A 72089-nucleotide genomic window follows, 5' to 3' on the forward strand; every position below is an offset into this window, starting at 1 on the left:
TCCTAGTTATGCTAGCAATGTGTCTTTAAAACACTGCTTCTCTCTTTGATTCTCCGTTATCAAAGGAATGGTGCTTTGTGACACCTCTATTCCCTCATCATGAGTATTAACTTAAGGATTTAAGTCCATAAATGATGCTTTGTGACACCTCTATTCCCTCATCAAGAGTATTAGCATAAGGATTTAAGTCCACAAATGATGATGTTGGTGGCTTATTAACCTTGAGAATATTAGATTATAGACCTTCTACATTCTTTAAATAAATAATCATTTTGCCTTTCCTAGCTAATTTTTCTTGTAAAAAAGCAACATATTTGAATGCAAACATTAAATCAATGATATAATGTTCATTACTATCAAGTCTAACTAAACTTCGTTTGGTTAAGCTAGTACTATGATAACGACAGAGTAATCCTCTCTATAACCACCTATCTCAGCATTAAAGCTCTCAAAAACATGTAGATGTTGATGAATAAACTTCTCCATGTATTAACTTGCTATTAATCTTCTATAGCAAAGAAATCCACTCTATAACCACTTATCATAGCATTAAGGCTCTTAAAAACATGTAGATGCTAATGAATAAACTTCTCCATGTATTGCCCCTCATTCTTCTTATTCTCATTATCCCTAGCTATACTGCTTCCACTGTATTCCTCTTCCTTCCTGCCAACTTTCGCATGCTTCACTCCTCCAGCCTCTTACAAGCTCCTATTCACATCGAAAAGAGGGTCAAAGGGCACAACATGTACTAGTTTCTGCCCCATGAATAGTGGAGCTCTCGCAAACACATTAGAGATAGATTGGCCTTTTGTAAACAAAACGTTAAAAAATCCTTTACCAATATAGAATATCTGAGAGACCACATTTTTATGAAAGATATCCTCCTGTAACAATTTCCCTAAGTTTGCCTTATTCGGCGGTCTCCTATAGGGCAGAACAGTATGGCATTGCTTGTTGAGATAAGACCAACATGTCTCCTTACCAACTCGGAGGAGACTCTTGCACATACCTTACTCTCTAGTCACTTGACCTTCTCTGCGTCTGGGCATTCAACTGCGTCAAGATCCAGTTTGGGTGCAGCTTCTTTGCTTCCCTCTCCCCACCTTCACCCTCACGAGATCGCTTCATATCATCGGTCAGGCTCCCAATCCCCCAATCACCATCGCCCTCTTTGACTCCTTGAGCCTAGACATCATCCATCCCTCAAGCCTGCCCACTTGCATGTGCAAGAGGACTGGCGGCCACCCACCAATGCATGGATGCATGCAAGGACATGTGCTACAATAACTTTGATCACCCATAAGGTGCTCAATTCTTGCAAGCTTAAGTAATTAATTGGAAAAAAAGATACGAAGTCTATCAACTTTCAATAAAGGTAAGGTTGAAAGAAAGCATAATCAAATTGATTGGATCCCCGACTAGCGTGTTTTTAAGGCTGTTTATGTTTGAGAACTTGGTGCTCGCGTAGGACTGGACATGGAGGCAAATGCTGCAGCAGCAGCACGGGTTGCAACAGAAGACGGAGATGCTCATGAAGAAGGCCCCTCCAAAGAGACGCGAGCTGAGCTTCTCTCCCGTCACCAGTAAGCTCCTCCCACCCTTTTCTTTCACCTATCCGCGTTTCAGGGTTTCTAGGATTCGAGAGTTTCAAATTGTCAGTTTTTAGGGTTTTATTGTGCTCTCAGTGCATCTATGCCTTCATGACTTGATGAGTGAACCTGCATTTGATTACTGTAAGATAAGGAGGAGTCTCATCATGGGCTACCTTGCGTTCAGAGAGAGAGAGAGAGAGATTTTTAACGTCTACGAAAGGGCCAAAGAGCCTTCTATAGCAGCAACTTGAGTGCCCACCCGGAGGTTTCCTCCCGAATGTGGTACAAATATGGCTGCAAAATTGCAAATGGCCTGGATGCCGTCGGGGAGCCTGCGGGGATTTGAACTATGGCCTTCCCCCTTCTCAGTCACAAAACCCACACTGCTGGGCTACACACTCATTGGCACATTCTTGGTTTAAGATCTGGAAACTCTAGTACACATGAAGTAGAATTGAAAGAGAAGTAGACAGATGATTTTTAATGGCAGCATGCTACTTTCCCCAGCAGTTTGTTTACATCAGGATGCAGGTCAAATAACCTGTCACCTTACCTACCACTTGTGGCTTTGTCAAGACTTCTCACGAAAAGGGGACTGTTTTCTCTAAAGATATGTTAAATGAACAGAAAACTTAGGCTGAGGCAGTCATCCAAGAACAGAGATTGGAGTCCCGTCATCAAGTTTGGCAGAGGGGGATGTCATGTGCAACACATATGCAGGCTGATCCCAGGACTAATCCTAAAGGGCAACAAGATAAAGAACTAGTTTAGAACCAGATTAGGAGCATATGTTGCTGTTGTGGGCAGGGAATGATTGGTGAAGGACATGGAAGAGCTGTCGGCCAGTGCATACAGGGTTTAGAACCAGTTGGCTGCAGCAATTCAATAGATGTTTGTCCAGGACCTGGCTGACCAGCAGTCGGCCGGTTCAGTGGTATTTTCCAAGGCCTATAAAAGGCGACTTTGCTTATCATTTTCATTCATTTAGTCTAGTCAGGACTCCGTCATAGATATAGGTATAGATTAGGTTTACACCTTTTCAAGAAGGCAGCTAAAGGTTGCAAGATTGTATACCTTTTTGTACCATATGAATATACTAAATACTCAGCTATCTCTCTCTCTCTCTCTCTCTTCTCTCTCTTTTGCATGCATTTTGCATCAGCATGCTCCAGGATGGTGTTTAGGGCTGAAAGAAGACTCCGAGAGCTTCCGCATGTGATAGAAGGGCTATAAAGTATCTAGAACCTAGCCAATGATGTCACGTGCATCCCGCACTTGGATGCCACATAGACATTTCTGTACAGAAGGTGCAGGACCTGGGATGGTGAACTGGTCCCATGTGAGCCCAGTCCGGGACGAGTCAGCCAAGGATCCATCTCAGTTGTCCGAGGTCAGGTGTGCATTGTCCTGCACAGGAGTCTAAGGTCAGGTGTGCACTGTCCTGCACATGAAACAGTGCCAGTCCGTGCTGTGAGTCTCCCTCTGGAATGATGTCAGTGACTCTGTGTATCTGGTATGGTACCGGATGCCAGATCACTCAGTAGTTAGTGTTTAGGACAAGGGGCCAGCCCATAGGGCTACCCCAAGTCGAAGTGTGGGCATGGGGATGGTGTGAAACCACCCCCATGAGGGCCAGGAAGGCCCTGGCTGTACCCACCAGCTATGGGTAGGCCATGGGGGGGCTGTACCCACCAGCTATGGGTAGGCCATGGGGGGGCTGTAGGACAGCCCCAGGGGCAGGCCAGGGGTAGCCGATTGCTTATCCAGCTCTTGGAGAGGTTTAAGGCAAGTATGGGGCAGCCCATACAGGCTGCCCAGCCTCCTAGGCAGCAGCGCCTAAGTGCCTAGCCCTATTTCCCATGCGTTTTTAAGTGCCCAGCCAAGCAACAAAGGGATGCGCAGCATTTAATGGTATTTATTGCTGTATTTTCTCAGTCGTGGGACATTTATGGGCTGGCCGATTGCTGTAGTACTGGCCGACTGCTCATGATTGGGTAGTATAAAAGGAGATGCCCACAATCCCATTCATTCATCTCATTCTCCACCAAGAGCTCAAGCATAAGAGGCTAGACAAAGCCAAGAGGGTGCTAAGCAAAGGGGTGAAGGATTCAGGGCAAGGGCAGGGTATTCCCAGCCAAGAATTTTCTTTCAGATTTCTCATCATTCTAATAAAGGCTAAAGCAAATACACCATCCGTGGTGGGGGCCCTACAGAGGGTAATTGGGACCCAATACTATGTCCTCTCCATCTCTCCCTCTCTCTCTCTATTTTTTGCACCTCTCCTTTCAGTTTGTGCGTTAATTTCCGTCGCGAAAAGAGTGTTGAATTCTGAGTATTGAAGTTATCGATTCTTCTCCGAAGCTTCTGCATATTATAGTGGTATCAGAGCCTACTTCAAGTACAAAGATTCAGTAAAGAAACCAGAATTTTTCCTCGCTCGTGTGGTTGGTTTTTAGACGCCGGTGGACTACCCCTTTCGGAGTGACTCCTGTCCCTCGAAGGACGGTTGGTTTTTAGCCTCCGGAAGCCTCCAGACGTCTCCCACACAGATAGTGGATGGTCAGATTGCGTTTCGGAAAGGAATTGCATTTTCCTGCTATGGCGAGCTTCGACGACGAGAGAGACCAAGAACCATGGGACCAGAGTGCACCAGGTAGCCCAGCTAGGGCACCAGGCTTGAGTGTCACAGACATGTTCCAGCAGATGATGCGAGCAATCGCAGTTGACAACCAAGTTGGATGAGCAGAAGGCGTAGATCTTGGCTCTGGAGGAGCGTACCCGCTCTCTAGCGTCGCGTTTTCCATCTCCTCCTCCCTCTCCTTCCGTATCCCAGATACCAGATCCTCGACACAGGGACCCTCTCGCGGGGTCACAGCCACAGCCAAGCTCTTTGCTTGAGTTGCAGATGCGTGCATTGGAGATCCGACAGCGAGAAGACGAAGCCATGCGACGCGTGGAACACGAGCGTTACCTCAGAGCTTTGGATGCCAGATTGACACCGGCGGCGCTCTCGAATCATTTCCCCGAGAAAATGAACTTTAGTAAGTATAATGGTAAACTCGATCCCACAACTCTTTATTCATGGTTACATCAATTTGAAGCTTACTTTGCCGCAGTTAGGAAAACAGATACTGACAGAGGGATCTTAGCCGGTTAGTACTTGGAAGGTGAGGCCATTCCTTGGTGGACTCAGTGGGCTCATGCCCACACCAGAGCAGGTATGGCAGCTTATGTGTGGGACAAGTTTGTCCGCGACCTTAAGCAGCGGTTTCCACCGCCCCACTACCTTGAGCGACTCGAAGACGAGTTCAGGGGAGTGCGTCAGAACGCGCAACCAGTCCTTCAGCCTCCAAAGCCCGTCGCCGCCGCCTCCACAGCTTGCGTGGTGAGCTCAGCTCCCACATAGACCCCAGCGGCTACCCCTAGTTCTTCAAACCCCAGTGCTTCAGTTGGAGCAATTATTAGCCGGGAGCTCGAACATAAGCAGAAGGGCGCCCATGACCAGGAGTATGAGCGCAACGAATTGCTCAAGTCCTTTGGCTACATAGGTGGCCAGAGAGTTGTTGTCTTGTTTGACAGCGGCAGCACGGAGGATGTGGTCACGGAACAGGCCGCTAGGCATGCCCGTTTCGAGCTGACTTCGGTGGATAAACAAGTTGAGTACTCCACTCACATCGACAAGTTTTCTGACCTCTCGGCAGATCTCACCGATCTGCTAAAGGGAGTGAAGAGAAGACGGCAAAAGATTCGAATGACTCCACGAGCGTTGGAGGCATTCCAGAACCTCAAGGTGGCTTTGTTAGAAGCGCCTTGTTTAGCACTTGCCTCGTGGGACGAACCATTTCAAGTGATCACCGATGCGAGTAACATCGCAATTGGAGGTGTATTGAAACAGAATGGTCATCTAGTAGCTTACATGTCTTGTAAGTTACTGCGCGCCGAGAAGAACTACTCAGTCTACGATCGTGAACTCCTAGCAGTGATACAGGCCTTGAAACATTGGAAACATTTCTCGTATGGCCGTGTCTTAGAGGTTCGCACTGACCATCAGGCATTGTGCTGGATTCAGACGATGCCAAGTAAACAGTGGAGTGATCGACAACACCGTTGGAGTCAGACATTCCAGCAGTTCGGTGGTATGATTGAGTACCTTCCAAGAAAGGCCAATCCAGTGGCCGAGGCTTTGAGTAGGAAGGGACAAGTGTCTACGATTCAGACCACTAGACTTGATCTTGTTGGTACAGGACTAGAGGACATGAAGCACACGTACGCGGATTCCGAGGAAGTCGGTACACAATGGGAACAGGCATTGGATGCCACAGGACCATGCCATTTTGTGATACGCGATGGTTGGCTTTTCTACAAAGGCCGACTATGTGTCATGAAGTCATTCAGGGCAGCTCTTCTTCATGATGCCCATGACGCCATTACAGGTGGTCATAGGGACATGAATTCGACTCTGGAGAAATTAGAACGGCAATACTATTGGCCAAAGATGAGGTGTGATGTGTTTACATATGTACAACGCTGTGACATTTGTCAAAAGGTGAAAGCTCCTCGTGGAAAGAAGATAGGGTTGTTACAACCCTTGCCAATTCCTGAGGGTCCTTTCCAAGACATTTCGATGGACTTTGTCACAAACTTGCCTCCCAGTCCGAGTAAGCGTAATACACAGTGCTTAACTATTGTTGATAGGTTTAGCAAATTTGTTATGCTTATTCCTTGTAGGGCCAATGTGACCGCCGAGGATGTCGCCCAGTTGTTCATTCGTCGGCATTGGTACCCGATTGGCGAGATTCCGAGGACCATAGTGTCAGACCGAGATGCCAAGTTTACCAGTCATTTTTGGAGGGCATTGTTTGATAATTTTGGTACTAAGTTGAATTTTTCCAGTGCATTCCACCCACAAAAGGATGGCAAGACAGAGATATACAACCAGTTGGCCTTTGGTGTGCTGAAGTGTTATGTCCACGATCAGCAAGGTAAGTGGGAATCGTATTTGCCTTTAGTTCAAGCTGTTTTGAATGATTCTTTTTCTTCAGCTATTGGCAGGACTCCATATGAGGCAGCGTTTGGAAGTGTTATGTCCACGATGAGCAAGGTAAGTGGGAATCGTATTTGCCTTTAGTTCAAGTTGTTTTGAATGATTCTTTTTCTTCAGCTATTGACAGGACCCCATATGAGGCAGCGTTTGGAAGACCTTTCCAGTCGTTGTTAACCAGGACTTCGTCTTCAGTACCGAAGGCGAACAGAGTGACGGAGTCTTACCGAGAGATCTTAGAGTCAGTAAAAGACAGATTGGCTAAAGCGCAAGAGGCCTACACTCGATAGGCCAATAAAGACCGAAGGGATATGAAGTTTTCGGAAGGAGATTGGGTTTATCTTCCGATTATGAAGCAAAGATTGAAGCAAGTGGGCAAGCGATGCCCAAAGTTGTCTTTCAAGTGCTTCGGACCTTTTCCCATCAGGAAAAAGATTAATGAGGTGTCTATCCAGTTAAAGCTACCTCCGAGTTGGACTATGCACGATGTATTTCATGTCAGTTGGTTAAAGCCATATGTAGGTCCAACCCCTTCAGAGGTCAAAGACGAAGCGGAACTAGACATTGTGGATGAAGCAGAAGTTATGGTTCTTGAACAGATCCTTCTGCACCGTTTCTAGCATGGCTCAGGCCGAAGACTACGACAGTTCCTCACGAAGTTTCAGGACCGAGGAACTCATGAAGCAGTATGGCTCGACAAAGACGTTTTCGAAGACTATCCGGCGTTATTGATGGATTATTTGGAGGATATGCAGCTTCCGTCAAGATAAGCAGAAGGGGATGTCACGTGCATCCCGCACTTGGATGCCACGTAGACATTTCTGTACAGAAGGTGCAAGACCTGGGATGGTGAACTGGTCTCATGTGAGCCCAGTTCGGGACGAGTCAGCCAGGGATCCATCTCAGTTGTCCGAGGTCAGGTGTGCATTGTCCTGCACAGGAGTCTAAGGTCAGGTGTGCACTGTCCTGCACATGAAACAGTGCCAGTCCGCGCTGAGTCTCCCTCTAGAATGATGTCAGTGATTCTGTGTATCTGGTATGGTACCGGATGCCAGATCACTGAGTAGTTAGTGTTTAGAACAAGGGGCCAGCCCATAGGGCTACCCCATATCTTAGTGTGGGCATGGGAATGGTGTGGAACCACCCCCATGAGGGCTAGGAAGGCCCTGGCTGTACCCACCAGCCATGGGTAGGCCATGGGGGGGCTGTAGGACAGCCCCAAGGGCAGGCCAGGGGTAGCCGACTGCGTATCCAGCTATTGGAGAGGTTTAAGGCAAGTATGGGGCAGCCCATACAGGCTGCCCAGCCTCCAAAACAGGGGGCATTCAGTGCCCAGCCTCCTAGGCAGCAGGCGCCTAAGTGCCTAGCCAAGCAACAAAGTGATGCGCAGCATTTAATAGTATTTATTGCTGTATTTTCTGGTCGTGGGAGCATTTAATGCTGCCGATTGCTGTAGTACTGGCCGACTGCCCTCTAAGCAAAGAGGTGAAGGATTCAGGTCAAGGTAGAGTATTCTCAGCCAAGAAAAGGTCCAAGATTGTTGTATTTTCTTTCAGATTTCTCATCATTCTAATAAAGCAAATACACCATCCGTGGTGGGGGCCCTACCGAGGGTAATTGGGACCCAGTATTGTGTCCTCTCCATCTCTCTCCCTCTCTCTCTCTCTATTTTCTGCACATCTCCTTTCAGTTTGTGCGTTAATTTCCGTCGTGAAAAGAGTGCTGAATTCTGAGTATTGAAGTTACCAATTCTTCTCCGAAGCTTCCACATATTACAGATGCCCACAATCCCATTCATTCATCTCATTCTCCACCAAGAGCTCAAGCATAAGAGGCTAGACAAAGCCAAGAGGGTGCTAAGCAAAGGGGTGAAAGATTCAGGTCACGGGCAGGGTATTCCCAGCCAAGAAAAGGTCCAAGATTGCTGTATATTCTTTCAGATTTCTCATCATTCTAATAAAGCAAATACACCATCCGTGGTGGGGGCCCTACCGAGGTTAATTGGGACCCAATACTGTGTCCTCTCCATCTCTCCCTCTCTCTCTATTTTCTGCACATCTCCTTTCAGTTTGTGTGTTAATTTCCATCGTGAAAAGAGTGCTGAATTCTGAGTATTGAAGTTACCGATTCTTCTCCGAAGCTTCCGCATATTACAAATGAGGTGATAGCCCTCACTCCTTTGGATGTAAGCAAGGATATATCGGATGTGCTTCGCTCCCAGTCCGGTAGTCGTCATTGTACACTTCCGCGTAGTCGGCAAGAGAGATGCCATTCGTGTCACCAACAATCTCCTTCACGGAGTCTCTCTCCACCAGATTCTCCGGAGAGCTCTCGCTTGCCTTCACCGGCTCGACATCGGGGGACTACCAGTTTGCAGAGTTCATCCTCCATGTCTTGTGAGGAACGAGCTCAATTAATGAAGCTTTTGAAGCCTCCCAAGTTCAACGGGAAGATGGATGGAGAAGTCATCACCAATTGGCTTGTGAGATGCCTACCACATTGGCAGTAGAGCAGGTGGTTTAGATATTTTTCAGCTCCACTTGGTGCGTATGACTTTGCCAAATGCTGCTCTTTTGTGGTGGGAAGAGCACTTTAGGCACAACTCCCTGATTTGCTGGGATGATTGTCACAAGGCGGTGTTGAAGTAGTTTATTCCTGTACATTATGAGCGTGAATTGGAGAAATAGTGAGAGCGTTTCATGCAGAAACATGGTGAATTGATAACCGACTATCTCGCTTGTTTGTGGAAGCTTTTTTTGATACTCCCAAGGGCCGTCCAGTGGTCGGACCAGGTTGAGCGATTTGTGGATGGTTTGAAACCGTCTTTGCATGTAGATGTTTGTGCGCATCGGCTCGGTTGGGGACTCAACAACAAGGGCAACAGAAAGGCAAAGACAAGGGTAGCTAGCCCAAGGCCAAGGATGGTAAGGACAAGGCACGTGGGGGAGCCTTGGTGACTCGCCGAGTGTCGCGTCAAGATGGCTGCTGGATAGTACTTTTATTGTGGCTCCACCGAGCACATCACGAAGGATTGTCCAAAGACCTTGGAGAAGCAATCCGAGGAGGCGGCTTCTTCAGAACCGGAGTAGTAGTAGTCCGAGGAGGAGGCCTCTTTAGAACCAAAGGATGAATGTGAAGAAGATGCATGTGTACGCGTCTCAGCTTTTTTCATTTCTTGGATTGAGCACACACCCAAGGTGCTATCTTCACAGTTGTTGTTTGCACTCAGTGGAGAATCTTTGGCTTTAGTGGTGATCGCTTCACTTTTTGGGGTCGTTGAGGAGGTATATGTAACATGCGGAAGCTCTGGGGGTCTTCTTTCAGCCCTAAACACTACTGGAAACATGCTGATGCAAAACGCAGACATGAAGAGAGAGTAGAGAGAGAGAGAGAGATATGCTGGAAAATCAGTATATTCATATAGTACAAAAAGGTACTCCTAATCTACAGCCCTTGGTTGCCTTCATAAAAGGTGAACATCACCAAAATCTGGTCCTAAAGCTGGACCCTAAGGACCCAACTCCTAGAGAGTTGAATGAAAAGAATGAGGAGCAACTCTTGCTATTTATAGTCCCTTGAACTTCATGGAGAGCTAGCCGACGGCTGTCGGCCAGTTGACTGGACAAAAATTCATTAATCATCATGCGCTTGTAGCCGCCTTTGTCTTGGTTCAGCCGACAGCCCTTCTGGTCTCAGCCGACAACTCCTATTCTGTTTCTGGTACAGCCGATAGGGATCCAAGTCCATTCTCCAGTCCAACATTGCACCTTGTGCTCCAAGTCCTAGCTCTATCTAGTTCATACTCTTTTTTTGGCTGCCTCTTCTGGACCAGCACCTGAGAATGTCCATGGCATTGTATGCACATGACATCCCCCTCTGCTAAACTTGATGACGGGATTCCAACCTATTCTTGGATGACTGTCATCATCCCACTCTATTCCCGGAGTCCCTCTGTCATCCATCCAATTCTGGCAACCCTTTTCACTGAAAACCCGGCCCGGTCTCCAAAACCACTCTGTCTCAGATTAAGATCTATGCATCTGCTCCATCTAGTCCACAATTCATTCCTGCCCTGACTCTGAACACTGTCTTGGTCTTCATTCCTAAGAAATGAGTCTGGCACTCTCACATCACCCCTTGGAGGATACTCCTCCCTTGGGACCGTTGCCCGAGAACCTATCTGGCTCACAAGACTGCCATCCCCTCTGGCTTTGTGGAACACCACCAACAAACCTCCTGGGTGAAGACAAACAGGGTTAGGGTTAGGGTTTACACAGGTTCAAGCAAGCGTTGAAAACAAGGAGGAGGAGTGAACACGACTGCTGTATATCTCAATGATAGAAAAAATCAAGTACAAGCCACATGATAGTGACCCCTAAAGGATAAGTGTTCACATGTTCGGCCATAAATGTGCCGGGTGGACCAAAACACTTATAAACTGCATATAAGTGAAACTGAACTAAACTGGGGGAAAAAACCTCCACTAACTGAAGTAAAAAGTGCCCCAGTAACCTACTGATGATCACTAGCACTCCTCTGGGTGCATGCACAGCATAAAACCCAACAAACCCCCCTGGAGTGATATGTGATCAGTGTACATCATCCACCAAAAGGAAACAAATTCAAAGCATTGCGGAATGCTTCAAATTTCGGACGTGGTAACGCCTTGGTGAAGATGTCTGCCACATTCTGATCTGTAGGACAGTAGATCAAACTGATATCTCCTGCCTGGAGTCTCTCCCGAACAAAATGATAGTGAATCTCAATGTGTTTCGTGCGAGCATGAAACACAGGATTCCTGGCCACAGCAATGGCACTCTGACTATCAGTATAGATAGGTGTAGGCTCCTCCACTGAAATATCCATATCAGTCATAAGACGACGCAGCCAAACACACTCAACAGTAGTAGTGTAGGCTGCTCTGTACTCTGCCTCACAAGACGAAGTGGCCACTGTGGTCTGTTTCTTGCTTAGCCAAGAAATGCATGAAGCGCCAAGGAAGAAACAATTCCCACTAGTGGAATGTCTGGTATCAAAATCACCAGCCCAATCTGAATCACTGTAAGCGTGTAACTGCATGTCACCCCCCTCAGGATAAAGCAAACCAAGAGACGAGGTACCCTGCAAATAACGGAATACACGCTTCACAGCTTGCCAATGTGACAACCGTGGACTGTGCATGAATCTGCTCAACTGAGAGACTGCATACTGAATATCTGGCCTTGTATTACACAAGTAAATGAGGCACCCAACAGCCTGAGCATATGTAGTGGCATCAAAGGAAACACTGTCATCTTGTAGTGACAGTTTCATCCCAGGCTCCATAGGAGTACTAATAGGCTTGCAATCCTGAAATTTAAACTTCTCCAGAAGTTTAGCAACATAACGTGATTGCAACAACCCAATGCCTCTGTTATCCTGCACAAACTGTATGCCCAAATAGTAATGTACAAGGCCCAAGTCAGACATGTCAAATGTCTGTTGCAGTATCTCCTTAAAAGCTGCAATTTTGTCATCATTTGATCCCATGAGCAAGAGATCATCCGCATAAAGACTGATGACCAGCAGATCTGTCTCTTCTTTCTTCACATACAAAGTGGCCTCTGATGGACTGTTCACAAATCCCTGAGTGAGTAGAAAAGCATCTATTTTTGCATACCAAGCTCGTGGAGCTTGTTTCAAACCATACAAGGCCTTTTTCAGCCTGCATACTTTCCCCTCATGACCATGTTCTGCAAATCCCATGGGCTGAAATACATAAACTTCCTCCTCGAGGTCCCCATGTAGGAATGCAGTCTTTATGTCCAACTGGTGAACAACCCAACCACGATGTGCAGCCAATACAATGACACACCTAAATGTCGACATATGGGATGTAGGAGCAGATGTCTCCTCATAATCAATGCCCTTCTTCTGTGCATAGCCCTTTGCAACTAGACGGGCTTTGTACCTGTCAATGGATCCATTGTATGTCTTTTCAACTTATAGACCCATTTAGTACCAATGGCTTTCTTGCCTTGCAGATCAACCAAATCCCATGTTTGATTCTTTTTTATAGAATCAATCTCATCCTGCATGGCTTTGTTCCAATGCACATTATCTCGTGCATCCACAAATGAATCAGGCTCATCATCATCCTGTAAACTGGCTGCCATAACCAGATTCAAATCCATGATGTGTGCATGCTCATTGGTCCTTGTCTCCCTACGAGTACGACCAGCAAGAGGACCCTCTAAATGGCTGTCCTGTAATGTCCTCAAATACCATCTAGGTATATGTCTGACCTGTGGTGCCTGCTGTCCCATATTTGGTTCAGCTTCTGGCTCATTTGGCTGCTGAATTTCTGCACCACCTACATCATTTGCTGGCTGTCCAGTACCCTCATGAGTTGGATGACCAACTGTGGAATGAAACTCCATGGGTAGTAGACCTTCAAACACATCATTTTCAGCCTGATTTGCCTCATAACCAGCCATGGATAATTCTGATTTTTCATCAAAAATCACATCCCGACTGATGAATATCTTCCTGGATAGTGGGTCATATAACCTGTAGCCCTTGCTCTCACGGCTATACCCAACAAAAATGCATTTTGTGGCTTTATCATCAAGCTTCCTCCTCAACTCTTTGGGTATGTGTGCATATGCAAGGCACCCAAAGATACGAAAATGCGATACAGAAGGCTTGCGGCCATGCCAAGCCTCAAAAGGAGTAATAGAAACCAATGCCTTTGTGGGACATCGATTCAAAATATGACAAGCACACATTACTGCTTCCACCCAAAAGATATGTGGTAGTCTTTTTGCCTTTAGCATACATCTAGCCATCTCCATGAGTGATCGATTTTTCCTTTCTGCAACCCCATTCTGCTGTGGAGTGTAAGGAGTAGTATACTGATGTTTTATACCTCTACTCCCAAGAAAGGAATTCAGCACATGTGACATATATTCCCCCCCTCGGTCAGAACGGAGAGTCTTCACCTTGCATCCTGACTCTGTCTCAGCAAGTGCTACAAAGGCCAAAAATGCATCATATACCTGTGATTTCTGTGTCAAAGGATAGACCCAGCATATACGAGAGAAGTCATCAATAAATGTTACAAAATAAAAGCAACCACCTAATGACTTCGTCTGCATGGGACCACAAAGATCACTGTGTATAAGTTGCAACTTTGCAGTTGCTCTTAGAGCCTGATCACGTGGGAAGGAAAACCTGTGCATTTTTCCCAAAATACATCCTTCACAAATGTGATCTGGAGGCTTCTCCATGAGAGGTAGATCTGTAAACATATTATGTCGCTGCATAAGCATAAGACTACCAAAATTTACATGCCCCATGCGAGCATGCCATAACTCCGCATCAACCATAGCTGGAGTAAGAGTGAATGCATGATAAGCAGACTGATCCACTGGCTGAAATGCATCCAACTCATAAAGTCCATGACATAATGTACCAGTAAGCATCAAGGTCAAGGCATTTGCTTTGTCTCTGACCATGCATTTATCATCATCAAAGTGGACTTGCATTCCACAATGTGCTAAAGAAGAAATGGACAACAAATTCTTCTTTATCCCTGGTACATATAAGGCATCTGTAAGGCGGAGAATGGAGCCATCAATGGCTGTAAGCTGAATCTCCCCAATGCCACACACTGGATATGAAGCATTGTTGGCACACTGAACAGTTTTGCCAACAGGGGCAGGGCCAACATGACTAAACAAATCCCTGCGAGATGTGATATGCTTTGAGGCACCACTATCAAAATACCAAGTACATGCATGCTCTGTCAAGCTGAGTGCCTGTGAAGACCAAGAGGCATCATAGCTGCATGTAAAAAACAGTAATCCCTGTCCTCAACAAAAGAAGCAGTCTCTGGAGGAGCTTTAGGAGCATCATTAACAGACATCCTAGCTTCCTTTGCCTTCTCTTTGGCAATCCTCTTCCTACATTCCGTGATGTAGTGACCTGGCTTCTTACAGTAATGACATTTGCCCTTCTTCTTGGGCTGTCCATCACCTTTCTTGGTATCCTGTGAAGAACCACCATCACCTGAGTTTTGATTTGCACTCTTTGGCTGAGATTTTCCTTTCCCCTTTTGACCTGTAGTAAATGCTTGTTCAGCATTTGTGTTCATATTCATATTCTTCCTCATTTGCTCCTCTTGTAGTAAGAGAGCAACAAGTTCCTGATACTTGAGGGGTTCAACAGCATTCCTCATGCTGAGGTTCAAAGAGGTATGGAAAGCCAAGTAAGATCTTGGCAAAGAGTGCAAGATGGTGGACACAAGCTGTGTCTCAGGAATAATCTCATCCACATTGATGAGTTGCTCTCTCAAATCCTGCAGCTTGTTTAAGTGGCTAGACATATCATCTCCTTCATTCATCTTCTGATTTTCCAGCTCTCTTTTCAAAAATGAGATCCTAGCCTCATTACGAGCAGCATACATCTGCTCCAAAGTCACGCATGCATTCTGTGAAGAGCCAGCTGAACGAATATGAGGTATAATGGACCTCTGAACTGACAATGCAATGAGTGACAAAGCTTGTGCATCCCTGGCATCCCATGTCTTTTGAGCATTTGTTCTCTGAACAGGCAATGGCTGTCCTGGAGCCTGTACCTGTTGTCCTCGTCCACGAGCACCCCCTTGGGGAGGAGTCTCTGGAGCCAATGGACCTGGACGTGGTTCATCACCACTAACAAAATCCCAAAGACCTTTTGCCACAAGCACATTTTTCAGCATAAAACTCCACAAGGAGTAGTTCGTGCCATCCAATTTGTCTTCCTTAGACAAATATGTGAATACATCACTTTGCTGTTGATTTGCCATCATGCTTTACGCACAATGTTGTACCTGTTTACCAAAAAACCCAATAACAGAAACCCTGATAACAACTGTATTCCACTGAATACAGTTCACCCAAATCTGCCTGCACTCTCAATCCTCTGAATGTGCTGCTCAATGCACCAATGACTGAGTAGAGCAGCAAATGGCGTACACAATGCCAAAATGCCCCAAAAATGCCCAAAATTTGCTGCACCCAAACTGTGCAAAAAATCTGTATATTTTCTTGCTAGAAAATCTGCCTGTTGTGCTTGTATATTTTCACAGAGAAAATAGAAATGCCCAATATTCAAAATTTGTAATGCTTACCAGCTGAGATTTCAACAGGTACAAGTTGACTGTAGTGTGCAGATACATGGACTGTTGTACTGTGCAGGTACTCGTAGCAAGTACAGTCGACTGTATGCAGGTACAGTACGAAAGCAGTCCTCTGTAAGCAAGCAGGTACAGTACGGGTAATGAGGCGACTGTGATACAGATATGCGTTGCAGGTACTGAGCAGGTACGGAACACTGTGAGCAGATGTGTACAGAGGACTGTACGGGGCAGGGCGACCACAGTACGGTACTGACAAAGTTGACCAAGCTGTGCAGGTACAGTCGGCGCTGAAGGCGTATGGCTGCGCAGGTGACAGTCGGCGCTTACGGTGGCTGGTACACGTACGCTGAATAGCGCTGACTGGGGTTGCAGGCGGCGTCTTACAGGTGGCGCACAGGTACACGGGCTGAAGGCTGCGCTCACAGTAGTTGTAGGCGACGAAGACTGACTGATGCAGTACCCGACTGAAGGCGACCACGTTACTGAAGGCGGCGCACACTGCAGGCGGCGTTGGCTGAGCTTACTGTACGGGCAGCAGCAATACAGAGCTTCAATGCTCTGCTGAAGGCGGCGCAGGCTGTGTACGGGCAGGTAGTGTAGAGCTTCAAGGCTCTGATACCAATTGAAGACAAATAGGGTTAGGGTTAGGGTTTACACAGGTTCAAGCAAGCGTTGAAAACAAGGAGGAGGAGTGAACACGACTGCTGTATATCTCAATGATAGAAAAAATCAAGTACAAGCCACATGATAGTGACCCCTAAAGGATAAGTGTTCACATGTCCGGCCATAAATGTGCCGGGTGGACCAAAACACTTATAAACTGCATATAAGTGAAACTGAACTAAACTGGGGGAAAAAACCTCCACTAACTGAAGTAAAAAGTGCCCCAGTAACCTACTGATGATCACTAGCACTCCTCTGGGTGCATGCACAGCATAAAACCCAACACTGGGAGCTCTTCCCGATCTTGCGTTCCTTGGCTTGGGCTTTGTATCCGTGTACTTTCTTGTACCTTGGACCTGTACACCATCATATGGGACTGAATTAGTGTTTAGCTTTGCCGAGCTTGATGCTCTGATACCAATATAACATGCGGAAGCTCTGGGGGTCTTCTTTCAGCCCTAAACACTACTGGAAACATGCTGATGCAAAACGCAGACATGAAGAGAGAGTAGAGAGAGAGAGAGAGATGCTGGAAAATTAGTATATTCATATAGTAACAAAAGGTACTCCTAATCTACAGCCCTTGGCTGCCTTCATAAATGGTGAACATCACCAAAATCTGGTCCTAAAGCTAGACCCTAAGGACCCAACTCCTAGAGAGTTGAATGAAAAGAATGAGGAGCAACTCTTGCTATTTATAGTCCCTTGAACTTCATGGAGAGCTGGCCGACTGGACAAAAATTCATCGCTTTTGTCTTGGTTCAGCCGACAGCCCTTCTGGTCTCAGCCGACAGCTCCTGTTCTGTTTTTGGTACAGCCGACAGGGATCCAAGTCCATTCTCCAGTCCAACACTGCACCTTGTGCTTCAAGTCCTAGCTCTATCTGGTTCATACTCTTTTTCTGGTTGCCTCTTCTGGACCAGCACCTGAGAACGTCCATGGCATTGTATGTACATGACACTTCTCACATGCTGTTGAGTATCTTCAGTGTCTAATGTCATGGGGGCACCACAGGAGGACATGTCATTAGATTCGCCCCTATCGTGCAAGAGCAAGAGATATGAAGCTAATAAGCTGAATATACTGCGGTGAAAGCAATCCCGAGCAAGAGACAAAATAGTCTCATAATTGAAGGATACAAAAGTGAGAGTGTGTAAAACATGAACCACACAACTCAAGTGATCAATGAATGAAAAAGGGGAGAGGTCAGCCCACCTATTTATTGGTAAGAAGGGGCGGGGCTGGCCGAACAGAGCAGGCTCACCCGACCTGGAAAAAATCCAAGAAAAAAGGGAAAAAATGAGGGAAAATAATGGGTGGCCAACCCACAACCAAGGGCCATAAAAGGGATCAAATATGGGCAAATACATGGGCAGAATATGGGGATGAATATGCTAACACCCCCTCTCAACACCAGATGCTGAACAAACTCCAAGAAGTCGAGGATGAGGAGCCAAGGAAGCTCGAGACACCGGCTTGGTGTGAACAAATCTGTTGCATTCTCTGCTGAAGGACAATACTCCAAATGCAAATCTCGGGCAAGAACCCGTTCACGAACATAGTGATATTGAATCTCAAAATGTTTCGTACGAGCATGAAACATAGGGTTCTTGGCGATGGCAATCCAACTGTAACATGCGGAAGCTTCTTGGTCGAATCGGTAACTTCAATGCTCAGAATTCAGCAATCATTCATGATGAATATAACGCACAATACTGAAGAAGATGTGTAGAAAATAGAGAGAGAGAGAGAGGGGTAGAAGAGGACACATTAGGGCCTATAGAGGATGGTGTATTTGCTTTATTAGAATGATGTAAATCAAAAAATAAAAACTGAATCTTGACTTGCACTTTTCACCTTGGTTAGGGGACTCCCCTTGGATGTCTTGGCCGTTTCGCCCTTGGAACGCGGCAACCTTTTGTGAATAATGAGACGATCTACTGAATTCTTGGTTTGGGTATTTATACCCCCTCCTAGCTCTGGTTGGCCAGCTCTATTGGAGTCGGATTTCTGGATAATTCCTCACGACTAGTACAAATCACATTTATTAGTGATTTAATCCAGCGTTTCACACTGGACAAGAGGCTGTCCAGCCTGAGCATGCTCTGGATGGGTGTCCAGGCTGCTGGGCAGCCATGCGCAAATAGTGTGGGGCTGCCCCCACACACAGCCAACTGTCTGGGGAGGGCCCAGGGCCCTGTTGGCTGCCTGTGGCCAGGGCTCCTAGGGCTGGCTGACAGCCTGCCCAGCCGATGCTAGGGCTGGTGGGCACAGCATGGGGCCCTCTTGGGCCCTTGGGGTGGTTCTAGACCTGCCCCATGCCCAGTATAGGAGGTTGGAGCTCTAAGTTCTGTTCTGGGGTAGCCTTATAGGCTGACCCCTTTCTGCATGCATAGCTACGTGCATCTATAGACGTCCGGCATCCAGTTGCAAACCAGATACACAGATCATCTAACATCATTCCAGAGGGAGACTCACAGTACGGATTGGCACTGCTTCATGTGGAGGACAATGTACACCTGACCTCGGACGCATAGAGTGGAACCTTGGTTGACTCGTCGATTGGGCTCACATGGGACCAGTTTCCACTCCAGTTCCTGCACCTTCTTGTTCAGATATGTCTATGTGGCATCCAAGTGCGAGATGCACGTGACATCCCCTTCTACTTGACTTGATGGAAGCTGCATAGACATAACACTTTAGCACATCAAAGGCCAACTGGTTGTAGATTTCTGTCTGGGCATCAGTCTGTGGGTGAAAAATTCAATTTAGTACCAAAGTTATCAAACAATGCCCTCCAAAAATGACTGGTAATTCTGACACTATGGTCCTAGGGATCCCGCCAATCGGGTACCAATGCCGAATGAACAAATGGACAACATCTTCGGCGGTCATATTGGCCCTGCATGGGATAAGCATAACAAATTTGCTAAATCTATCAACAATAGTCAAGCACTGAGTATTACGCTTACTCGGATTGGGAGGCAGATTCGTGACAAAGTCCATCGATATATCTTGGAAAGGTCCCTTGGGAATTGGTAAAGGCTGTAGCAATCCTATCTTCTTCCCACGAGGAGCTTTCACTTTCTGACAAACGTCACACTGTTGCACATGTGCAAACACATCCGCCTCATTCTTGGCGAATAATATTTCCTTTCTAACTTATCCATGGTCGAATTCATGTTCCGGTGACCACCAGTGATGGTGTCATGGGCATCACGGAGAAGCGCTGTCCTGCACGACTTCATGACACAAAGTCGACCTTTGTAGAAAAGCCAACCATCTTGTATCAAAAAGTGGCATGGTCTTGTGGCATCCAATTCCTGTTCCCATTGTGTAGTACCATAGTAACATGAAACGTTTCGTCGTTTCGTCGTTTCAAAGGTTTCGTTTCGTTTCGTCTGTTTTGGACGAAATGCAAAGGTTTCGAAATGACACTTTGTTACGACCCTGTGTTTTTCTCTGGACAGTATGTAGGTGGGCACGGGGACATGGTGGACAGTGTGAACGGCATCAGTTTGAAATTGAGAAGGAAGCCCCAAGTGTGAAGGGGACAAAAAGAATTATAGTATAAAGGTTTTATAACCTTTGGGACAAAGGGGTTTTTAAGTTTATAAGGTTTTATATCCTTTGATGATTTAAAATAATAAAGGATGCGCTTTTTGGCTGTTGCTTTTAGTTTTTGCTTTTTGGAGAAAAGCGGGCTGAGGCGCCTCCTTATTAAGGGGAAGGGTGGTGGAGTCGATGTGGTGTGGCGCACTTCTCCTTGGATGGCTGGTCGCCAGAGAGCATAGGCTGAACTGCAGCGCGGGCGTTCCTCCTTGGATGGCTGGTCTCGCCAGAGAGCACAGGCAGAACTGCAGCGCAAGGTTTTCTCATGGTGAAAAGCAAGGCGGATAGAGGAGGAGGAGGGCGCAGAGGGCTGAATACGCTTCCCTCTCTCTCTCCTTTGGAAGGGGACCGGCAGGCTGCAGGAAAGCGCAAGGCGCTGGATTACTCTCGCTCTCTCTCGCTCTCGTGGGAAGATGGTGGGCTGTGCTACAACACACAACAAACACACAGGTGGCAGATTGCAGGAGGAGCAGAGACGTGTTGCTGGACAGAGACAACTGGCCATTGTTTACTCTCTCTCTCTCTCTCTCTCTCTCTCTCTCTCTCTCTCGGAAGGAGGCGGACTGTGGGAGAGGCAGAAGTGCACATGTGGGACACATCCAAGGTAGTAAGGCTTGCTAAGCACTCATTTGGAAGACCTGGGTGAAACTACAAGGGATCTTGTTGGTGGAGGATTCTACAAGTTATACTTTGTACTCAAATTTGATTAAATTAAAGAAATACCGCAAGGGGCGCCATTGCGATTTGGGGCCAATCGGTGTCCGTGTACTATTTGCAGGAGCACTCTAGCTCCCCCTATTTGTTTTCCTTTTCCAGGTCCTCAAAGGTGTTGAAGTGTTTTGTGTGCGAGTGTTTGTTTCACCGCCCGTCAAGTTTTTGAAGGCCGGTTTCATGGTTCCATTGCCGGGGTATCGTCGACTTTCTCAAGGAGGCGAGCCCGTGGTTGTTTCATGAGAGTCACATCAAAAGCTTTAACATGTGGAAAGTGAAAAGGAAGTGCAAGAGGCAGTGCAGGATTGTGTCTTTGCCTATATGAGGCGAAGAGCAAAAGCTGAGGATGAAGCTCAGGAGAAAAGACACCAAGGACAAGGAGTAGTCAGCCAGGAACAAGAAGCAGTTGAAGTGTTACGGTGCAAAAGATGGGTTGAAGGCTATGGCTTCCGACCCTTTGTCACTAGTGGTATCTTCTCGGAGGCTTCATGGGTTCGGAAGACAGTTTCTTTCTATGTTTAGCAGTGGTGGTCTATGCTTCATCAGGGACTTGTGCTTACCACTTGGGTGGAGTGCAAGCAGGTTTTGGGTGCCTGAGGATGTATCAGATGAGGCTCAGACGAAAGTGGAGAAACTTGATGAGGTGCACACAAGGAAAGAAAGGTACAAGGTAAAGTTTCTTGTCGCTATCTTGTGAAGTTTAAGAACTATTCACTGATGGATGCAAAGTGGATGGAGGAGGGTGACTTAGCAGATTCACCTTAGGTATTGCAACTTTATCTTGATGCCTTTGAGTTTGAGCTGACTCTTGCTAAGGCTCATTCAAGTTCAGTAGAGCATAGATCTGGAGCATTGCTTGATGCTCAAGAGGGGGGTAGCACCTCCACTCCCTTGTTACAGACAGGCTCAATTGTCATCTAGGAGTCGCGTGGTGATATCTCTGTATTCACCCGAAGGTACTGATAGCTGACAGTACATCTGCTTATGGGACTTCTATGATATTGTGTACTAGTCACATGAGATGGTAAAGTTGGGTATGGTTCACAGTCGGCGCACCATGAACTATAATTGCAACTATGGATGGTTTTTGCCTTTGGAACTAAGGTATGACTGAGGAAGATTGGAATGTTGATCTTTGTCATATGGTTCTGGCTGTTCTTGACCACAGGATTTGTCAATTGGATATTGAGATGGATGCTATTTGTGGAGTTGATCTCCTTTGGAATGGCATGGTTTGGTTGAGCTCAAAGTCTGCAGCAACCTGAGCTAACACTTCGAGACTCTATGAAGGGCATTAAGTCTTGTGAGCAGTCCTAGAGTTGGTTTGGTTCACAGATATATGGATCGAACTCTATTTGTGCATGTATGCATACTTTTTCTGAGGTATTATTGTATTATGGTGCCATTGGATCCTAGTACCATTGAGAATACATTGGGTAATACTCTGGATTGTGTGGTGTGATGCATGTATGTTGGTATGATACATCAAGTACTTTATTATGTTCATGGATGTATCATTGGGTGTGACTCCTGTGGGATGGCCATGAGACATATGTGGGAAGTACTTAGTGGATGTATTGTTTGGATGCATTGAGTACTTTCATATGCTCATGTTGTACCACGAGTCGTGGGTCCTGCGGGATGCCCATGGGCGTAAGGCTTGCGAGCAGCCCTTAGACTGTTACTTTAGAGTAGGTAGAGCTTCTTGAGGAGCATATTGTTTGCGAATGCATATGTGTGTCATATGTAGAATGATGCATGATTTTGTTTTTGGCTAACACAAGTTACGTGTTTCCACTTGGTTTTAGACTTTTGCTGCAGGTTCGAAGGAATAAGCAAGAGTTGTTTCACTTTCACGTGACGGTGTGGCCATATTGTGCAGGATGATTGTTTCATCACCCAGATGCATTTGAGGGCCATTGCTTTTGTCATATGGGAACTCTTTGCTCATAAGACACCTTACTGTGCCATTGAGTGCAATCGAGGACGCTTGCTATTTTTCAAGAGGGGGGTATGTTACGACCCTGTGTTTATCTCTGGACAGTATGCAGGTGGGCATGGGGACATGGTGGACAGTGTGAACGGCATCAGTTTGGAATTGAGAAGGAAACCCATGTGTGGACAGGGGGGTATGTTACGACCCTGTGTTTATCTCTGGACAGTATGCAGGTGGGCATGGGGACATGGTGGACAGTGTGAACGGCATCAGTTTGGAATTGAGAAGGAAACCCATGTGTGGACAGCGCCAGTGTGAAGGGGACAAAAAGAATTATAGAATAAAGGTTTTATAACCTTTGGGACAAAGGGATTTTTAAGTTTATAAGGTTTTATAACCTTTGATGATTTAAAATAATAAAGGATGCACTTTTTGGCTATTGCTTTTAGTTTTTGCTTTTTGGAGAAAAGCGGGCTAAGGCGCCTCCTTATTAAGGGGAAGGGTGGTGGAGTTGATGTGGTGTGGCGACTTCTCCTTGGATGGCTGGTCGCTGAGAGCACAGGCTGAACTGCAACGCGGGCGTTTCTCCTTGGATGGCTGGTTGCCAGAGAGCACAGGTAGAATTGCAGCGCAAGGTTTTCTCATGGTGAAAAGCAAGGCGGATACAGGAGGAGCAGGACGCAGAGGGCTGAATACGCTTCCCTCTATCTCTCCTTGGGAAGGGGATTGGCGGGCTGCAGGAAAGCGCAAGGCTGGATTACTCTCGCTCTCTCTCTCTTGCTCTCGTGGGAAGACTGGCGGGCTGTGCTACAACTGAAACCAGCCTTCGGAAATCTGACGGGCGGTGAAACAAACACTTGCACACAAAACACTTCATCACGCATGGGGACCTGGAAAAGGAAACAAATAGGGGGAGCTAGAGTGCTCCTGCAAATAGTACAAGGACACCGATTGGCCCCACAACGCAGTGGCGCCCCTTGCGGTATTTCTTTACTTGATTAAAATTTGAGTACAAAGTACAACCTGTAGAATCCTCTACCAATAGGATCCCTCATAGTTTCACCCAGGATTTCCAAAAGAGAACTCTCGTTATCATAGCACAGCATACCATAGAGAAGGCACACCTTTACAACACCTCCCTGCTTGAAAAGGTCTTCTCCATCTCTACCATGGATCCCTCAAACCCTTACCCAAACAGCAGTAGGGCTGTACCAAACCATATGTCCTTCCCTATAGTCACAGCTTCCATGTAACCTTGAGAAAACTACAACCTGTTCACATGAATCCAAAGACATGTTTTCCACATGAAACCAAAAGACCTGTATTCGATAAACCAAAGACTTGTATCCCATAAACCATAGGCCTGTTTCCTCGATATTAAAGTCGTGTTTCCTCTCGAAAAACCAATGTCCTGTTTCCATGACAGATATACCATCCAAGCACGGTTGCCAAAACCCAGAGAGAGAAAGATAGAGGACGTGTCAAGCAATCCCTGAATACACATAAGTCCAAGACGAAGAGCAACAACACATCTCTTCCAAGAACATCATCCTGTGTATCTTAGCTTGATCCTCTGTATCCCAATCTCGTAAACAGAGCTTGCAATCCACGATGAGAGAGAGAGAGAGAGAGAAAAAGCCTATCTGTATAAAAAAAAGTTTTGGAGAGTAAGGCCTCCTGCCACCACAGCTTGTGAGGTGATGGTGCTAGAGATGCCACCGGCCATAGCTCCAGAAATGCCATCAACCAGGCTCTGATCATGGACCCCGGTTGCGTGGTAGAGCATCCTCCGGTCCTTCGACGGAGCTCTCTGCACCATAGCTCTCTGGCAGAAGCTCTGTAAAAACCTGCACCATAGCTCTCTGCTGAAAGTCGCCCGCTTGGCTACTTCCACACATGCAGCCGCCATCAGTAAAAGGCCTGCTCCACGCTGCAGAGGTTCGCCCATAGCACAGTGGCGCACACAATCAGCAGCCCCCATGCGCGCTCTCCGGCCTGTTCCATGCTGCAGAACTCTGCTCGCCTGGCTGCTTCCACACGTGCAGCCCGCCTGGCGCTTGTTGCTGGCTGTTTCCATACGTGCAGCTGCCTGGCGCTTCTTATACACGCAGTCGCTTGCATCAGCGCCACTATCTGAGGTCATCGCTCCGTCCACCTGCAGCAATGCTAGCCACGTAGTCCAGCCCACGTGGTAGCATGCGCAAGGTTCTGGTGCCCGCCTGGCTGCAGTCCACATACGTAGCCCGCCGCCTGGCTGTTTCTTACACACAACCGCTTGGCGCCCACGTGTGGCCTGCTCCAAGGTGATGCGCCCACATACCACACGCTATCACACGACGACCACTGCTTCAGAATCTGCCACCCTTCGCCCTTTTTAAAGATGTGATTCTCTTCGCTTTTCTCCAAAACGCCAAAAGCAAAATTAGCAAAACGCATGCTTACAAAAATAATATTTTTTATATGATCAAAGGTTTAAAAACCTTATAACCTTTAAAATCCTTTTTGTCCCCTTTCACACTAGGGCTGGCCACACATATGGGTTTCCTTTTCATATCCAAACTGATGCCTGTTCACACTGTCCATCCGGTGCCCGTGCCCACCTGCTTGTTGTCCAGAGAAAAACACAGGGTCGTAACAACAACACACAGGTGGCAGATTGCAGGAGGAGCAGAGACGTGTTGCTGGACAGAGACAGCTGGCCATTGTTTACTCTCTCTCTCTCTCTCTCTCTCTCTCTCTCTCTCTCTCTCTCTCAGGAGCTCCTGGTACCGTACTTTTCCTCATAGTTGTTTCAGTTTCAGTTAGTTGTTTAATTGTTTTTAGCTTTCCTTACACAGACATTGTATCAGATCCACCAATTGTTGTAACCTTTTTGGTCTCATAGGTCATTTTGGCCTTTTGAAGACGTTAATATATCATTTCATTTCATTTCATTTCATTTCTCTCTCTCTCTCTCTCTCTCTTGAGAGGGACGGGATCAGAGAGGGAGAGACACCTACAGAGGCAGATTACAGACTTCTTTCGACCAGAGATTGAGCAGTCAGGCCAGCAGGCATTGCAGCTAGCCCCAGAGTATAGCCGCACTAGAGGTACACTGATTGATCGGGCTATAGAGCTGGGGCGGTCCAGGCGCCCCAAGATGAGAGGCCCATCTCGACACCGGCGGAGACTACATCAGAGGATTAGGACCATACTAGCACGGCATGGGAGACGTCCAGTCAGAGTACTCACCATGGAGGACATTGAGGATATCCGCCATCGACCGATGAGAGACATCTTTGGATAGTGATGTGTATGATGCTTACCTTTGTTGCTGGAGTTTTCCTCCCAGATGTTATCCATTAGGAGCTCCTAGTACCGTACTTTTCCTCACAGTTATTTCAGTTTCAGTTAGTTGTTTTTAGCTTTTCTTACACAGACATTGTATCAGATCCACCAATTGTTGTAACCTTTTTGGTCTCATAGGTCATTTTGGCCTTTTGAAGACGTTAATATATCATTTCATTTCATTTCATTTCTCTCTCTCTCTCTCTCTCGCTCTCTCTTGGAAGGAGGCGGATTGTGGGAGAGGCAGAAGTGCACATGTGGGACACATCCAAGGTAGACTTGCAAGAGAGCAAGGGTGCCATGAGAGGTGCCGGCTAGCGAGTCTTGAGCCTTGAGTGTGTGCGAGGCCCTAGAGCACTTAGCTTGAAGGCTTTTGAAGACAAAGATCAAGGGTTAAGGCTTTGAGAAGGGTTTTTGATGAAGAAGACATGGGGTAAGGCTTGCTAAGCACTCATTTGGAAGACCTAGGTGAAACTACAAGGGATCTTGTTGCTGGAGGATTCTACAAGTTGTACTTTGTACTCAAATTTGATTAAATTAAAGAAATACCGCAAGGGGCGCCACTGCGATTTGGGGCCAATCGGTGTCCGTGTACTATTTGCAGGAGCACTCTAGCTCCCCCTATTTGTTTTCCTTTTCCAGGTCCTCAAAGGTGTTGAAGTGTTTTGTGTGCGAGTGTTTGTTTCACCGCCCGTCAAGTTTCATACTTCTTATATACACATACCAAATTTATAACATAGCCAATAGAAAGATGAAGATGCATGTTTTGGAACTAGTGGGTATGAAATTCATGATTTTGGGAGTAGGTTTTTTGGTATTTTCAAAAATTGGGCAAGAAAAGAAGAGAAAGAGAGGAGGAAACAAACAAGTTGGAAGGGAAGAGGGAGGTGAGAAGAAAAGGAGAGAAAGTTGGAAGACAAGAAAAGGAGAGAAAGAGGAGGAGGGAAGAGGAGGGGTGGACCATGGAGGAGAAGAGAGAAAGAGGAAAAGGGAAGAGGAAGAGGAGGCATGGACGATGTCATGTGCATGTTTGCCATGGACATTCTTTGGAGCTAATCCTGAAGGGGCAGCTAGAAAAAGAGACTAGAACCATAGATTTGGAGCATGTGGTGCTGTTTTGGGCAGGGAATTGACTGATTGGAGGACATGGAGTGCTGTTGGCCAGCATATGCAGGGATGATATCCAGTCGGCTGAAGCAAATAAAATATTGAGTCCAGAAAGCTGGCCGACCAGCAGTCGGCCAGATTTGGTTGCCATATTCAGCCTATAAATAGGCATAGTTGCTCATTGTGTTGTTCATTCACTCCACTAGGGAGTGGGTCCTTTATGTAGGACTGTTTTGGGTGATTACACCTTTTCATTAAGGCAGCCCATGGCTGTAGATTTAGGGGTACCTTTTTGTATCATATGAATATACTGAATCTCTCTCTCTCTCTACCTTTTTGTATCATATTAACGTCTCATAGGCCGAGTTCGGTCTTTTGGAAGACGTTAATAAAATCTTTCTTTCTTTCTTTCTCTCTCTCTCTCTCTCTCTCTCTCTCTCTCTCTCCATTTTGACTAGTAGCATTAGCTTCCCACTCTCCCTAGTTGCTGCTTTTTGATGCTCCCTACTGATGTATTGTAGGGCTAGATACTTACCTTCAGTCCTTTCTTTTCTTTTCCAGATAGTGTATCAGATGTCATATGGTTGTAACTTTGGTCTCATAGGTCACTTTGGCCTTTTGGAGACGTTAATATAACATTTCATTTCATTTCTCTCTCTCTCTCTCTCTCTCTCTCTCTCTCTCTCTCTCTCTCTCTCTCTCTCTCTACGACATTAAAATAGCGTTCTTCACTGGGTGTGTGAGTAAATAAACAAAATGGGCTAACCTTTCTATCACCCAATGTGTGGTAGATCGGTTAGCTCATGGAGTTGTTATTCAACACGTTCTGTGTTCGAATCTCACTCCTGTCGGATAGATCTATTTAGGTCTCTTGGGATTTTTCCTACGACATTAAAACATTGTCTTCACTGGGTGTGTGAGTAAATAAACAAAATGGGCTAACCTTTCTATCACCCAAGGTGTGGTAGATCGGTTAGCTCATGGAGTTGTTATTCAACACGTTCTGTGTTCGAATCTCACTCCTGTCGGATAGATCTATTTAGGTCTCTTGGGATTGTTCCTACGACATTAAAACAGCGTTCTCTCTCTAGATGCAATAGAACCCATTGTAATTTAAACTCTTAAGAGTCTTAAGAGTTCATTTTGAGTTATTTTTTTTCAGTTTTATGCCTCTTTGGCATCGATACCCAGAGTGGAATGTAAAATGGATGTACCTGATCTGTCCCATAGGTCGGATTCGGCCTCCTGTGGACGTTAATATAACTTTCTTTCTTTCTATCTACTCTCCCTTCTGTCTGCGTTTTTGCATCAGCATGTTCTAAGTGGTGTTTAGGGCTGAAAGAAGACTCTCAGAGCTTCCATGTGTTACATTGGTATCAGAGCATCAGGCTCAGCAAGGCTAAACCCTGATTCAGTCCCATATGAAGGTGTAAAGGTACAGGAAAGTGCACAGGTACGAAGGTTAAGGCAAGGAACACAAGATTGGGAAGAGCTCCCATGAGGTTTTTTGGTGGTGTTCTAGAAAGCCCAGAGGGGATGGTAGTCCTGTGAACCAGATAGGTTTTCGGGCAATGGTCCCAAGGGAGGATGATCCTCCAAGGGGTGGAGTGAGAGTGTCAGACTCATTTCTTAGGAATGAAGACCAAGACAGTGTTCAGAGAGTTAGGGCAGGAACGGATTGGGGACTGGATGGAACAGATGCATAGATCTTATTCAGAGTCGGAGTGGTTTTGGAGACTGGGCCGGGTTTTCAGTGAAAAGGTTTGCCAGAGATGGATGGATGACAGAGGGACTCAGGGAACAGAATGGGATGATGACAATCATCCAAGAACAGGTTGGAATCCCGTTATCAAGTTTAGCAGAGGGAGATGTCATGTGCATGTTTGCCATGGATATTCTCCGGAGCTAATCTTGAAGGGGCAGCGAGAAAAAGAGACTAGAACCATAGATTTGGAGCATGTGCTGCTGTTTTGGGCAGGGAATTGACTGATTGGAGGACATGGAGTGCTGTCAGCCAGCATATGCAGGGATGATATCCAGTCAGCTGAAGCAAATAAAATATTGTGTCCAGAAAGCTGGCCGCCAGCAGTCGGCCAGATGTGGTTGTCATATTCAACCTATAAATAGGCATAGTTGCTCATTGTGTTGTTCATTCACTCCACTAGGGAGTGGGTCCTTTATGTAGGACTGTTTTAGGTGATTACACCTTTTCATTAAGGCAGCCCATGGCTATAGATTTAGGGGTACCTTTTTGTACCATATGAATATATTGAATTTCCAGCTCTCTCTCTCTCTCTCTACTCTCCCTTCTATCTGCGTTTTTGCATTAGCATATTCTAAGTGGTGTTTAGGGCTGAAAGAAGACTCTTAGAGCTTTCGCGTGTTACAGACGAGCTTTCGCGTGTTACAGACGAGAAGGAGTGAAGGAGCGAAAAGAAGGAGTGGACAAGGAGAAGAGGCAAAGCAACAGGTTGCGGCCGAGAAGAAGTGTCAGATGCGTCAAGTGGCAAATGGCCAGCAAACAAGGACGGAAATGACGGCAAAAATTGCATTTGCAAAAAAAAACCTCCCGCCCGTTTTTTTGACCTCACTTTACATTTGGGCGAAACACCGTTTTGATGGGTAGGTTTCTTTTTGTTTCGATACGTTTCGAGAGGGCAAAACGGGTTTTTATGTTACTACGATGTGTACCGAATTCCTTGGAATCTGCATACGTGTGCTTCATGTCATCCAGTCCCATACCAACAAGGCTGAGTCTAGTGGTTTGAATCAAGGTCACGGTTCCCTTCCTTCTCAAAGCATTGGCCACTGGGTTGGCCTTTCCTGGAAGGTACTCGATCATACCACCAAATTGTTGGAAGATCTGGCTCTAGCGGTGCTGACGGTCACTCCACTGTGTACTTGGCATTGTCTGAATCCAACATAATGCCTGATGGTTAGTGTGAACCTCAAATTCACGGCCATAAAGGAAATGTTTCCAATGTTTTAAGGCCTGAGTAACTGGTAGGAGTTCTTGATCGTAGACCGAGTAATTCTTTTCCACAGGCAGTAACTCACGAGACATGTAAGCTATTGGATGGCCATTGTGTTGTAGTAACACACCTCCAATTGCGATGTTACTCACATCGGTGATTACTTGGAACGACTGTCCCACAAGGCAAGCGCCAGACAAGGTGCTTTTGACAAAGCCACCTTGAGGTTCTCGAATGCCTCCAACGCTCATGGAGTCATTCAGACCCAGTGTCTTCTAGTCTTGACCCCCTTTAGCAGATCGGTGAGATCCGCTGAGAGGTCAAAAAATTTGCCTATGTGGGTGGAGTATGCTGGGCATATACCCACAAAGGATCTAATGTCATAAGCGGTCTGTGGTACTTCCCAATTTACAATCTGGGCCACCTTGGCCGGATCAAGTCAGATGCCCTCAGCATTGATAGTGTATCCATGGTAGTGAACCTCCAATAAATAAAATTCCGACTTCTTCTTATTGACGTAGAGCTCGTTGCTTTCCAACAACTTCAGGACTTTCTCCACATCAACGTCATGCTGCTCAACAGTAGTTGAAAATACTAGTATGTTGTCCAAAAATATGAACACACTTTCCTATTAAGTCTGTGAAAACACACATCATCATGCTGTCACATGCACCCATGCCCTGTGGTACACGGTGACAAACTGGCTCATCAACAGTGCAAGATTCATGTACAGAAGTAGTACCTTTTAGGTTTATTTGTCGTATGCCGTGACCCCTTTGTGAGCCCAGTCCGGGACATGTCAGGCACGAGCTACGTAGGTCAGTCTCCCAGCCTTAGAGTGTCAGGTCAGTCCTCTTAACCCAATGTGGAGGATTTAACAAGCATTCATCATTCAGGAGCATGTAGAGGTCAGCCCTAGCAATAGTTGCACTAGGAGCATATAGTTGCATCACATGTAGAAGGTGGCCAGCCCTAAGGCCAGCCCCAAGGCAGCCCAAGTGTTGGCTAGCCTTGCAAGGGGTAGTTAAGCCCCTAACCTTGCTCACACGACCTAGTCGGCAGCCCTACATGGGCTTGAGGACCCGGTCGGCCAGCTGCCCGACCAGCCCCAGCAGCCAACCAGGTACACCAGCAGCCTGACCAGAAATAGCAGCAGCCGACTGGGCATCCAGGGCATTTAATGCCATTTTTGCAGCAGTCGTAAACATGTCCTGCAGGCCGACAGCCTTTTCAGGCAGCCAACTAGCTTCCAGAGGGCATATAAAAGAGCAAGAGCAAATTCAGTCCCAGATATTCAGTCATAAAATGAGAGTTCAGCGTCAGCAGTCAAGCATGTATGCTTAGGCCTGTGCCCACTGCTTGTGCATACTTTCAGCCTACTTGTGCTCTCAGCCCAAGGCATAGAAGCTCAGCCTCTTCAGGAGTTTGCAGCACACCTTCCCTTAGTCTTCGGGCCGGTGTATTACTCTCGAAGATAGCTTCACAAACGCCTAAAGCTTATGCATAGTTTTGCCCAGCGTTTGGTCGCTTTGTCCTTGCGTTTGGCGGTTAGTCAGTTTGTTTGTCCGTTCAGTCTTGTGGACACAGTTCAGCTTGTTACAGTTCTCCAGAAGAAGAAATAAAGCAAATACTCCTGCTCGCAAGGGGAGGGGGGGGGTGCTTTCAGTGGGTAATTTGTGACCCCATCTGGTGTCGACTCTATTACATCTATTTTCAGTTTCATGTATGCTATTTTAAGGGATTGCTAAACTCACTAAACTCAGGTTTAAAGAAAAGGCCTTGTTGTTTCACATGGTCCTAGCTCGTCAAGCCAAAAGGCATGACCACAAATTCATAGTGAGTCCGTTCTGTAAGGAAGGCTGTCTTGGGGATGTCCCTCTCAACAATCCTCACATGGTGGTACCTGTCACCATTTGGCCACCCAATTGGTCCACCTGTGCTTTCTCATCATTTATGTACATTGGACTAGTGTCCATGGCAGTTGTATATGCCGGGGATTGATGCCACTCATGTGATACTGTGGACGTGGCTTTCCGTTGGGACTAGTACCGATGTGTACATACCCGGAAATGCCTGGTGGAATTGGTGTTCCATTGGGTCTTGTACCTCGTGTACTTGCCTGGAGCACGTCTATTTTGGTATAGTCTCATGAACGGGGATTGTCCATATCAATGCTGCATTGCATAACATCTTTATGTGCTTGCTTGCAATTGAAATTGCATGCTGTTTTCATGCATGCTTGACCAATGTGTACTTCCAGGTAAGGGGACGCTCGCCCGCGAACCGTGCGTGTGAAACTGTCTGCTAACATGGTTATGTGGCATGTGACAAGTGGTAAGTATTGGTCATAAACCCAGCCTTAGGAGTTAGCACTAATTTATAAGTGAGTGTGTACACACTTCATTAAGTTTTGGGCGACCAAAACTCACTTATAAATTATGACCAATCCGGTGTTCACACACACTAATGTCCCGAGGTGGACATAACCCAATATCCACCGCCCAAACCTTATCCCCTTTGTAAAAAGGAAGTAACCAGCCATGTGTCCACTCTAGCTTGCTCCACAAAGCACCTGCTTGCCACCTACACTGGACAACTCACCACCTCACTCCTCTCTCTAGAGATTGGCGCCTCCTTCATGAGGGCTGTTGGGCTGCATTTTCTGCACTTTCTCCTTTCCAACTTCATTTCCAAGCTTGCTAAGGTGTTTCTCAAGCTTCCAAGAGTGTTTTCGGATGCTAATCGCTCTCCTACACACTCCCAATGACTGAAATTCAGCAAAACAGCTCTCTTTATTGTTGTAATTTCTGGTCTTTTTACTGAAAACCCTAATTTCAGCCCTCCTTTCTCAAGTTGAACCATAGGAGAAGCTTTCCCAAGGTTCCCTTCATCCTCTTGAAGACTTTTGGCACGAAGAAATGCGACAAATTGAAGATCTCATCACTCCAAGGACTTCCATCGCGAAAACTTCCGCTGTCATCGACTCTACTTGCAATTGGTAAGCTTTTATGCTTAAATGTGGAAGCAAGTAGCAGGAGGGAGGAACCGGATTACAAGATCATATACCCTGTGTAGTGTTCTCTTGTTCTACGTGCTCTCTTGCAGATTGTTGCTACCATGTTAGAGAGCAGATGGTAGGGAACATGGGCACTTGAGAGGGTAGTGTGGATTGCAAGTCTACATCGACAACCACTTATTTGCAATATTGTATTCATATGCATTGGTATGGAAATCTGGTTAGAAATGCCCATGACATTATGTACTTGATTCTCCCAAGATCAATATACTTTATTTGAGGGAGGGGTCGGCCGTTCTGGCTCATTGTGTCTCGTCAATTGAGCAAATTACTTCCTGTATTTGAGCAAGTGTCCATCAAATCTTAGTGTATTTAAGTGTATTGATTAGCATTGTGTTCAACTAAGTTACAGTACCCACTCTTTAAATCGAGTTTCGAGAACAACTTGGCCCCATTCAGTCTCTCGAGAATTTAATCTATACGAGGCATCGAGAACTTACTCTTGATAGTCAGCTTATTGAGTACACAATAATCGACACACAATCGAGAAGACGCATCCTTCTTCTCGACGAACAGGATTGGTGCTGCAAATGGCAACACACTGGGATGTATGAAGCCAGATCATAGTTAGAGGCGTCAGAGGCATTTGGTACGAGACGGGTATGATACGTGCCTCGAAAGACTCGTCTTTTTAGAGACGTTAGAGGCGTCTTTCATAGCTCTGAGCATCTACATCCTCAAGGGCTCCATCCTGGCCAAGTGATGCATCCTCATGTGCAGCATAAGTAGAAGAGCTAGCAGAGCCCTATCGCCGATATGCTTGGATGGGTGGTCGAGACTCGAGCTCCTCCTCGTCTAATCCATAGTGACAGGGGGATGGAGGGACGCCCACGTGGGACGTGGGAACTCCGTCCCGTGCAGAGAGACTTGCACACTGGGCTGGGGACGGCCAGGGGGACGGGACGGAGGGGACGTGACCAGGGGACGGGCGTTCCCTCCTGTGGGAATGGGGGACGTTGTCTGCAGGGGACGGGAACGGCTGCAAAACAGCTAAATCTTCAGGCATTTTTTTTCAAATAAACGGCTACTAGCCGTTAACACTGGCCATTTGAGAGAGAGAGAGAGAGAGAGAGAGAGAGAGAGAGAGCATCACAACTATATAATGGGCTTGGAGCCACTCCTCTTCTACTCAAGCCTTCCAAGAGTTGAGTTCCTCTCCACGATCTCCCTCTCCTACTCAAGCTTTCCTCTCCACTATCTCCCTCTCCTACTCCACGGTCCATCACCTTCCTCTCCACCCTCTCCTACTCACTACACCGTCCCCACCCCCGGGTCCCCGTTCCCTACCTTTAGCCGTCCCCGTCCCCGTCCCCGTCCCCGTCCCTTGGTAACTATGGTCTAATCTGGCAGCCTTGACTCGCAACACTAATGCCTCCTCTGCTTGTGGTGGTGGAATGAGAACCACTAGCAGCAAGGCGCTCACGACCTCGAGTATAGGTGATGTGCATATCTATCTCCTCTAGCTCTCTATGGAGCTCAGCATAGATGGCATCTTCCGGTGTCTCTTGCCTCGGTTGAATGCTCCTAAGGTTCTTTGCATTGAGTTAGATGTCATCGGGATTTACCTACATTCAAGTTGACAGAATAACAACTTATAAGTTGTAACTTCTAGGTTATAAGAGAGTCAATAATAATAGAAAGCATTAAAATTACAAATTTTGATTATTAGAGAATCAAGATGCCTACTTGCTTACTATCTACAAGTTAGCGCGGCAATATACGAGGCGCTCTAATTGGGATGTGCTAAGCTTGTTCCTAATCTTCGTGTACACGAGGGAGTATGCACTCCAATTCCTCTCGCATGTACCCAAAGAGCAAAAAACAAAAAATTTTAATTTTAATAATATGACTAAATAGAATAAAGAATTAGAAGAGACAATGGCAAATGACCATCACCTGGGCAAGGATCCTCATGGCAAAAGCTTGTCGAGATGGACCATGAGAGCGGCTTCACCATCACCTCTCTTCTTCTTCTAGAAGTAGGACGAGTGTACGATTGCCCGGTCAAGTTGTTTGGTGGCAATGAGCTCCTCGTCCATCTTGATTTGTGCTTCATCATTAAGCACACGACGCATGTAGACGTCTCCATTGGACCGGATCTCTTGATACGAGAGGAGTTCCGGTGTTTTGTAGAGAGGATGGAGGAATGCTGCCATACCATGAATAGGCCTATGCATCCATTGCCACCTCCTCTCCACAATGGTATTGATCTCATCAAGCCTGTACAAGCACATGCCACATTATACATAGCAAAAATTAAAATCAAGCACATGGCACATTATACATAGCAAATAACTTACTAACCTTCTTGCATCAAGTGTGTAAGCTTGGAGCTCCTCAATTGCATTTCTCATGAAGTGTGTGAGAAGGCCCAAAGTGGATCCCTCCATGTTCGACATGCGAAGTACTCGGTACAATGGAGTCATTGCAACTATGATCGCCCGTGCATCATCCCAAAAGGAAGGATCCAAGCACTTGCGTTGCACATCATACGCTGGGGCTTAGATGATCAAGGATTAGGGTTAGGGTTTACACAAGTTCAAGCAGGCGTGGAAACCAAGATGCAGAGAGAACACGACTTCAGTATGCTTGATTGATAAAAAAGGTGAAGTACAATAGCCACATGATAGTGACCCTAAAGATAAGTGTTCACATGTCCGGCCATAAATGTGCCGGGTGGACCAAAACACTTATAAACTGCATATAAGTGAAACTGAGCTAAACTGAGGGAAAAAACCTCCACTAACTGAAGTAAAAAGTGCCCCAGTAATCTACTGATGATCACTAGCACTCCTCTGGGTGCATACACAGCATAAAACCCAATAAACCCCCCTGGAGTGATATGTGATCACTGTACATCATCCACCAAAAGGAAACAAATTCAAAGCATTGCGGAATGCTTCAAATTTCGGACGTGGTAATGCCTTGGTGAAGATGTCTGCCACATTCTGATCTGTAGGACAGTAGATCAGACTGATATCTCCTGCCTGGAGTCTCTCCCGAACAAAATGATAGTGAATCTCAATGTGTTTCGTGCGAGCATGAAACACAGGATTCCTGGCCACAGCAATGGCACTCTGACTATCAGTATAGATAGGTGTAGGCTCCGCTACTGAAATATCCATATCAGTCATAAGACGACGCAGCCAAACACACTCAACAGTAGTAGTGTAGGCTGCTCTGTACTCTGCCTCACAAGACGAAGTTGGAATGTCTGGTATCAAAATCACCAGCCCAATCTGAATCACTGTAAGCGTGTAACTGCATGTCACCCCCCTCAGGATAAAGCAATCCAAGAGACAAGGTACCCTGCAAATAACGGAATACACGCTTCACAGCTTGCCAATGTGACAACCGTGGGCTGTGCATGAATCTGCTCAACTGAGAGACTGCATACTGAATATCTGGCCTTGTATTACACAAGTAAATGAGGCACCCAACAGCTTGAGCATATGTGGTGGCATCAAAGGAAACACTGTCATCTTGTAGTGACAGTTTCATCCCAGGCTCCATAGGAGTACTAATAGGCTTGCAATCCTGAAATTTAAACTTCTCCAGAAGTTTAGCAACATAGCGTGATTGCAACAACCCAATGCCTCTGTTATCCTGCACAAACTGTATGCCCAAATAGTAATGTACAAGGCCCAAGTCAGACATGTCAAATGTCTGTTGTAGTATCTCCTTAAAAGCTGCAATTTTGTCATCATTTGATCCCATGAGCAAGAGATCATCCACATAAAGACTGATGACCAGCAGATCTGTCTCTTCTTTCTTTACATACAGAGTGGCCTCTGATGGACTGTTCACAAATCCCTGAGTGAGTAGAAAAGCATCTATTTTTGCATACCAAGCTCGTGGAGCTTGTTTCAAACCATACAAGGCCTTTTTCAGCCTGCAAACTTTTCCCTCATGACCATGTTCTGCAAAACCCATGGGCTGAAATACATAAACTTCCTCCTCGAGGTCCCCATGTAGAAATGCAGTCTTTATGTCCAACTGGTGAACAACCCAACCACGATGTGCAGCCAATGCAATGACACACCTAAGTGTCGACATACGGGATGTAGGAGCAAATGTCTCCTCATAATCAATGCCCTTCTTCTGTGCATACGGGATGTAGGAGCAAATGTCTCCTCATAATCAATGCCCTCCTTTGCAACTAGACGGGCTTTGTACCTGTCAATGGATCCATTTGCATGTCTTTTCAACTTATAGACCCATTTAGTACCAATTGCTTTCTTGCCTTTGGGCAGATCAACCAAATCCCATGTTTGATTCTTTCTAATAGAATCAAGCTCATCCTGCATGGCTTTGTTCCAATGCACATTATCTCGTGCATCCACAAATGAATCAGGCTCATCATCATCCTGTAAACTGGCTGCCATAACCAGATTCAAATCCATGATGTGTGCATGTTCATTGGTCCTTGTTTCCCTACGAGTACGACCAGCAAGAGGACCCTCTAAATGGCTGTCCTGTAATGTCCTCAAATACCATCTAGGTATGTGTTTGACCTGTGGTGCCTGTTGCCCCATATTTGGTTCAGCTTCTGGCTCATTTGGCTGCTGAATTTCTGCACCACCTACATCATTTGCTGGCTGTCCTGTACCCTCATGAGTTGGATCACCAACTGTGGAATGAAACTCCATGGGTAGTAGACCTTCAAACACATCATTGTCAGCCTGATTTGCCTCATAACCAGCCATGGATATTTCTGATTTTTCATCAAAAATCACATCCCGACTAGTGAATATCTTCCTGGATAGTGGGTCATATAACCTGTAGCCCTTGCTCTCACGGCTATACCCAACAAAAATGCATTTTGTGGCTTTATCATCCAGCTTCCTCCTCAACTCTTTGGGTATGTGTGCATATGCAAGACACCCAAAGATACGAAAATGCGATACAGAAGGCTTGCGGCCATGCCAAGCCTCAAAAGGAGTAATAGAAACCAATGCCTTTGTGGGACATCGATTCAAAATATGACAAGCACACATTACTGCTTCCACCCAAAAGATACGTGGTAGCCTTTTTGCCTTTAACATACATCTGGCCATCTCCATGAGTGACCGATTCTTCCTTTCTGCAACCCCATTCTGCTGTGGAGTGTAAGGAGTAGTATACTGATGTTTTATACCTCTACTTCCAAGAAAGGAATTCAGCATATGTGACATATATTCCCCCCCTTGGTCAGAACGGAGAGTCTTCACCTTGCATCCTGACTCTGTCTCAGCAAGTGCTACAAAGGCCAAAAATGCATCATATACCTGTGATTTCTGTGTCAAAGGATACACCTAGCATATACGAGAGAAGTCATCAATAAATGTTGCAAAATAGAAGCAACCACCTAATGAATTCGTCTGCATGGGACCACAAAGAGCACTGTGTATAAGTTGCAACTTTGCAGTTGCTCTTAGAGCCTGATCACGTGGGAAGGAAAACCTGTGCATTTTTCCCAAAATACATCCTTCACAAATGTGATCTGGAGGCTTCTCCATGAGAGGTAGATCTGTAAACATGTTATGTCGCTGCATAAGCATAAGACTACCAAAATTTACATGCCCCATGCGAGCATGCCATAACTCCGCATCAACCATAGCTGGAGTAAGAGTGAATGCATTATAAGCAGACTGATCCACTGGCTGAAATGCATCCAACTGATAAAGTCCATGACATAATGTACCAGTAAGCATCAAGGTCAAGGCATTAGCTTTGTCTCTGACCATGCATTTATCATCATCAAAGTGGACTTGCATTCCACAATGTGCTAAAGAAGAAATGGACAACAAATTCTTCTTTATCCCTGGTACATATAAGGCATCTGTAAGGCGGAGAATGGAGCCATCAATGGCTGTGAGCTGAATCTCCCCAATGCCACGAACTGGATATGAAGCATTGTTGGCACACTGAACAGTTTTGCCAACAAGGGCAGGGCCAACATGACTAAACAAATCCCTGCGAGATGTGATATGCTTTGAGGCACCACTATCAAAATACCAAGTACATGCATGCTCTGTCAAACTGAGTGCCTGTGAAGACCAAGAGGCATCATAGCTGCATGTATAAAAACAGTAATCCCTGTCCTCAACAAAAGAAGCAGTCTCTGGAGGAGCTTTAGAAGCATCATTAACAGACATCCCAGCTTCCCTTGCCTTCTCTTTGGCAATCCTTTTCCTACATTCCGTGATGTATTGACCTGGCTTCTTACAGTAATGACATTTGCCCTTCTTCTTGGGCTGTCCATCACTTTTCTTGGTATCCTGTGAAGAACCACCATCACCTGAATTTTGAGTTGCACTCTTTGGCTGAGATTTTCCTTTCCCCTTTTGACCTGTAGTAAATGCTTGTTCAGCATTTGTGTTCATATTCATATTCTTCCTCATTTGCTCCTCTTGTAGTAAGAGAGCAACAAGTTCCTGATACTTGAGGGGTTCAACAACATTCCTCATGCTGAGGTTCAAAGAGGTATGGAAAGCCAAGTAAGATCTTGGCAAAGAGTGCAAGATGGTGGACACAAGCTGTGTCTCAGGAATAATCTCATCCACATTGATGAGTTGCTCTCTCAAATCCTGCAGCTAGTTTAAGTGGCTAGACATATCATCTCCTTCATTCATTTTCTGATTTTCCAGCTCTCTTTTCAAAAATGAGATCCTAGCCTCATTACGAGCAGCATACATCTGCTCCAAAGTCACCCATGCATTCTGTGAAGAGCCAACTGAACGAATATGAGGTATAATGGACCTCTGTACTGACAATGCAATGAGTGACAAAGCTTGTGCATCCCTGGCATCCCATGTCTTTTGAGCATTTGTTCTCTGAACAGGCAATGGCTGTCCTGGAGCCTGTACCTGTTGTCCTCGTCCACGAGCACCCCCTTGGGGAGGAGTCTCTGGAGCCAATGGACCTGGACGTGGTTCATCACCACTAACAAAATCCCAAAGACCTTTTGCCACAAGCACATTTTTCAGCATAAAACTCCACAAGGAGTAGTTCGTGCCATCCAATTTGTCTTCCTTAGACAAATATGTGAATACATCACTTTGCTGTTGATTTGCCATTATGCTTTACGCACAATGTTGTACCTGTTTACCAAAAAACCCAATAGCAGAAACCCTGATAACAACTGTGCTCAACTGAATACAGTTCACCCAAATATGCCTGCACTCTCAATCCTCTGAATGTGCAGCTCAATGCACCAATGACTGAGTAGAGCAGCAAATGGCGTACACAATGCCAAAATGCCCCAAAAATGCCCAAATTTGCTGCACCCAAACTGTGCAAAAGACCTGTATTGGACTGTGTAGCTTGTGGTATTTCTGCAGGTACTGATCACCAAAGTGCAAGTACAGATGACTGTACTTCACAGGACTGATGTAGGTGGAAATACTGTGCAGGTAGCGCTTACTGTACGGGCAGGTACAGTTCTGTGTTGGGCGAGCAGGTACACGTCAGGTACAGAATGCGCAGGTTTGTACAGTCGCCAGGTACAGTCGCCAGGTGTGTACAGTCGCCAGGTACGGAAGCAAGTGTATGGGCAGCAGGCGCACAGGTGAATGTGTAGCTGAAGGCGCACAGGTGTACGGGTAGAAGGCGGCGCAGTACAGTAGTTGTAGGTGACGAGTAGTTGTAGGCGACGAGTAGTTGTAGTACCCGACTGAAGGCGACCAGGTAGGGGCAGCAGGCGCAGAGGTTACCTGACAGTAATTGAAGGCGGCGCTTGACTGGATGTACGGGCAGCTAGTGCGCACGTGTGACTGAAGGCGGCGCAGAGGTGTACGGATGCTGTACGGGCAGCAGATGCTGAGACCTCAGTACGGCGCACAACACTGGCAATGTACGGGCAGGGCAGAGCAGCTTCAATGCTCTGATACCAATTGAAGGCACTCAAGGATTAGGGTTAGGGTTTACACAAGTTCAAGCAGGCGTGGAAACCAAGATGCAGAGAGAACACGACTTCAGTATGCTTGATTGATAAAAAAGGTGAAGTACAATAGCCACATGATAGTGACCCTAAAGATAAGTGTTCACATGTCCGGCCATAAATGTGCCGGGTGGACCAAAACACTTATAAACTGCATATAAGTGAAACTGAGCTAAACTGGGGGAAAAAACCTCCACTAACTGAAGTAAAAAGTGCCCCAGTAATCTACTGATGATCACTAGCACTCCTCTGGGTGCATACACAGCATAAAACCCAACAATCATCCCATTCTTCCCACTCTTGGGACACCACTGTGCGTTGAAGCTCGTTATGAACAGCATGTAGTCTCTCCAAAACAATCCACATGTAGACAAACCTTGTTTTGGAGGGCTTCACGAGCTCCAATTGCGAATGAACACGGAAGATGGCCAAGGGTTTCACCTTCCTAGTGAAGAAGGTCACAATGGTGGTTGCTTGGGCCAAAATGTCCTTGACCCAAGCCAACTTGCCAATATCTTCCATGAGCAAGTCAATGCAATGGGATGCACATGGAGTCCAAACAATTGTCAGGAACTCCTCCTCCACCATGCGACCCATTGCACGACAATTGGATGCATTGTCGGTGATGACTTGCACCACATTTGCATGGCCAACCTACAACCCAAAGTGCTCATGTAATTAGTACTATGTGACATGTACTATGTTACATGAACATGTAGACTTATAGTATGTACAATGAATAATTTACCTCGATGATTGCTTGGCGGATGTGTTGGAACATGAAACTCCCACTTGTCTTTCTACCGGCTTTCCCGGCAAGACACGAGGATGTTGATGATGCTTCTCTTCCGATCACTCCATCCATCGGAGAGGATGCTACATCCATACTTGGTCCATCCCAAAAAACGAATAGGCTCAAGTGATCTACCAATCCTCTCCTTCTCCTCGGTGAGCTTCTTCATCCTCATGTCGGCGTAGCTCACTCCCCTCCATCCATCTCATGGACGGATGGCGGCAATGGCCTTGACCATCCTCTTCCATTGCGGGGTCTGAAGAACATGAAAAGAAAGATTACACTCAATGATGGTGCATGCAATCTCGATCTCCGCCACTCGTTGCCGCTCTTTGACATAGGCCTTCGTGTTTTGAGTGGATTGTACAAGCCCTCTAGCACCGGCACCATCGGAGGGATGTCGTGGTCGCTTTGATTAGGAGCTTGACCATGATCCTTCCCCAATATTGACACTCACGCTTCCGGATGCCGAAGAGGGCATGAGTGTCTCTTCCTTGAGCTCTTGTTATCGAAGAGGTGGGCTTGACCTCGTGTTATCCGCTTGCAAATGAGAGTTCTCCCTAATCACCTCATCGGCAATGGCTTGTGGAATGGATTGACATTCGGAGATTCCACCTCCTCCCAACTTTGCCATGTGACGAAGCACTCGGGTGATGGTGCTATTCCCTTCAAAGCCGCAATACCGGCATTTCCAATGCTCCCCCTCGAACCGGCGGCAGAGGGTTCAAGCACTATGGTGAAACGATCCCATGCGGGATTGGCCGGCTTAGGCATGATGGATTATGAGGAGAGAATGTGTGTGCATGAGAGAGGGAGTGTGTGTGTCTAGAGAGAGAGGCCTCGAGGGAGGAAGAGAGAGGGTGTGTGAGAGAGGGAGAAAGAAAGAAAGAAAGAAAGAAAGATTTTATTAACGTCTTCCAAAAGACCGAACTCGGCCTATGAGACAAATCGGAGTACCTGTATGGGGTATCCTTTGTCATCCCAACAAAATGAAAAAGTACTGAACAAAAAAAGCTGAATCTGGGTGTGCAGGGGATGGAGCTCTACTACTAGGAGAAATGCAAAGCTATATGCATGGAGTATACAGTCATGATATGCAACCTAGCTAGCTCCATCCTGTACCATACTGGGGGTATAAAATGGTATACATCAGTGAAGGGGGTGTCCACAACTCCCTGAAGAACATGCCTGGGTGTGCTCTGAAGCGAGCCAGTCGCTCCGCACCGTCTCTGTGAAACTGAGCTCTGATCTCTGTCATCTCTCTCTGGTATAGGCGTGGTTTCCGAAAGCCAAGTGTCCTCTGTCTCCTGCGGGCTCTAAGTGTCTCTGCTCTGGATCTCTGAAAAAATGCAGTAATCTGTGTCTGTCGCCCCCCCTCTGGAGCTGTCTGAGCCTGTAATAATGTCTCTCTGTGGCGCTGTATGTCTAGAATGTATCTCCCGGTATGCGCTGGTCTGCTGCCTCAAAGATCTGGCGTAGGGAATGTGGCTTTCTGAATAAAATGGGATATCTCTCTCTGATGGCTGTATATGCTCTGCATCTGCATACATAATGCTCCTCACTCTCCACCTCCTCTCTGCACAATCTGCATACCCTCTCCTCTTGGGGGATCCGTGCTGCTCTGCCAGTCTCAATCTCCAATCGGTGTGATGAAACTCTGAGTTGACCAATAGCCACTCGGGAGCCGTGTGGTAAAAAGCCCTCCATGTATCTAGGCCTCTCTATAAATCCATCATCAGTGATACTCATGAAGTGATCTCTATAGTATAGCATCTTCGGTGGAAGAGGCTGTGTAGGCGATATCCATGTCTCTCGTGTATAGAGCTGCCATAGATCCTGTCTCAATACTCTGCTCCTCTCACTATGAGAGACGGATATGTGGTGCATCCCTGTCATACTGGAATGGTGGTAGATGATCCATGTCTAGGCCATGCTGTGAGAACCAATGTGTGACCTGTGTATACCATGATCCTCTGTCTCCTACCTCAGCCAGCTGTCTAGATGCCTCAAAAGCTCTGTATGACAATTTGTCCTGTGGCATCTCTCTGAATCTTTCTAGCAGGCATATAGTCTGAAATATGGCCTCTACCATCATAGGAGGCACAACAAACTCTGCTCGGATAATGTCATGAGGTACTGACGGTTTGCTGCGTATCATGCGTGCCATCATGAGGGCCTGTGGTCTCTCTATCTGTGTCCACCAATGGGTAGCAAGGCCTGGCGCCCATACCGCTGCTCCATACATCAATGCCGGTGTGACTAATGTGTCAAATAACCACCCCTTCGTCCGGGGCTCCTGAAAATGCGCCTGGTGGCACTGTCTCTCTAGCATAGCCAATGCTGCATATCCCAATGTCAATCTAGCTCTGGCTGCTGAACCCATGGTGAAGCGTGTGGCTGCTGCAGAGAAGGTAACCCCTAGGTACACGTATGATGTCACCACCTCCACCTGGCATCCTGCGAGAGTGAATGTCAGCTGACTCCTGCCCTGTCTCGATGTATGAAAGACCATAACCTTGGTTTTCCCAAGGTTCACAGTAAGACCCCTCTGTGTGCAGAAATCATCGAGTGCATGTAGATGTTGCTGTCTGTAGACCACCTGGAGACTCAGACACTAATACAATATCATCAGCATAGAGCATAATATGTACTGAGGTACCTGCTAAATCAACTCCATCTCCGCCTCCCCGTGTAATGAAGTCAGCCACCTCATCGATGTATAACCCAAATAGCGTGGGGGAAAGTGGGCATCCCTGGTTCACACCAATGGTGCTAGCAATAGTTTCGGACATACCTCCTGGACATCTGACTCGCCCAAATACCTGCTCATGCAATGCATAGATGCCCCATGTCATATCTGCTGGTATGCCAAGAGACTGCAGGCGCTGAAAGAGCCTCTCTCGTGGTACTGTGTCAAATGCCTTGCGGAAATCCACAAAGCAGCAATAGAGCTTTCTCTTCCTCACTCTGGCCTGATCAATCATACATCTCAAAGTGAATACATGGTCAGTGGTAGAGAAAGCTCTCCTGAAGCCTGTCTGCCCTGATGAGCGTAAACCTGCTCGCTCAGCGTATAAGCTAAGCTCTTGCTCCAGCACTGCACCATAGAGTTTGGCCAGCACGTGGCCAACCATAACCGTCCTGTAGTTGCTTGGAATGAGCATATCCCCTGTTTTGTGAATCGGCACAATGGTGTGCATCGTCCACTCCGCAGGCAAACCCTTTGCTAGTGCCCTGTTAAACAGGTGTGCAAGAAAAGGAGCTAAAGAATCTACTGCATATATGAGATGCTCACCCTGCAGGCCCATATGGTCGGCAGCCCGTCCATGTTGTAGGCGGCGGATAGCTTCCTGTACCATCGAGTGGGTAAAGAAGCTAGCTGTGGTAGGTCGAGGCTCTTGTGGCTGAGGTATAGGTGGCTGCTGTGGGGCGTGGTATAGGCCCTCTGCATATGTGTGCCATGTCTGTGGGTCTGCAATAGGTGTCGGGGTCCGGGGCTCTCTGAAGTGCTGCCATGAGACAGGGCTATCTCTACTCATGAAGAAATGAAAGATCTCTAGCTCTTGTATCTCTGCGAAGGCCCGCCTTTTGCGGCGAGTAAGTCTCCTCATCTCTCTCCTCGACTCCTGCTCTATGATGGCTCCCAAGGCTCTTTGTATGCGGAGCCGTGAGTATAGGGCTCTGCACGCGTCATCATACCATCTGTTCTGGGGCATAGTCCCAGGTCTCGCAGGCTCTCCTGAGTGTACACGATGTGGGAAGCTCTGTTATGCAGCCGTGTGTAGGAGTGATGCCAGCTGGGCTGTAATGGTATCCATAGGTGCCAGGGGATCCATGAGGAGGAGCCCATCCTCTACTTTGCCAGTGTATATGTCTGCCATGTCATGTGTGAAGTAGATGGTAGTGTGTGGCGTCGGTATGTGGGGGGCTGGTGATACTGGTGATCCGGCTGGTGAAAATTCCAAGTATGTATGATCTGCCCCAATAGGACGAGGTGGAATGGAGAATGAGGTGACAAGCTGTGATGCCTCCAAAGACCCCATAATGTAGTCTACCACCGTGTCTACCACCGTGCCTCCGGTCCGTGTATGACCCCCATGTGGGAAGCATGTCAGCCCTCCTGATCCCGGCCACTGTAGCATCCCGTTATAAATAACGAGACGATGCCTGGCTCCCAACTCTAGTAAGTGGTCCCCATAATGTCCTCTGTCTGGTCCAGTGTCCTCTGATGCCCGACTAGCCCCTATCTCCTCTGGATCCACAGGGTGGAGGATCTCCATGTCATCATAGTCATACACTTCACACTGTCTGCTCTGTGTGTGGGCATTGAAGTCGCCCGTAAGAAATACTTCCCCTAGTGTAGAATAATGCATAATCTCCTCTGACAGACAAGTGTATGGCGAGGCTCCTGTCTCCTCCTCCTATGGCATGTCCTCTGTAATGACATAGGAGGATCCTGATGGAGAAAAGTAACATAAAGCTATGTATATAACCCTGTCCTGTGAGAGCTGTAAGCTGATCCACATGTATCTGGCCTCTGGATCCTGTGCTACCACTCTCAGTCTCCCCTGTAGCTCTCGTCTGAATAGGACTGCTACTCCCTCCGACCCTCTCGAGGTACCCTGGTGTGTGGTCCTCCTGTATGCTGACTCCCACTGGAATCCCTCTACTCGAGGTACCTCTCTCTATGGGCTCTGATGTGTCTCTGTCAGAAGTATGATGTCTCTCCCCACCATAACATGCTCCAGTCGTCCAGGCTGCGCCTATAGTGAACCATTACAGTTCCATATTGCCATGTGTATCTCTGTCAGTGGCCTGGTCTGTGTCCCATAGGCCCCAAACCGCTAATCCATGGGCCGGCCATCAATGATGACCCGACCATCTCGATAGAAGGCCTTCTTGCCTTCTCTCCTCGTGTGTAAGACTCGTGGCTTGCAAGTTCTCCTATGCTCAAGCTGCATCCTCGTGTGAGAGAGAGAGAGAGAGAGAGTGTGAGAGAGAGATGTTGGGGTAAAGGCATTATGCCCACCCTTATAGTGTGTACTAGCCCATAAGTTATAGTACATAGTACACTTAGTACTTTTAATGTACTAAGTGCACTGTGTGTACTAGTGCAAATATACATGTGTGATAGGGGAGTCACACACTCATATCATGAGTTGACTTATCCCCACATCTCTCTCTCTCTCTCTTCTTCTTCTCTGTGTATGTCTCCCACATGAAACCCTAATTCTCTCCCTTCAACTGGTATCAGAGCCACGGTTGTATCCGTGTGTGTGCGGGTGTGCGGAGTCGTCTTCATCGCGAAGAAGAAGCTCGGCTATGGAGCCTTGAGCTTGGCACGAGCAGAGGAGAGCTTGCTGTCGTGTTGGGGGCTGCAAGACAGTAAGAGGCGGTGGCAACAAACAAGGCTGGCCAGTTCAGGCGTGTCAGCGCTGAGCAGGTACAGGTGCGCATGTGTCATCGCTGGGCGTGTTATCGCTGGGCGAGCACAACCCGCCACCACTAGGCGAAGGCGGCGGCAACATTGAGTCGGCACCTTTTCTTGAATGGTCCTGTTCATCCTCTTTGCTGTCCCGTTTTGTGGAGGATCATAAGGAGTAGAGAGCTCCCTCTTGATGCCTTTAGCATCACAAAAGTCCTGAAACTGTTTGGACATATACTCTCCACCATTGTCGGAACGCAAAGCCTTCAGTGTTTTCTCTTCGCACAGAGGCGACAAGCGGTGCGAGCGAAGGAGGCATAGGTGTTTACCAGCGCCGTCTGGTCCCTCGCCTGCCCAAACAGGGCCCACGCCTTCGACCAGCCCAAGCTTGACCGTGAAGTGGCATCCCGACCACCTCTCTCCATAGCCGCTGCAAACAGGAGCCCTCCATTGGCTCAGCCTTCTGCAGTACGCCTGAGGAGTCCTTCACCTGCACAGCAGCAGCATCATCAGCACGACTCCTCCCTTTCTGCAACATTAATCAGAAATTTCAGAGGTACATGCTTCAATTTTTTTTTGGGATTTGCAATTGAGCAGGTACAATCATCAATTGAGCAGGTACAGGTGCCAAATTGCTCAAATTTTGAGCAAAATTGGCAAAATTGGGTGACATTGGTCACATTCAGAGTCAATTTGCAGGAAATTGGATGTCAAAATTTGGGGCTTTTGATGTAATTGTGCAATTGGGCATTCATACATGCTGTATGATGTGAGCAATCTCACATTCGGGCCAAAATTGCAGTGCAAATCAAAGGGCTTTTGTGCCGATTGGGTTGATTTGCATGCAGGCACTCGCATTTGATGCTTTGGGCAATGTGTTGATGCCTGTCAAGCACTCAATGTGCCTGTAAATCAAGGGGCTTTTATGTATTGGATGTATATGTGGCCAGGGGGAAGCATTGTGAAGTCTCCGGATGCCTTCATGTGCGTTAATGTACCATGTATGATCAGAAATTGATCTTGAATCAAGGGGCTTTTCAAGATTTTATGCTTTTTGAGCTTGGCAAAGCAGCAGGTAAGACTTTTATGCCTTGAATCCTTAGAAATCCACTTGCAGTCAAGGGGCTTTTGCCCAATTTCTGTTCGAGACTGTTGTATGCAGTGGTGGGGACTGTAAAAGTCTGATTTTCACTTATTTGGACAGCCAGGTGAGCATTTATTGCTGCTGTACTTGCTGGTACAGATTTGGTACAACTTTGTACAAGTTTTGGCATGGCTGTACATTGATTTGAGTGAGGAAAAGGCTCATTTTCAGTTGTTGTACTTGCCGGTACAGGTTTGGTACATCATTGGTGAGCACTTAGTACTGCTGTACAGTACTTTGGAAGGGGAACAGAGCACATTTAAGGTGTTGTCCTAAATCTGCAGCAACCAGATTTTGGTGATTTCATCACATACAGTGGGAGTAGAGTTGCATTCGTGCTTCCGCAGTGGGAGATAAACTTTGGGAGAACAACTGTGAGCACTTTGTGTGCTTTGGTGCAGTGTTTGCACATCTTGCAGGGAGTCAGGCATTGACTGTGATGACAGGTTGCATATTGCTATGGCAACCACAGGTGAGAGCTCTTCATTGCTTCACATCAAGAAGCTTGAAGGCTCACATAATTATGACATTTGGCAAACCCGGTGCTATAATGTGTTGCTCCAGAAGAAGCAGCACAAGCTTATCAAAAAAAGGGGTGTAATGCCCGCTTCTCTTACTGCTGAAGAGTGGGAAGATATGGATGAGCTGGCAAGATCTACTATCATGTTGTCTGTGTCAGACTCTTTACTTTTCAGCATTCGTGAAGAGAAGACAGCTTGGGGAATGTGGCAAAGATTGGAGGACTTGTATGCCTAGCAAAGTGCCTCAAGCAAAGTGTATTGGTTGAAGAAACTCATAGGTCTTCAAATGAAGGAAGGGGCGTCTATGACAGCCCATCTAAATGAGTTTAATGGTGTTGTCAGCCAGGTAATCAATCAAAAGCTGGCAATGGACGATGAGTTCAAAGCCACCTTTCTCTTATGCACTTTGCCAGAGAGTTGGGACACATTCAGGACAGCCACTAGCAATTCAAATGCTATGCTGTCATATGCAGATGTGGAGGGTGCTCTCCTTCAAGAGGAGATGAACAGGAAAAACAACTCTGTTGGAAAGTCCAATGCAATGAATGCACGTGGGGGATCCTAGCAAAGGGGTAAAAGCCAAGAACGGGGAAGGAGCAAGTCCCGCTCCAAAAAGGACTTGGAATGCCATTATTGTGGCAAGAAGGGACACATCAAAAAGCAATGCTACAAATGGAAGAATGATCAAAAGGAAAAGGGCAAAGGAAAAGACAAAGACAAAGATGCAAAGCCAAAGGGCAAAAGTGGAGTCAAGATTGAAGAAGTCAATGTGTCACATGCAGGTGACAGTGAGGATGAGGTCCTATTCATGTCTTCACTTGATGCCCATTCACTTCTTGCAGGAGATGGTCATGGTATGCACTCATGGATCATTGATTCAGGTGCCTCCTTTCATGTCACAGGTTGCAGAGACTTGTTTGTCAGGTATACTGCTGGCAATGAAGGAGTAGTTTATTTGGGTGACAACCATGCATGCAAGATTCTTGGCAGAGGTGATGTGAGGCTTGTGTTTTCAGATGGCTCACAGCTTATGCTCCATGATGTCAGGCATGTGCCTGAGATCAAGAAGAACCTGCTTTCTACTGGACAGCTTGATGATGCTGATTATGTTACCACATTTGGTCGTGGAAAGTGGAAGATTAGTAAGGGCTCACTGGTTGTTGCCAGAGGCTCTAAGGTGGACACTCTTTACTTCATGCATGCAGGTGTTTGTCACCATGCTAATGTAAATGCAACCGAAGTTGCCAGAAATCTCTATGTGGCATAGCCAGTTGGGACACATGAGTGTCAAAGGAATGGAGCAATTGTCTCGTTTTGGTTACTGCCTTCTCTAAAGTTCTCAAGTTTTCAGTTTTGTGAGCATTGTATATATGGCAGGCAACTCCAGTGCCCCCACAAGAAAGCTCTTGGACAGAAAGATGCTCAGTTAGAGCTTGTGCATACAGATGTATGTGAGATGCCTCAGCTTTCTTTGGGAGGGGCAAAATATTTTGTGTCCTTTATTGATGATGCCACACGCAAGGTGTGGGTTTATCCTCTTCGTTTGAAGAGTGATACATTCTCAGTGTTTGAGAAGTTTGTTGCTCACGTTGAGAATCAAACTGGCAAAACACTGAAGGCTTTGCGTTCCGACAATGGTGGAGAGTATATGTCCAAACAGTTTCAGGACTTTTGTGATGCTAAAGGCATCAAGAGGGAGCTCTCGCGGACACCATCCATAGGGGGGCATCTTTACTTTGTCACATTCATTGATGACTACTCCAGGTTTGCTTGGGCTTACCCCTTGAAAGCGAAAGCAGATGTGTTTACATGCTTTCGACACTTTGTAGCAATGGCTGAAAATATGTGTGGATGTAAAGTCCAAACACTCCGCTCAGATAGAGGTGGAGAATACATGTCAAATGCATTCATGGATTATATGCTTCAAAAGGGCATCAAACACCAATGTATTGTGCCTTATACACCGCAACAGAATGGTGTAGCTGAAAGGAAAAATAGGTCTCTCATGGAGATGGCAAGATGCATGGTGAAAGCACAAAAGTTGCCTCACAAATTTTGGATGGAAGCTATAATGTGTGCGACTCATGTGTTGAACAGGTGTCCAACAAAAGCTTTAAAAACCATAACACCATTTGAGGCTTGGTATAGCCGAAAGCCAACAGTGGATTATATGCGTACATTTGGGTGTTTGGCATATGCACATGTCCGAACAAAGCTAGATGACAAAGCAATTAAATGCATTTTTGTGGCTACAGCAATGAAAGCAAAGGATACCGTCTTTATAATCCAACTACACGAAGGATTTTTGTCAGTAGAGATGTGGTATTTGTTGAAAATTCAGAACAGCCCATGTACAGCTTGTATAAAAGCAATGATACAGGCATACAGGACATGTTTGATGGACTTTTACCCATTGCAATTAGAGGGGATTCAGATCAGCCAGCCCCTACACAAGAAAATCCTCATGTAGAACATGTGGAACAGCCAGCCATTCAGCCCCCTTCTATGGAAGAAGTGGAAGATCTTGTCAGGGAAGAGCAAACAGCCATAGACATAGCCAAGTGAGTGCCAAGATGGTTGCTGAAAACTTTGCAAGAAAGCAAACTTGCAGCTCCACTCACAGGTAGAACAAGGGCTAGTTCCAGCCATGCTTTGAATACACATCGTGGGGAGTCTGCATTAGCAATGGGTGGTCTCTTTGATTCAGAAGAGCCTTTTTCTTATGAAGAAGCACATGAGAATGAGCATTGGTTGCAAGCTATGCAAGCTGAAATTTCTTCTATAATGAAGAACAATACATGGGATCTTGTGGAATTGCCTAAAGGCAAGCATGTCATTGGAACAAAGTGGGTGTACAAAGTCAAAAGAAAGTCTGATGGTACTATTGACAGGTACAAACCAAGACTTATGGCTAAAGGCTACTCCCAGAAAAAGGGAATAGACTATGAAGAGACTTTTGCTCCTACTTCGAGAATGACCACAATAAGATTAGTGATTGCATTGTAAATCAGCCCATTGGTTTTGTAGTTCTTGGTGAGGAACATAAAGTATGCAGGTTACACAAAGCATTGTATGGGTTAAAGCAAGCTCCAAGAGCTTGGTATGATAAGATACATGCTCATCTAACCAGCCAAGTTATGAGAATAGTCCAGCTGAAAGCACATTGTATGTGAAGAAAACCGATGCCGATATTCTCTCAGTCATCTTGTATGTAGATGACATGCTCATTACAAGTACTAGCAAAGCACAAATTTCAGATTTGAAAGCTGATTTGAAAGCTGAATTTGATATGTCAGATTTGGGGCCTTTACACTACTATCTCGGCATACAGTTTATGCATACAGATGATGGCATTGTTATGCAACAAACTAAGTACATAAAAAGTTTGCTAAAAAGGTTTTACATGGATGAATGTAAGCCCATTTCTACTCCGGTAGAACCAGGTGTACGGCTTACTATGCATGATATTGGAGAACCTTTTGAGGCTGGCATTTACAGCCAGGCAGTGGGATGTCTCATTTACTTGTGTAACACAAGGCCAGACATATCTTTTGGGTTGTCTTTGTTGAGCAAATTCATGCACAGCCCAGGCACAAAGCATTGGCAAGCAGTCAAACGCATTTTTCGTTATCTTAAGGGTACCCTGGATCTTGGTTTGTTCTATCCCGGGGGGGCAGCTTGCAGCTTTATGCATACAATGATTCAGATTGGGCTGGTGATTATGATACCAGGCAATCCACCAGTGGGAATTGTTTTTTTCTTGGCAGTTCATGCATATCTTGGTTGAGTAAAAAGCAACCCACTGTTGCTACATCTACTTGTGAGGCTGAGTACAGGGCAGTCTTTACAGCTACAGTAGATTGTGTATGGTTGAGGAGACTATTGGTTGATCTTCGTGAGTGTCAGCAGACATCCACCACCATTCTCACTGATAGCCAGAGTGCTATGGCCGTGGCATGAAATCCAGTATTTCATGCACGTACCAAGCACATTGAGATTCATTATCACTATGTCAGAGAGAGACTACATGCAGGGGAGATCAGTTTATCTTATTGCCCTACACAGGATAATGTTGGAGATCTATTCACAAAGGCTTTACCTCAAGAAAAGTTTGAAGCTTTCCGCAAAGTTTTGGGCTTACTCTCATACAGAGAGTGATCTGCTACCTTGTACAGGTTCACACTTCCATTACAGGGGGGATTTGTAGGCATATGCTCACTTATGGTAGTGCTATGTGTGAACAGGGCTTAACCAAGGGCACTTTTTTCCATGTGGTTTTTCCCCTTGGACATCAAGTGTGAAAGGACACTCTAACATATAATATTTTGTACTTCTATATTATATGGATGTGGCACACATGCAAGGGTTTGACTTGCATTTTGTGGATACCACACTTTTGGCTCTCTCTCTCTAGAGAGAGTTGGCATTCGAGCAGAGGGACAGGCAGGGTTCAGGAGAGGTTTCTCTACTCCTGACCACATCTTGACTCTGCGGGCCATTATTGAGGAGGGCAGGTCGCATGGGCGACGGATTTATTGTAGCTTTGTGGACTTCCGCAAAGCATTTGATACAGTGCCCAGAGCCAGATTGATGAGGCGATTACAGGAGATGGGGGTACCTACAGAGCTCATATGGGGGGTTATGGCTTTATATAGATCAGTTGCAGGACAGGTACGCACCCCAGAGGGGGTCTCTACTTTGGTTCACTCCACTATAGGAGTGAAGCAAGGTTGCCCGTTATCTCCTTCACTGTTTGGTATGTATGTGGATGAGGCTTCTGACTACATTGAGAGACTGGGGGACAGAGGAGCCCAGCTAGCAGGTACATGGATCCCACTATTGTTATATGCTGATGATATTGTGTTGATCTCTGACTCCCCTGAGGGTATGCAGCGTCATTTGGATGCTTTACATGAGTTTGCACATGATAGTGGATTGTCTGTCAACCTTGGCAAAACCAAGGTTATGGTGTTTAACACCACGCCACAGTGGGTTAGGCGATCAGCTTCCACATTTACATATGGACAAGAGATTGTGGAGTATACAGATGCATATACGTATCTTGGGGTAGTATTCAGTGGGCCAGTGTTTTCGATGAGGAGAGCAGCAGAGACTAGATTGACTAGAGCACATGCAGCCCTGGGTGGTTTGGAGAGGATGTGTTCGCAGGTTCAGTTTCAGGAACCTCGAATGAAACTTTGGCTTTTTGACACTCTAGTGACATCAGCTATGCTTTATAGAGTGCAGATATGGGGACCTTCAGTGGGCCAGCACAGCGCAGGCGGGTGGAGAGGTATGGAGAGGCCTTTGGTATCTATGATTGCTAGGATTATTAGAGCCAAGGCCGTGGTACCTCATGAGATTATTAGAGTAGAGCTGGTGGCTGCCCCTCTGGTGATTGAGGCTCTTACGAGATCAGTCTCCTACATACATGGCTTGTGGGATCTCCCCCGAGACAGATATGCACGCCTCGCCCTGGAGTCCTCCCGACAGTTAGCTTTACAGGGAGACACGGCTTGTTGGTATGGATAGATGACATCTTGGTTCGAGGCACATGGTTTTAGCATGGACAGATTGCCTCCCTTCCAGTATTCTCTGGAGGCACCCTCTCTCACTCTCACACGGATAGAGATTACCAGATTCATCCGTCAGGATTTAGTTCAGCTGGACATTAGGAGGACATGGATACAGCCGACTGAGGAGCTGGGCACGAAGATGGCTTTCTACAGAGAGCATTTTATTCAGCTCACAGCAGATGGTTTTGTGATCAGACCCAGTTACATGGATGTACACTTGTCTCATGCAGTACGATGTGCTATTGGTCAGATTCGCACATCCTCACACCAGCTTGAGATTGAGATTGGCCGATATAGAGGTATACCAGCTGAGGTCAGGATATGCCGAGTATGCCATGGGGAGCCAGAGACAGAGCTGCATTATATATGCCATTGTACCGCATACTATGAGATACGTGGTTGTTTCCACTGTTTATTCAGAGAGGGTTTTGGACCACTTTCCAGAGTCATGGGGTACCAGGACCAGAGGTGTTTGGGATTGTTCTTGCTTGAGCTGCGGAGACATAGAGATAGCCTGCTTAGGCGCACAGAGAGCCAGACTCAGAGGCACATTACAGATTTCTTTAGTCCAGCCATCATTGCGCCAGATGGACCACAGAAGTAGGAGGACATGGATACCACCCACACCAGGGGTACACTGATTGATCGTGCGATTGAGCTTGGGTGGTCCAGACGCCCATGACTACGGAGGAGGGCATCCCAGCATAGACAGAGGTTGCAGCGGCAGATTCGGATTATTCTTGCGAGGCATGCGGGACACCCAGTTAGGGTGTTGACCACAGAGGATATTGAGGAGATCCGCCGATGCGGCACATATTATGAGATGGAGGCACCTCCATAGTGTACCCCTCCGTCCCACATGATATTGTATCCCCTCACTATATTCCACTCACCTCCATAGCGTACCCCCCCCCCCCCTCACTATATTCCAGTTCCAGTTTCATTTTCTAGGTGCCAGTGGTATCATCTTTATTTTTCATTTTCTGGGTTTTTTTATCCAGACATTGTATCAGATCCACCATGATGTAACTTTTGGTCTCATAGGTCATTATGGCCTTTTGAAGACGTTAATATAACATTTCATTTCATTTCATTTCATTTCTCATACAGGTACTCCGATTTGTCTCATAGGCCGAGTTCGGTCTTTTGGAAGACGTTAATAAAATCTTTCTTTCTTTCTCTCTCTCTCTCTCTCTCTCTCTCTCTCTCTCTCTCTCTCTCTCATTTCTGTGTGAGCTTCTCTACCCTGCACCTAACCCTAATGTGCAGGTTTTTGTGTGTGAGTGTGTGAGTCCAACACCCAACACAGACTGAGTCGACCCAAATGGGTATAAACGGACAGAAACAGGCAAAATCCCAAACTTTCCAAAATAGGCAAAAACGGTACAGTCAGCGAAAAAAAATACTAAGATCCGTACGCCTCGATCAGCCGTCCGTACGCCTCAAACGCATCGTACGCCTCGAACGGATCGGTGCGCGCCTCGTAACAACCCTGAGCCAGATTGCAATAGTTCTTGGAGTTGGCGGTCCAACTCCGATTCCATTGCCTTGGACAGGTGATATGGAAACTTGCTCGGGGGATCTGAGCCTGGGAGGAGGTCTATCTTGTGGTTCTTCGGTCTAGACGGGGGGGGGGGTTGGGGAGGGAGATTATCTCGAAGAAAAATCTTTGGAACTTGTCATGGAGAGCCTTGTACTTCTTTGAAGCACTGGTCATTGTCTGGGCAGTATGGATAAATATCATTGCACACTGTGTGCCTTTCTTGATTTCTTGTTTAGCCTGGATTGCTCTACGAGGAGACCCTTGGGAACTTGACAAGTAGCACAGAGGATGTGGTCACGGAACAGGCCGCTCGGCGAACCCGTCTCGTCCTGACTTCGGTGGACAATAAAGTTGAGGGATTTAGCATAGGCATGACGAAGAGCATCAAGTTTGAAGCTCAAAGTGCTAAGTTCGTCATTCAGGGCATAGAGTTTGTGCGCGATTTTATGGTTGCCCCTGTTGTAGGAGCAGACATAATTTTGGAAATTCAGTGGTTCCACAAGTTCTAGCGAGATATCGATTGGGACACACACACTTTCCAGATTAGCCAAAATGTGTCCAAAGCCCTAGTGACCATTAAGTGTGAGCTGGGAATCCCGAGCTGCCCTCCTACCCAACATTGGTATCAGAGCAAGGTGCTGCTAGGGTTAGGGTTACCCCCATTGCCCTTGAGCTTCTCCTCCTGCTTCAGCCTATTGCACACATCAGAGCATTAGGGTTAGGCTGGGTTTCATAGCATTAGGGTTAGGGTTTTCCCTACTACCCTGTGCATCTGCCTTGCAGCCGCATCTGTCGTCGTCGTCAAATCTGCCGCCACCTGTCAGATCTGTCGTGGCCCTCAGAGCAGCTTGTCAGATTTGCCACCGATTGTACATCGTACGACGCCGCATGTACCTGTGCGCAGCGTTGCCGACCTGTACATGCGCTGCCGTGGCGCCGCCCAGCGAAGCTACTGTCGCCCCTTGAAGCTACCGTCGCCGCCCGTCGACTTGCACGTCCTGCCCCAGAACTGTGCCGTCGTCGACTGTATAATTGCGCCCGCCGACTTGTACTGATGCTTGTGCCAGATCTGACAGGCCGCCGCTGCCGCCCTGCCACCATTGTCGCCTGTAATAGCTTGCCGCCTTGCGCCATCTGCAACTATTCGCCGCCTGTCCTCTGCCCAGTGCCGACTTGCTGTGTGCCGACTGTACCCGTTGCCCGTACTATTCCCATACTGCTGCCCACTACAACCTCAGTAATTTTCTTACTGATTTTTTTTGCAATTTTTTAAAAATTCAGAAATTGCTATAAAATTAGCAAATTAATTGCATTATTTTTGGGGCTTTTCACCATTGAGCCTGCAATTGCAACATTGGCATTGATTTCAGCAGATTTGGTGCATAATTGCACTAGAAATTTAGGGATTTTGCAGATATTGGCACTATTTGCAGGCATTTTTGGGTGTTACAGGCACATTTACTTGGCATTGGGGCATTTTTCCCAATTTTTTGGGCATTACAGCATTTGGTACAGGTGACAATTGCTTTAGTAGATTTACAGGTGCAGATCTGGTTCAGGTTTGGTCTAATTGGCTGCCTAAAAATTGGGGCTTTTCTACATTGAGCCCATCTTTGCAGCATTCGACCAATTTACCTTTGATTTTGTCAGGATTTGAGCACTTGCAGCTTTTATAGGTGTCAGCTGATCGTGTTTTTCATGGCACATGTATACATTTGTGGTTTGCTGCAGTATATGCATGCCATTGTGGACATTTCGACAGATTTGCATCATCGTGCAGTACACTTGCAGATTTGGGACATGCATATGTATTTCTCGTGGTGAAGGAGTTCCCTTTCAGTCCATTGATTATCCTGCTATTTATCTCCCGCATTCTTACGGTTTTGTTGGACATTGCCTACTCGTGGTGACTTGTGACAGATTTGCTGTGTTATCATGGCCAACAGTAATAATGACCTCTTTGGAATGCTCTCTCAAGAAGACAAGCTCAATGGGAATAATTACCCGATGTGGGCTTATATGATGCATCATGTATTGGTTGCCAAGAATGTATGGCTATATGTGGATGGCACTTAGGAGCGTCCTCTTGCACTTGCTCTAGCGGAAGGTGAAGTGATTCACGCTCACCCTCCTGCAGGTCCACCTCCTCGTCCTCCTCCTACTCAGCAGCAACATACTTGGGATGCTAGGGATGCTTAGGCCCATGCGTTGATTGCTCTCTCGTGCCGCAGGCATATCATTCCGCACATTCGTTCTTGCACCACTACAAAGGGTGCTTGAGATATCTTGGCGGCGTTGTATTCAGGTTGCAATGAGGCTCGTGTAGCTTACCTTCGGGGCAAGCTTGAGACTGACCGCATGCTTGAAGGTGACTCTATCGATCAGTACCTTACGCATGTGAAAGACCTACGAGAGCAGCTCATTAACATTGATGAGGTCTTGACAGATGGCTATCTTGCTCAGACAGTTTTGCGTAATTTGCCCGACTCTTATCAAACATTTGGCACCACTTTGCAGTTGTTGGCTGGCAATGCACCTTATGCGGTCACTTTTGACAACCTTGTGACTCTCTTGCTCAGTGAAGAGCAATCTCGTTCCAACAAGAACAACATGCTGCACAATCTCCACTGGGGCATCTCTGTACATGAAAGAAAATTGTGAGGCGACTGCATAAGATGTGTTGAAGACCATAACCTTGGTTTTGCCCAAATTGACCGTTAAGGTCTCTCTCCCTGCAAAATCTGTCCAATGCATTTAAGTGTTTCTGTAAACCCTCGGCTGAATCTGAGATCAAGACAATGTCGTCAGCATATAGCAATATGGGCACTACTGTCTGAGCCAATGGTGAACCTCTACCTCCGAAACTATCCACAAATACTGCGATCTCATCAATGTATAGGCCAAAGAGTGTAGGTGAGAGTGGGCAGCCCTGCTTAACCCCAATAGTGCTACATATATCTCCCGAGATTCCACCATGTGCACGTACTCGGCCGAATACTGCCTCATATATCGCCATCACACCCCATATCATCTCATGTGAGAACTGGAGCTCCTGCAAGCGTCCTATCAGACGAGATCGAGGGACGAGATCCAGTGGGTGTATGAGACCAAAAGTGATACAACAGTGTGGACCATCATCATCATACAACCTATGGAACTAATCCTCCCGTAGGGGGAGGGGGCCATCAAGGATATCGAGCATTGGCTTAGAGAGAGAGAGAGAGAGAGAGAGAGAGAGAGAGAGAGAACTTATGACTCGTTTTGTTTATTTTTGAAAATCTTTTAGGAAAGAGAGAAAGGAACTTCAAAACAGGGAGATAGCTCTAAAGAAGGCAGCTGCGAAAGGTAGCAAGGCAGAACAGAAAGCAAAGAAAAAACAGGTGGAGGATGACACTGCAAAGCTTGACTTGAAGCTGCGAGCTCGGCATGCCAAGGAGTTGTCTAATTTAGGGGATGATAAAGAAGAAAGTAGCAGTGGTCTGGACGGAGTAATCAAAGCTTTGAGTGGTGTTTCTGCATCAGTAGCCCCCCCTCAAATGCAGAAGCCAACGAAAGCCCAAAAGCGACGCGACAAGAGGGCGCAACAGGAAACAGAACGGGAACAAAGAATTCAGGAAGAGCAGAACAATGTAGTAAGTGACCGAGTGCTTGAAAATCAGTTACTTGAGGAGAAGCTGCATCCGCTTGGGTTTACATTGAAGGAGATCAAATCAGATGGGCACTGCTTGTATCGTGCAGTGGAGGATCAATTGGCTCTCTATCCGGGTGCCTGCCTGCAGTTTTCATTTCAAGATCTGAGAGAGGTGGCAGCCTCATATATGCGATCTCATGCGGAAGAGTTTGCCCCTTTTATTGCAGCAGAGGATGACGATGGTGCAGGGAGCCAAGAGGCTAGATTTGAGAGGTATTGCAAAGAGGTAGAGTCGACAGCAACTTGGGGAGGTCAGCTAGAGCTCGATGCCCTTGCGCGCTCTTTGCAAAAACATATTGTCGTGTTTTCGGGGGATCTGCCTGAGGTGGAAATGGGCAAGGAGTATGAGAGTGTATCCGCTGAGGGTGATGAATCCACGAATCCAAGCCTCAGGCTCTCCTACCATCGACATGCCTTTGGGCTTGGAGAACACTACAATTCCGTTGTTCCGTTAGTATCTAGCTCACTGCAAAGCACTTGATGGCTTCAAACATTAAGGCAAGATCTAAATTTAGAACTTCCTTTCAAATTGAGGTAACATGAAGTGTAATATTCAATTGTAAAACTTATTTGTGACATTTATTCATGGAGTCTTCTTGTTTAACTGCAACTAGCAGACTTGTTTTCCTGCTAGTTCAACTCAAGAGAAAGATGTCTTTGTATGCACCTCTTAAGTGGGGTTTGTACTTGCAAGGGTGAGAGTGACTGGCAAGAGTGAAGGGAAGGGTTTAACAGAGGTACTTGGAAAGGGTGAGAGGTGGCTGACAGAAAAAAGGGGAAGGGTTTAACAGAGGTACTTGGAAAGGGTGAGAGGTGGCTGACAGAAAAAAGGGGAAGGATTTAATAGAGGTTGGATCTCAACCATGAGTTTTTCTAACACAAGCTGCCTAACAAAAGATATCCAACCGTCACTCATTGCAAAGCTAGCTAATCTCAAACTAGAGTGGATAAATGGTACACTGGTAATCTCAAATGCAGGGTTAAAATCTACTCATTTATGTGAGGTTTCAAATTACGAGAATTCACATGTACACTAGGGTGGTGGCCTATTGAGGCCATGTGTTTATAGATGGCTTAGGAAAATTTGACATACCATCAAATAGGCTACATGCTTGTATGGACCAAATTTCCCATATTGAGCTATACATGGGATGGCATGAGTCATTTTTGATACACAATGTCCTAGGGTTATAGGGCCCAAATGGGCATTCACATAGTTTTGGATGGGCACACCCTAACAAAGGTCTCTTGTGAATTTCTTTACTAGTGAGTGGACACAAACATCACGTTGACCTAGCTGAGACCTATCAATGAACGCTGGAAAATACCATATGTTTGAACACTGTCTACAAAGGCTATTTTGAGGGCCATCTACTAGTCTGTCCATACCATTATCTACCTCAACTATATAATGCACTCTTAACATTATTTTAGCATAGCTTACATCTTAATATTTGGATAAAATAGTAAGTTTACCTTCAAAAGAACACATGGGTATTGAGTCCACAACCATTCATTGGGCATCTCTATATAAGAAACATTAGTAGCATAGCATTAATTTTCATTTGTGTTATTGTGTAATTTGAGTTCGAGTTTTATCTTGTGAAAGGTCTTACATGCCACAAGTTCTCTTGTGCCCATTGCATGTTGTATGTTCTTGTGTGTTATGAGAGCTTTGGCTCTATCCGTGGCTTCTTTACTAGTTGGTGTTCACCATAAGATAATGAAAAATGCTTTCTTAAACCATGCATGCCACCATTTAGCTCTAAAGGAAATTACTTATCCTCCAAAGGACTTTAAAATACATTCTATTGTGATTTAAGCTTTAGGATACTACCATTAGGATCAATATTTATTCTTGTACAACAATGGGTGATGAGAGAAATGAAGCATCATCCATTGCACATGGCAATGCTAAGAGAATGAGGTGAAACATATTCACTTTGGCTCTAATGGTTGGCTTCAAACCCGCTACAAACTTTCTTTTCTTTTTTCCTACACTTCCTCTAAAGAGTTAAATCTTAAAAGCAAAGGGATGCATTTATGCTTTATGCCTTAGTAATAAGTATAGAAGACAATGTGTTAAAAACTTTTCTCTATGGTCTAGAACCTAAGGGGAGAGTCGTAAACTAGTACAAGGAAACATAAGTGAAAATGGTTGCCAATCTTGAGAATCAACATGAATAAGGTTGAACATTAGAGCTTCTTTGGTTTTTTTTTTTGGCAACAACCTTTTTTCTCTCCTTCCAAGCAAATATGGCTTTTGAGGTTAGATAGGATCATTATCTCATAACAGTACACACATGGAGTAGGTAGACTTACTCTTAGACACCCTATCTTGAAATTGTAGGGCTCAAACGAGGCTTAAAATGAGCCCGAATAGCCGTGGGAGGTGGAAAAAGTGCTATGCATTATCTAGTACATCTTTATGGGCCGAGTCTACACCACGGATGGTGGTATTGATCGTAGACCTACATGATCGTGTTAGGGCTGCCCCATATATACATGCCTATATAGATACATGACCAACCCCTTCTTCACACAGTTCATCTCAGTATTCACAAATGAGTTTACTCCCTAGCTTCTACTAGCATACAACCTCCAACTTAGCAGTTTCCAGATTAAATTTCGAAGCTTGCTTCATAGGAGCACACGAGTGTGGGGATGTCTCTACAATCCCTTAGAGAAATGGCATCTTCTACAAGACCCTACCCACCACCATCTGGTACTGATAGAAAGCTTAATGGTACCAATTATCCTCTCTGGAAGTTCAAACTTAAGGCTATTTTTTCCTCCTTTTATCTTTCGAACACTATCATTGGTGTTGATGTTTACCCGCCACTAACAAAGGATGCGGATGACAATTGTATACCACCTATTTTCGACCTCGTCCAAACTTAGAGATGAAGGGATTTAGATGGCCTCAGTGCCATCGTCTCACGAGCATGGAAGATAGTGTGCTAACCATGGTTCAACATGTCTCCATAGCTATTGTTACTGCAAAAGCATGGACCTTGTTTGCAGAGCCAATATGAGACCACAAATCTCTCAAGGATTCAAAATTCATAGCTACAAAAGCATGGACCTTGTTGCAGAGCCAATATGAGACCACAAATCCCTTAAGGATTCAAGATCTCAAAAATCAACCTCAACAAGAGAAGCTGAATGAAGGTGAAATGGTGGAGGTGTTTCTCACTAGAATCAAAGATCTCCATGACTAGATAGATGCACTCGGTATGAGTGTGCCCTCCCTGAATCTCACTCGTTGTTGTTTAAGGGTATTACTACCCAAGTATGAGAGTTTTGTTACATCTTTGAACCATTGTATTCGTTCTACTCCTCTCACATTCGAGGAGTTTAGCTCATTGCTTCATGATGAGGATGCATAGTCACAATGGTGGGGACTAGGCTTTCTTCGCTAATACACATAAGAAACTCTTCAAATAAAAAGAAAAAGGTTAAATGATTTTACTATAACAAAGGACACATAGCCAAAGAATGTAGGAAAACGCAACTAGATTTCAAGAATGGGACTCTAAAGACTACGGAAGAATCCATTGTAGAAATAGAGCTATTTGTTATTGCCATTGTGCAATGAGACGACTAATGTTGCAACACATGATAATTCTTGGATCATCTTGATAGTGGGGATTCTAGGCATAGGACCAGTCGAAAGGATTGGTATTCCTTCCTAAAGCCTATGGGAGATGACATTATGGTGGCAGTTGGGTAATGATGCAAAGTGCCCAATAAAAGGTTCGGGTACTATTTCACTTATGTCTAAAGAAGGTTGGACCAAAAGTATTTCAAATGTTCTTTGGGTTCCACATATGAAGAGAAACCTCCTTTTTGTCTCAGCCATCATGGATGGCGACTTATGGGTCATTTTTCGACAAGAATGGTGTAGTAATTCTTGAGAGAGATGATAAGATCATTGCAAAGGGCATTCAGAGAAACAACTTGTATGAGCTCTCGAGGTTTATAGTCTAGACCGACTTGAGTAGTAGAAAACTTTGGAATGAGAGATATGGGTATCTCAATATGCAGACTCTTTCAAAGATGCAAAAAGGTAAGTTAGATGAGCATTTAACACCTATTTTTGATAATTTGAATGTATGTGAAGCTTGCATGATGGGTAAGCAACATTGAAAACCCTTTCTACAAGAGGCCAGTTTTAGGGCCAAGGCTCCTCTTTATTTCATACATGCTGATCTCTGTGGAAAGATAAGTACAATTGCACTTGGAGATTCTCCTATTTTTTCACATTGATAAATGATTACAGTAGGAAGACGGGTGTATTTTCTTAAGGAAAAGTCTCAGGCTTTTGAAAAGTTTAAGGAATATCTTGCATTGGTTGAAACTGAGTCTAGAACAAAATTAAAGTAGTTTAGAATGATCGAGGAGGAAAATTCATGTTTGATGAATTCTTGGGTTTGTGTAAATAAAGAGGCATAAAGCAACAACTCACTACTACCACTCACGGTCTGCAGGCAAAGTGGTGTTGTAGAGCACAAGAATCGTGCTATTGTTGAGATGGAAAGGAGTATACTTAATGGTAAGAATCTACCTAAGTCCTTTTAGACTAAGGTAGTTAACATAGCTACATCATTCTTAACAGGAGTACAACAAAGGCCGTCAAAGGGATGGCTCTGTTATAGGTCAGCTCGGGTAAGAAACCTTTAGCTAAACACTTGAAAGTTTTTGGGTGTGAATGTTATGTACATGTTCCAGACGCTAAGAGAACCAAATTAAATTCGAAAAGCCAGAAATGCATCTTCTTGGGCTATAGCATGGAGTGGATAGCCCACCCCATTTTCTATGGACATGGATTTTGAAGATGAAGAACAAGAGCATGATGTGTCATAAAAAGGTTAGCCATTCGCTAAGTGGTACATAAATTTTTTGGATGAAGCATATCAAAGATGTTCCTCAAGGTATTCACAAATCTAGAAGGTTAGAGGAGCAAAACTTGGCTCGAGAGAGTCGTGAATTTTTCTCTTTAGGCGATCACCTTTGTTGAAGCACAAAGGGATCTGAAGTGGATGACAGCCATGCAAGAAGAATATGACTACATCTTGAAAAACCACACTTGGGACCTTGTAGATCATCATCCACCAAGGTGCAAGGTAATTGGCACTAAAACTGGGTTGGGTTTACAAAGAAAAATATGTATCTATGAAACTTTGGAAAAGTATAAGGCATGGCTATTCGCCAAAGGTTTTGCACAATTTGAAGGTTTTGACTTTCAAGAAACTTTTGCTATTACCGCTAGGTTAACCACAATCTGCACCGTTCTTGAATTGCAACACAAGGGTGATGTCATATTCTCCAAAGTAAAATCTACTTTCCTCAATGGGAACCTCGAGGATGAGGTATACATGGGAATTACCACCTAGGTTCATGGTTCTTAATTCCAATAGAAAAGTTTGCAAGATACGGAAGGCACTTTATGAGTTGAAAAAAGCCCCACAAGCATGGTACTAAAGGATTGATGCTTACTTTATGAGTATTACACAATCTTGATACCCGCTCCGTGGCTCTGTCTTTGAAGGTGTTCATGAAAGCATCCCTGCGGTTTTCACTCAGCTTTGGCTCTTCAATATCCTAAGGTCTAGCTACTTTCGAGTATTACTCAAACATCCTTACATGGCAAATTTGCATCCCCTTTATCTCCTGAGAATACCGGGAAATTTTTGGCTAATGATGCCATGCCTCCCTTGAACCTTCTTCGAGGGTTTCGTTGCTGTGTTTGTTCTTTCGGATTTTGTTGCTCCACCTTTCTTGGCTTCCTAGACCTAGAATGTGCACAGCTTTTAGCTCTTGGTACTCCTTTCTTTGGTTGGGTAGTGTGGCAAAAGGTTCTTTGCGCCGACCTTCCTAGAAAATTCCCTCCATGTTATGGCTTTTCCGTAGGCTTGATATAGAGTTAATTGTGTGGAACCAAAGTTTTCCTTTTCAGAATTTCCTTTGTTTAAAGGTGTAAAATGCTACTCAACGGAGATTTTTCGCTTCACAGTGGTATCTCGCGAGGAAGAGTAGAGTTCTTTCAACAAGAAGTTTCTCAACGGTTTTGCGGTAGTGGTTCCTCAGCAGGATTTCTAGGTGTTTCTTGCTGCTTTCACTCTTAGCGGAATGGCAAGGTAGCAGTCCGGGGCAATGCCGTGGTGGGAGACATGTAGCCACCCGCTAGAGCTTCAATATTCGAACACCAACTCTAGTGTGGTCATGGGGACACACAGAACATCGCTCTTCTTGGAACTTCTCACACTCATGCTCTGACCTCACACTACCACATAATTCTCTCACTCACTCTCTCTCTTAAGTACACAACATATTTCTTAGGACAGTGTTACAACATTCGTATTCAACACATTGCAAAAATTACACAGAGATCAAGAAGAAAGCAACATTGTTCTTGTATTGCTTCTAGAACCAGTACCAAACTCACAACTGAGCAACTTCTTGACATAAGACTAAAGACATGCTCTTCTGGCACCTTCTCCTCTCTCTCTCTCTCTCTCTCTCTCTCTCTCTCTCTCTCTCTCTCTCTCTCTCTCTCTCTCTCGCTACTTACCTTGCGCCATCTTTTTAAGCTCGGTCTTCTTGATGTTGGCATCTTCACACGTGCAATATCAAGGTGGTGTTCATGACGTGGAAGGTGATCAGACACTCTACCGCCTGGCTACTTCGGTGGTTACAGTCCGCCATCTTCACACGTGTAGTATCGAGGTGGTGTTCATGAATTTAAGATGAAAACTAACAATTATCAAAGTAGCAACACTCAACTATTGCCACCACCATCTCCGCCCACCTTTCACTCTCCTGCTCTCCCTCTCTCTCCTTATCCCACCCTCTTCCCTCCCCCTTCCCTCCCCCTCTCTCTCCTTCATCTCCCTCTCCCTTCCTCTCCCTCCCTCCCTTTCACTCTCCCACTCTTCCTCTCTCTCCTTCTCCCACTGTCCCTTCCTCTCCCTCCCTCCCTTTCACTCTCCCACCCTCCCTCTCTCTCTTTCTCCCACCCTCTTCCCTCCCCCCCCTCTCTCTCTCCTTCATCTCCCTCTCCCTCCCTTTCACTCTCCCACCCTCCCTCTCTCACTCTCTCTATCCTTGTCTCTCTTTGCTAACTCTCTCTATCCTCCCCCTCCCCCTCTCACTCTCTCTATCCTCTTTATCACTCTCTATATCCTCCCTATCTCACTCTCTCTATCCTCCCCCTCTCACTCTCTCTATCCTTCTCTTTATCACTCTCTATATCCTCCCTATCTCATTCTCTCTATCCTTCTCTTTATCACTCTCTGTATCCTCCCTATCTCACTCTCTCTATATTCACTCCCTCTATCCTCCCTATCTTACTCTCTCTATATCCTTCTCTCTCTTTGCTAACTCTCTATGTCCTCCCTATCTCACTCTCTCTATCCTTCTCTTTACTCACTCTATTTATTCTCCCCCCCTCTCTCTCTATCGTTCTCTTGGCTTTTGCTCTCTCTCTCTCTCTCTCTCTCTCTCTCTCTCTCTATATATATATATATATATATATATATATATATATATATATATATATATATATCATTATCTTTGCTAACTCTCTCTATCCTTTGCTCTCTTTGGTAGCTCTCTCTATCCTCCCCCCTCTCTCCTTCATTTCCTTCTCCTCTCCTCCCTTTCACTCTCTCCCCCCTCCCTCTCCCCTTCTCCCTCCCTCTTCCCTCCCCCTCTCCCCCTCCCCCTCTCCCCCTCTCCTTTATTTGCCTCTCCCTCCCTCCCTTTCACTCTCCCACCCTCCCTCTCTCTCCTTCACCCACCCACCCATCCTCCCTCCCTCTCTCCCACCCTCCCTCTCTCTCCTTCACCCACCCACCCATCCTCCCTCCCTCTCCTCTCCCTCCCTCCCTTTCACTCTCCCACCCTCCCTCTCTCTCCTTCTCCCACCCTCCCTCCCTCTCTCATCTCCCTCCCTCCCTTTCACTCTCCCACCATCCCTCTCTTTCCTCTCCCACCCTCTTTCCTCTCTCTCTCTCTCTCTCTCTCTCTCCCCTCCCCTTGTCCCACCCTCCCTATGTATAATCTCTTCTTCCCTCCCTTTTCCCCCTGTCTCTCTTTCACATCCTTTCTCTCTCTCCTCCTCATCTTGACATGCCTTTGCATAGCATTACATGTGAGTTTATTTTCTACATTTGTATTTTTGTGTTTGCAGGACATTGCCTGCTCTTTATTATCCTTTTTTGCATGTCAATGCATGTATGCGCCGTTACAATACATTGCATTGCATGCATTGCAAGGCATGTCATGGCATTGCATTTGGATGTTATTACATGTGCATGTCATTGCATGGTACTTCTTGCCCTTCACATAGTGTTGCATGTCATCATTTGGATAGTGGTTCATGTCATTGCATGTGATTGTATGTCATTTTAATCCTTTGCATTTGACCTTATATCATTGCACGTGAGTATAATTGACAAGGTGAATAATGTACACAATTATACATATAAGATAATTTCATTCTAGGTAAGATATCTAGTATGCCTTGCGTAATATTTCATAAGAAACATTGAAGAATGTAAATTTATTAAGGTCAATAATTTTTCCATTATGGCATAATTATTTGAGAGGAAGAGGGAGAGAGAGAGAGAGAGGGAGTGAGAGAGAGAAGAACATGATGACATTACATCCTTAGGATCAAAAACACCGCTTTTACAATAAAACCAAGTTTATTCACATACAACTTCCAAATACAACTCTTCTATCATAACTGGTATTCAAAACATACAACAAACCAAAATTTTTATTTAATTAATTAAAACAATAACAAACCAAAAATTTGACAAGGCAATTAATACAAAAGACAAGATGATCTATAGTTGAGACCACTTTATTCCAGAAAGGTTATTACATCATCTCCGGGCTAATGACAACTACGTACTTTTGAGGTCTACTACAATCAAACATTGTTTACAATTGATAACATACCATAACTACCTATGGTTCCTACACCTATACCTTTTTTTGGGCTACTCTATTCTTTAACTCCTCTTGTAGGGGCTCCTCCGTCTCTTTGAAAATGTACTCGTAATCCGCCAAGTACCGATGGCACTTCTAATCTTCATATTCCACACATACAAATCTCCAGAATCAATAGGCTCATCTGCTAGCATCTTGCTCCAAAGATTGCGGGCCTCTATCGTGATTCTGAGATGTTCTATCGTATCTCTGCTCGTTTTCTTGCACAAATCTTTGTAAAACCTATCAAAGGTATCCTTCAAAGTATAGCTGGGGCCATTAGAGAGAGGTTAGTTAATGATAGTTAGGGTTGTAAGGAAGAGAACGATGTTGTGGGAGATAAATACAATGAGAGGGAGAGGGAGCCAATAAGATTTGGAAGTGAGGATTAGAGTAAGAGGCAATACATTTATAGATACACAAAGCTAAAATCAAAAAGGCACTTTTCATAGATATCCACTAAATTTAGAAAAGTAGATGCACTTTTCATAGATATCCACTTTTCATAGATATCCACTAAATTTAGAAAAGTAGATGCATGGCTATCCCCTTAATTTAGAAATGTAGATGAATGGAATGAACATATTCAAGCCATTGACATACAACCATATTGATTGTCCTGCTAAAACATTAAAAAAAATAAAAAAGTAAATAGTACTTGCTAGAGAATTGAGACAAAGGACATTTTATTACTACTGCAACATGATCTTTTCAAAACTACCATTAGGAACTCAATGGAGTCTTTTTGGGCCCTTTAATTTGCCATGAGGTTATGGAAACGTTTAACTTTTTGACAAATAGGAGCCCGCCATGTAAGCAAAAACCAATGGTTTGTAAGAGAGGTGTAAGAGTGGTCAAAGGGTGCACTTTTTCCCCCAAAAAGGGGAGGGGGCAATTTTACAATTTTCGGACCTCCATAACTACTACATACAAGCTCCGATTTGAGCGGAGATTACAGATCCGTGATCTACGCATCAAGAGCTTTCCATAGATATGTTACATGATATGGTTTTATCCGCTAGATTTTAAATTCCATTTTCCCCCCAAAATTCAAATTCGAATAAAGTAGCCGTTTTGAAGCTTCTAATTAGAAAACGTTTCTTCTTAAGAGAAAAGGTTTGACTCCCTTAAACTGCCAAATAAAAGGGCCCAAGAAGACTCCATTGAGTTCCTAATGAATACAGTGTCATTAACAGTACGAGGTCCTTTTCACATTGTTCTCCTGCTGATAACATTCTCATTAGGTCCTCCTTTTTTTAGAGTGGGTTGATGTATAAACATATTATGGTTCGCATCTAGCCCAAAAATACACAAATATACAAAATAAAGGTGCTTGCATGCACTTGCATGCACAATATGGTCATCCAGCACCTGCCTTGATATGAAAATCGGGACATGTGCATGATGGATTCTCTCCCATAATCACACGGTATTTTTCATTGCGTAGTACTAGTGATTCCTCAGTCTCAATTACAAACACTTCCATTTGCCCAACCTTAATGACCGAATTCTCAAAGACCGTAGTAGCTGTGCTTAAAATTGTCGAATCTATTCTCTTGGTTTTGCCATATCCAATATGTCACTTCTGGTACCTTGTTGATTGATGGCCTACATTATTATCTTCCTGATGCAGTCCCTTTTGCAACACAAACCCACTAGCCTCCATTGCTCGGCTTGTGCACACTATCCCTTCAGTCCTGCGTTTTCAATTCTACCTCAGTTCTCAGCATTCCATTCATCATCCACATCTAATTTATTAAGAACTTTACAAGACCAAGCTGTACCTTGGATCACATACATGTGCAGCCATTGTTGTCCATTCTTGCATACGCCTGACATGATCAAAACAAACCCAAGCCCTCAAATCATCGTCTCCTGTTTGGCGCATACGGTTCATGAGTTCCAAACCCGATGTAGGCCCTATGGTTGTGACATTTTAAACACATAACACCGCTCTGACTCCTCTAAAGCTTGCCCAGGAAAATAACTACCATGGAAGAACTCAAAAGCACATTGTCTCTTTAATTCTAGGATACTTAACTCTGATTCTTGCACTGAACCGTTGATCCTAGAAGCACATACTATCCTCTTAAATCTACAAGAGAATTGGACAACTTAACAAACTATGTAAACTTAAGTGCACAAGAATTACCAAATAATTAAAATCAATATGAAATTAACATTACCTTTGATATTGAATTAGGGGATGCATGTGTTCCAATAAAAGTGACAACTCCATGTTGCTAATATTTGATTCATTCTTTGTATGCTTCCTGACAACTACATCTTTGTTGTTTAGTGATATCCATTTGTATCTTGACTCTGCTCCTTGCACTGAACGGTTGATCCTAGAAGCACGTACCATCCTCTTGAATCTACAAGAGAATTGGACAACTTAACAAACTATGTAAACTTAAGTTCACAAGAATTACCAAACAATTAAAATCAATATGGTATTGACATTACCTTTGACATTGAATTAGGGGATGCATGTGTTCCAATAATAGTGACAACTCCATGTTGCTAATATTTGATTCATTCTTTGTATGCTTCCTGACAACTACATCCAATACGAGTTGTTTGGTGATATCCATTTGTATTTTCCTTGGACCACTTGTAGCCACCTTTTGAAGCTGCCTCTCTTGCACAAGTTCTCTTATCTTTTGCAATGCCTGCCTTGATGTGCCCCTTTTCACCTCATGCAAATGTTTCCCTTGATGTATCATATATCTTGCCATATGTGGGTTAGCAGGCATACAATAGCACACCATAGCATCACACATTCTTGTACATACAGGTTTGTTCTTGCAATAGAAACAAGCTAGTGATCTATATCCATCCATTGTTAAGACCAACAAGGGAAGCTTCTGTGTGAGCTTGCTTACTATGTGAAAAATTACAAAGTTTCAATAAATACTCTTATTCATCAAAGTTTACTGAAATTGAGCTAAGATAATAAGCTTACCAATCCACAATGTTGTATTCAGTGTGTCATTCATAGTTATGCTTCCACACAAGGCATAAGTGAACTCAAATAAGGCTCCACAGTAACTCTTTTGTACAACTCCAGGAAAGTTCATGTGATTCTCTGCAAGTTTCACCAAACAATGACCATCATGTGCTTGCTCCATTCCTTGCATTGGAGAAGTTGAAGGATCACGTACAATCGGCAACTCAAAAGCCACATTACCATTATAGATTTGAGGAATCTCTTCTACTTTCTCAATGTGTGTTCTTGGTAATAATATTCTACGAAGAACACCAACATGAGATTC

General features: G+C 45.5%; 1 protein-coding gene across 1 annotated transcript; it reads left to right on the plus strand.

Annotated features, from left to right (window-relative positions):
- Positions 1 to 1419: 1419 nt before the first annotated feature.
- Positions 1420 to 60418, plus strand: LOC147641696 (OVARIAN TUMOR DOMAIN-containing deubiquitinating enzyme 5-like). Its single transcript, XM_086798523.1, has 2 exons — positions 1420 to 1586; positions 59410 to 60418. Exons 1-2 carry the CDS (start codon positions 1480 to 1482, stop codon positions 60293 to 60295), a joined length of 993 nt encoding a protein of 330 aa, XP_086654649.1. The 5' UTR covers positions 1420 to 1479; the 3' UTR covers positions 60296 to 60418.
- The last annotated feature ends 11671 nt before the right edge of the window (positions 60419 to 72089 follow it).

This window comes from Cibotium barometz, chromosome 1 (assembly GCF_041138505.1).
Source record: "Cibotium barometz isolate CiBa-2024 chromosome 1, ASM4113850v1, whole genome shotgun sequence".
Classification (NCBI taxonomy): domain Eukaryota; kingdom Viridiplantae; phylum Streptophyta; class Polypodiopsida; order Cyatheales; family Cibotiaceae; genus Cibotium; species Cibotium barometz.

Excerpts from the sequence above, each read along its gene's own strand:
- LOC147641696 (XM_086798523.1), top strand. The coding sequence starts at position 1,480 with ATGGAGGCAAATGCTGCAGCAGCAGCACGGGTTGCAACAGAAGACGGA. Across the intron at positions 1,587-59,409 it reads GAGCTTCTCTCCCGTCACCA|GAAAGAGAGAAAGGAACTTC; the intron begins GTAAGCTCCTCC and ends AAAATCTTTTAG.